Below are 72089 nucleotides of genomic sequence, written 5' to 3' on the forward strand. Positions count from 1 at the left end.
ACAGGTGGACTCCAATCAAGTCTTAGAAATATCTCAATGATGATCAATGGAAACAGGATTCACCTGAGCTCAACTTTGAGTCTCATAGCAAAGAGTCTGAATGTTTACGTAAGTTATTTATGGGTATTGTGTGTAGATTGCTGAATATTTCAATTTATCTAATACATGTTAGAATAAGGCTGTAATGTAACAAAATGTGTGAAAAAAGTAAAGTAGTCAGAATACTTTCCGAAGGCACAGTATATAAGTACTGTACATACAATGTATACATACCTTTGGTATATGTAAATAAGTCATTCCAGTTGTGACAGTGATTAATTGTGGAGTCATGGCACCATATTTTGGCCAAGGAAGATGAATGGCTGTGACCTATAGCTTGTCATAATGTTGCATAATTTCAGTAATTGTGGTATGTTACCCCATGTATTGTTACAGAAACTAGTGGTAAGGCTAGTCAATATTTTGTATCACAATTTAGCATAAGTTGTCCACCGTTATTTTAGGGGCATTTAGTATATTGACCAGTTCACCTCTGATTTTTTTAAACAAAGGACGGCAGGTAGCCTAGTGGTTAGAGCCGTTGGACTAGTAACCGAAAGGTTGCATGATCGAATCCCTGAGCTGACAAGGTGAAAATCTGTCCTTCGCCCTCTGAACAAGGTAGTTAACTCACTGTTCCTAGCCTCTTGGAACTACACATACTGGATCTGGGAGAATTCTCATCAACTACACTAATTAGCAGAGTGCAACAGTCAAAAAATATTCATGAAATCACAAGTGAAATATAGTGAAACACAGCTTAGCCTTTTGTTAATCACCCTGTCATCTCAGATTTTGAAATTATGCTTTACAGCCAAAGCAAAACAAGCGTATGTAAGTTTATCGATAGCCTAGCATAGCATTATGTCCAGCTAGCAGCAGGAGCTTGGTCACGAAAATCAGAAAAGCAATCAAATTAACCGTTTACCTTTGATGATCTTCGGATGTTTTCACTGACGAGACTCCCAGTTAGACAGCAAATGTTCCTTTTGTTCCATAAAGACTATTTTTATACCCAAAATACCTCCGTTTGTTGGTCACGTTATGTTGAGAAATCCACCGGAAATAGCGGTCACGACAACGACGAAACAAATTCCAAATTATATCCATAATATCGACAGAAACATGGCAAACGTTTTTTATAATCACTCCTCAAGGCGTTTTTCAAATATCTATTCGATAATATATCAACCGGGACAATTGGCTTTTCAGTAGGAGCGAGAGGAAAAATGACTACCTCTGTCTTTTACGCAAGAATCACTCTGAGAGCCCTCAGCTGGCAACTTACGCAATGTAATCGTTTACGCTCATTCTTCAACATAAAGGTGTGAAACTACGTCAAAATGCTGTAGACGCCCTAGGGAATAAGTAGAAAAAGGAATCTGGTTGATATCCCTTTCAATGGCCAATGGGGTGCATAGGAACACAACGGTTTCAAAATAAGAGGCACTTCCCGATTGGATTTTCCTCAGGGTTTCGCCTGCAAGGTCAGTTCTGTTATACTCACAGACAATATTTTGACAGTTTTGGAAACTTTAGAGTGTTTTCTATCCTAAGCTGTCAATTATATGCATATTCTAGCATCTGGTCCTGAGAAATAGGCGGTTTACTTTGGAACGTTATTGTTCCAAAAATAAAAATAGTGCCCCCTAGTTTCAAGAGACTAGGCTGTCATTGAAAATAAGATTTTTTTCTTAACTGACTTGCCTAGTTAAATAAAAAGGAGCTAAACTTTCTCATTGAGTATTTTATGGATAAATCATATATTTTTTGAGTGGAACAGAGGAGAATTACGTCTGCTCTTCGGCTTCCATTTTATGTACAGCATATCCCAAGAGGTTGGTTTTTGTACAGCTCTTGTGCTGGTTTGTAATCACTGTGAGGGTAGGCACAATAATACACAGCTGAATCTTCAGACTCATGTTTACATCCGTTAGTTCCTCAAGAAAAAAACCCCACTTGCCCCTGTTAGGGATGTCTACGTATCAGGGGAAAAGCTCGAATAACCAAATTCAACCTAGCTAATTTCCCGAAACATATGCCGTTATGTTTTTCTATGGAGGTTGCTTTTCAACTTTAAATACCCTAACATGGTTCCACACAACGGAAACAGTGCTCAAATTCACTGGTGTTACATAAACAATCAAACCAGGAATCAATAACCATGGATTCCATTACCACAATGTTTTACGATTCATACATCCAGTCTCTCTCTCTCCCATAGCCTGGTTCAATTCAAACAAATGCCACAAATCTTATGATGCCCACCTAATGTATCAGCTGATTAGTTTTTAGCATCTGTCCTGACTATCCTGGTGACTCTCAAATTACTGTTAAAAATGTATTTTGTAATTCATATCAACTTCTGAAAAGTTACTAGAAACATCGATACACACACTAACCAGACATACGATTTGCTCCGTCATCCCCAGTCCCTGGCGACAAAAGTGCCTCGCTAGTGACGTCATCATCAAGCGCTCAACCTGCCAATTCGTAGCGACTTCAAATGAATTGTAAATAATTATTGTTCGATTAACCAAACCTAATTTATCACATCTGTTCAAATCCTGAATTATAATTTACCACCCCAACCAACATCTCTAAATTCGCTAATTTTATAAAAACCTTTCGATGGGCATAAATCGTAATTGTCTCTTTGTTATCATTTAGAATCCATTTTGCTCTAAGTAACTGTCTCGTCTTTGACTTAGTATTTTAATTACTCTATTCCCAATAGTTATTCACTTGTCAAATTAAAACTATACATTTATTTAAATACGACTCCCATCTCAATACATTATTCCCCCAGATCATTATGGGCAAAATAGCGTATTACCTCAATTGTCTCGCCATTATTTTTAATGCCTTCTTTTTTAACAAAACGTATTCAATCTAAAACACATAATAAACGTTCAGTTATATTTAGACAACCACTGGCGACCGTATTTTTCCGGCAAAACATGCAAATAAGTGAATTTCACTCCAATATCAGTTTTAGTTAACCGCCTCAGCTGGGAACCGAACCGTGGATTGCCGTTGGTAAAACTGCTTCGCTGACCACTATACCACCAGTGCTATGAAATTGACTGAGACTCTCCGCAAATATACCCATTTTTACAGTTATCTTTATTTGTTACTCCGACATCTAGACAACAGAAAATAGCCCAAATTTAAACGCCCAAAGTTTTCCCTCAGTTAGAATTCTCGTTAATCTCGCTCCCTTTGTATCTGAACCTTCTCTTTCTTTACTCGATTGTCACCTCTGACTTCCCCACAGTTAAATTACAACCTGTTGACGATTTTTTCGGGGAGTGTTACACTCCCGGGCGAAATGTCCAATTTTGTTACAATTAAAACATCTTGTATTTTTCTTTTGACTCACCTCATCCATTTTTCTCGACTTTATTTCCTTCTCTAACTCCATTATACCTCTCTCGGCTTCAGCGGGATCCACATACTTGGGTGGTAATTTCACAGGTTGCTCCAGCAGCCGTATTCGGATAATCACTATTTCGTCGACTGGATTATCTCTGCATTGTTGGTATAATCGAGGAAGATATAGTTTGTTACCCTCACGCCCACCCAATTGGTTAACTTCTCCATCTGCGGGAGCGGTGGGTAGTGCCTCTCGAACCTTGTTAGATTTAACCTCTTTTTCGGTGCGTCCCATTCTCTTTTTTGCTTCTGAAAGCCAAACTCCGGCTGTGTATAACCCCTGTTTGTTCTGCTTTTTCACATTATTACCACATTCCTTATGTATCTGTTTTATAAGGGATTCCAGCTTTTCTACATTTAGACGGCCATCAAAATCGTATTTCTTTCTCCATCTTAGACCGAAATCGATGTTTCTCTTGTCTTTCTGTCCCATATAACCCTCGTCTCCCGTTAGTTCCGGGGCTTTCTTTGAAGCATTCCCACCCATTCTAAATCCTTGCCGTTACTAGTAGCTACGGTATCTAATCGCTTATCTATGCATTTCTATATAATTTTAAATTCTATGTGCGTGTAGTTCCATTAATTTGTAATTTACCGCTACTTAGTTACTTAGTACTTTTCTGTCTGCCTATGTGTGTGTTCCTTTAAAAATAATCAGTATGTATTTTCCATCCTGTGAACCGCGTCCATAGAAGACTTTTGATCGGACATCACATTTCACCCATAGGATATTCCTTTTGGGACTTTCAACGTTAATGTCTCAAATCTCACTACTCTAGACTAAGTTGACCTCTCCTGTGAACCACGTCTATAGAAGACTTCATCTTCCATGTTAGCATTTAGCGTAGCGCATTTGCATTTCCAGATGTCTAGATGGGACGCCTGCGTGTCAGGTAGGAGCAAGAGGTTAACAGGACAGTCTGCAGACTGAAGACACAGCTGTGTGTTATTGTGCTCGCTACCCACAGTGATACAAACAGACACAGAACCAGTTGAAAAACTCCATGACATTCAAATGAGTATAAACACTACAGTACAAAGTTGTATATCCTCTTTGGGCAAGACCCACTTCCGGTGAAATTGCATAGCGCGAAATTCAAAATACAACAATCGTAATATTAAACATTCATGAAAATACAAGTGTCTTACAATGTTTAAAAGCTTACCTTCTTGTTAATCCAGCCGCTTTGTCAGATTTCAAAAAGGCAAAAGCGTACCATGTGATTATCTGAGGACAGCGCCCAACATACACTTGTTCCATGTTGGGCGCTGTCCTCAGATAATCACATGGTACACTTTTGCCTTTTTGAAATCTGACAAAGCGGCATTAACTCTTGCGTCGAGCAATCCCGTATCCGGGAGAGTAATCATAGCCTCAAGCTCATTACCATAACGCAATGTTAACTATTCATGAAAATCGCAAATGAAATGAAAGAAATATATTCACTCACAAGCTTAGCCTTTTGTTAACAACACTGTCATCTCAGATTTTCAAAATATGCTTTTCAACCATAGCTACACAAGCATTTGTGTAAGAGTATTGATAGCTAGCATAGCATTAAGCCTAGCATTCAGCAGGCAACATTTTCACAAAAAGAAGAAAATCATTAAATTAAAATCATTTACCTTTGAAGAACTTCGGATGTTTTCAATGAGGAGACTCTCAGTTAGATAGCAAATGTTCAGTTTTTCCAAAAAGATTATTTGTGTAGGAGAAATCGCTCCGTTTTGTTGAAGAAGTTTGGCTAAGAAAAAAAAAACGAAAATTCAGTCATTACAACGCCAAACTTTTTTCCAAATTAACTCCATAATATCGACAGAAACATGGCAAACGTTGTTTAGAATCAATCCTCAAGGTGTTTTTCACATATCTATTCGATGATAAATAATTTGCGGCAGTTGGGTTTCTCCTCGGAAGCAAATGGAAAAATACACGCAGCTGGAGATTACGCAATAATTGCGACGGAGGACACCAAGCGAGCACCTGGTAGATGTAGTGTAAAATGGTCAATCTTCCAATGATATGCCTACAAATACGTCACAATGCTTCAGACACCTTGGGGAAACGACAGAAAGTGTAAGCTCATTCCTGGCGCATTCACAGCCATATAAGGAGACATTGGAACACAGCGCCTTCAAAATCTGGGGCATTTCCTGTTTGAAATATCATCTTGGTTTCACATGTAGCATCAGTTCTGTGGCACTCACAGATAATATCTTTGCAGTTTTGGAAACGTCAGAGTGTTTTCTTTCCAAAGCTGTATTTTATATGCATAGTCGAGCATCTTGTCGTGACAAAATATCTTGTTTAAAACAGGAACGTTTTTTTATCCAAAAATTAAAAGAGCGCCCCCTATATCGAAGAAGTTAAAAACATAATCCAAACCAGCAGAGGCGTCACAAAAGTCAGAAATAGCGATAAAATAAATCACTTACCTTTGAAGATCTTCCTCTGTTTGCAATCCCAAGGGTCCCAGCTACATAACAAATGGTTGTTTTGTTCGATAAAGACCTTCTTTATATCCCCAAAAAGTCTGTTTAGTTTTTCTAATCAATCCTCAGGTACCCTAATACGTAAATAAACGCTAACATTTTAGATGGAGAATAGTATGCTCATTACCGGAGATAAATATCGAAGTGCGCATCCTCATCCGCGCAGGCCACAAGACAATTGAGAGTCTCCAAGAAAAACTTCAAATTCTAACTCATTTAAAACAAAACAAGCCTGAAACTCTTTCTAAAGACTATTGTCATCTAGTGGAAGCAATAGGAACTGCAATTTGGGAGGATGTCCTTTGATTTTTCCCATACACAGGAATTTCAATGGGTGCTGACCTCAAAACAAAAGAAAGTCCGAATGGATTCTCCTCGGGTTTTCACCTGCCATATCAGTTCTGTTATACTCACAGACATTATTTTAACAGTTTTAGAAACCTCAGAGTGTTTTCTAAATACATATCCTAGCTTCTGGGCCTGAGTAACAGGCAGTTTACTTTGGGCACGTCAGTCATCCAAACTTCAGAATACTGCCCCCTATCCCCAAGAAGATATAAATTAAAACACATACACTTTCATCACAATTACTGTATTACTACAGTTCCTTAGCAGTGACATTCCATCCATCAAATCTGCTCAAAGTATTATTATCACGCTCCCCTCTTCGTTTTTATGTATCCGAGCTAGGTTAGGTGAACTAAATGTTTTTTATAGTAAGGTATCATTATACTGTAATCCATTCCCCTTTATTAAAATGTAAATTAACTCACTGTCTCTATAAGTTAAGTTTTCAGGTCAAATGTACCTGTTCCCCATCTCTGAATCTCCATATGATCTCTGTGTGATCTTCCCACCCTGGGAGGAGGTCATTGCAAAATTCTGACCTCATCCATTACTACTTATCTCACTGCAGAGCGGAGGAGAGGAACTGAAACGGACTAGTCTGAAGAACAGGGACACACCATAACTTCTGACAATTCATTATGAAATATTATATTGATTTACTACTGATGATTGTAGGGTTGACAGGTGAACACTTTAAGACTAGTTTTATGTAAACATATTGTTATGTGAGGTTTTTAGTCCAGGTATTATCTCTATGTTGCTTTATCTCTACAGGTGTTCATGGTCAGACACTGAATCTGTTGTTATAAAACCTGGAGAATCACACAAACTGACCTGCACGTATACTGAATTATGTGGCCACATTTGGAATTCTTGGATCAGAAAGGCTCCTGTGAAAGAACTAGAATGAGTTGCAGCTATTACCAGCAGTGATGGTGGCAGTCAGTTCAGAGTCGGTTCACCATCTCCAGAGACAACAGCAAGCAGCAGGTGTATCTCCAGATGAACCGTCTGAAGACTGAAGACTCTGCTGTTTATTATTGTTGCAGAGACACAGTGACACAGGAGGCTGCAGCGTTGTACATAAACTGATCAAGCACTTCTCTTACTGTGCGAGTCTGTGAAATAATTCTGAGCTCCAGTCTCTGTCAACATTAATCCCACGGCCCCACCAACACTAGGAGAAAGTAGACACATACTACTCTAAATTTTGACCATTATTATTTGAAAAGCATTAAAACATTTATTTTTTTAAAACATAAAACATATCTGTCATCAAGATAAAAACATAAATATCTTTACAGCCATTTGATTATAATCTCTAGCAGCTAAAACCATTTACTTCATAATGTCTATTTGAATGCAACCAAATGTCAAATTTCAGCAAACAGAATTAGTACAATATGTAATATAGAACCATTAAGGTCAATAACGTTAAAGTATAGATGAAACAAGTATAGATGAAACAAGTTTAGATGGAACAAGTTTATATGGAACAAGTATAGATGAAACAAGTTTATATGGAACAAGTTTAGATGAAGCAAGTTTAGATGAAACAAGTTTAGATGGAACATTTTTAGATGGAACAAGTATAGATGAAACAAGTATAGATGAAACAAGTTAAGATGAAACAAGTTTAGATGGAACAAGTATAGATGGAACAAGTTTAGATGAAGCAAGTTTAGATGAAGTTTAGATGGAACAAGTTTAGATGGAACAAGTTTAGATGGAACAAGTATAGATGGAACAAGTTATAGATGAACAAGTATAGATGGAACAAGTTTAGATGATGAAACAAGTTTAGATGGAACAAGTATAGATGGAACAAGTTTAGATGGAACAAGTATAGATGAACACAAGTATGAAACAAGTAGATGGAACACAAGTTAGATGGAAAAGATGGAACAAGTTAGATGGAACAAGATTTAGATGGAACAAGTAGATGGAGTTTATGGACACAAGTTTAGATGGAACAAGTATAGATGACACAAGTTTAGATGGAAGTTTGGAGAGATGGAACAAGTATAGATGGAGATGGAACAAGTTTAGATGGAACAAGTATAGATGACACAAGTTTAGATGGAACAAGTTTAGATGGAACAAGTTTAGATGGAACAAGTATAGATGGACAAGTTTAGATGGAACAAGTATAGATGACACAAGTTTAGATGGAACAAGTATAGATGACACAAGTTTAGATGGAACAAGTATAGATGACACAAGTTTAGATGGAAGTTTAGATGGAACAAGTTTAGATGGAAGTTTAGATGGAACAAGTTTAGATGAACAAGTTTAGATGGAACAAGTTTAGATGGAACAAGTTTAGATGGAACAAGTATAGATGACACAAGTTTAGATGGAAGTTTAGATGGAACAAGTATAGATGACACAAGTTTAGATGGAAGTTTAGATGGAACAAGTTTAGATGGAACAAGTTTAGATGGAACAAGTTTAGATGGAACAAGTATAGATGAACAAGTTTAGATGGAACAAGTTTGAGATGGAACAAGATAACAAGTATAGATGACACAAGATGGAAGTTTAGATGGAAGTTTAGATGGAACAAGTTTAGATGACACAAGTTTAGATGGAAGTTTAGATGGAACAAGTTTAGATGGATGTTTAGATGGAACAAGTATAGATGACACAAGTTTAGATGGAAGTTTAGATGGAACAAGTTTAGATGGAACAAGTGATGAACAAGTATAGATGGAACAAGTTTAGATGAACAAGTTTAGATGAAACAAGTTTAGATGGAACAAGTTTAGATGGAACAAGTATAGATGACACAAGTTTAGATGGAACAAGTATAGATGACACAAGTTTAGATGAAACAAGTTTAGATGGAACAAGTATAGATGGAACAAATATAGATGGATGAAGTATAGATGAAACAAGTATAGATGGAACAAGTATAGATGGAAGTTTAGCTGGAACAAGTTTAGATGGAACAAGTTAAGATGGAACAAATATAGATGGATGAAGTATAGATGAAACAAGTATAGATGGAACAAGTATAGATGGAAGTTTAGCTGGAACAAGTTTAGATGGAACAAGTTTAGTTGGAACAAGTGTAGATGGAACTGATGACTGTCTGGAGTTTAGTTGTCATGGTGATGTCCATACACAGTAAGTAAAGCATTACATGGTGACTGAAGGAGGTATCATGGTTAAACTTGAAATCAATGTAAATATCACATCTTCAACTGAATGTTGAAACGTTTTTGTTTCACGGGTGTTTGTTGTAATATCAGGCAGGATCAGTCTCCTCCTCAAGTTAAATGACCTGGAGACACTGTTAAATTGTCCTGTAAAATCTCTGCTTTCTCAATGAGCGGCGACTGAATACACTGGATGAGGCAGAAGTGAGGCAAAGCCCTGGAGTGGATCGGGAGAATAAATAGCAATTCTACAATCTACACAAACTCCCTGAAGGGACAGTTTGTCCTGACTGAGGACGTCTCCACAAGCACACAGTTTTGAGAGGCCAAGAGTCTGAGAGCAGACACTGCTGTTTATTATTGTGCTCGAGAGACACACTGATTGGAGCTGGTGAAGCAGCTGCATAAAACTCCCCTAACAACATGGCTAGGTGGTGTACCACTTCCTCTCTTTATGTCACAGTAGAATAATACTGAGTATCAATGCTGTAAAGAATACAACAATAAAACAAAGCACTACACTATAAAAGAGTCCAAACTACACAATCAAATGATCTCTTGCCCTGTCTGATCAAGCTTTCTTGTTGTCACATGAACAAGTTTTTAAATGACCAGTGCAGTCAAAAAACATGTTTTTCCTATTTTTATATATATTTCCAAACTATGAGGTTGGAATAATACTGTGAAATATTGAAAATGATGAGAATGCTCATTCAGGGTAAGAGCTTTTTGAAAAGACTGTATGAAATGTCAGCCTTTTTTGGTGGGAGGTAGTTTTGGCCTTCCATTGTGACATCACCATAATAGACCAATAAGAAGGAGAGTTCCAAACCTCCCTGCCAATATCAGCACATGATCTGTTTTCCACTCCCCACTCAAACCACTCCCAGATAGTTGAAGCAAAATATTTGCTTGATAAATTCTATTTTTGCTAATTTTTGACCATTTTAATTAAGTGATAATGCCCTAGAAGGCTGTGTTTAGATAATATATTGGCATGAGTGTTGTTAGGCCCGAGACAAAGTCTATATGTCCTCCAAATGCCGGCTTCGAGGGCATTATCACTGGTCGATGGCTATTATTTTAACCTTTTTTTTTATCTAGAGAGGCTAAATGCTCGCTGGCTTCCCTTGCATTCAATGCTACAGGCGGCAACAATGTCATTCTCTTTTGGACCAGACAGCATCATATAGATGGCCTACACATACAGAGACACATATCGCTCGGATGCTTTCTCCGGTGAGATACATTTAGCCTCTTGCAAATTGAAGGACAATGATGAAACACAGAGAGACGAAAGATAAAGATAATATATTTTTATTGGTCCATTTTTTGGGGAAGCCTGGCTTCCCTTGGGATCCTTGAATTCCTGCCACTGCATATGAAGCTGTTCCCCATCTCTGAGTTCTCTATATTATATTATTGTATATTATGTGTTCCTGTACCCAACTGCCCTGTAAGGAGGAGTCAATGCATAACTCTGAGCTATTCCATCACTACTTATCTCACTGCAGAGTGGAGGAGAAGCACTGACTAGATTGAGGAACAGAGACACATCATAACTACTAATAATTAATCATGACATTTCCTATTGTGGCTCTACTGATGACAATGGGCTTGACAGGTGAACACTATTAGACTGTTTTTATTTGATACAGAATGATCACAGAGGTTTTGAGTCCAGGGATTTTCAACAGGTGTTCAGAGTCAGACATTGACTGAGTCTGGACCAGTGGTTAAAAAGCCTGGAGAATCACACAAATGCATTAAGGAATGCTGTGCCATTAGCAAAAACATTGAAAACAATAATTATCGTGTTATAATAACATGCTGTAAACAAAGAGAGAATCAACATTTCACTCAACTTTGTATTTAATTTAACAGTTCATAATGCAGGTTGGTTCAGCTTATAACAGTCAATCAATTTATTCATTTTTATACTAGTTATTTACAGCGGTGGAACAAATACCCAATTGTCATACTTGAGTAAAAGTAAAGATACATTCATAGAAAATGAGTCAAGTAAAAGTGAAAGTCACCCAATAAAAGCATTTGGTAGGGATGACCAGGGATGTTCTCTTGATAAGTACATGACTCGGTCCACTTTCCTGTCATGCTAGGCATTCAAAATGTAACGTGTACTTTTGGGTGTCAGGGAAAATGTATGGAATAAAAAGTACAGACATTTATTTAGGAATGTAAAGTGATAAGTTGTAAAAAGTATAAATAGTAAAGTACAAATACCCCAAGAGACTAGTTAAGTCTTTTTACTTAAGTCTTTTATACCACTGGTTATTTATTTTGACTCTACTTATACTAATAAGTGCCATACTGTTTGTGCTTGTACTTGATTCATCACATACATATAGGGTTTTTGTACTGGTCTGTTGGTGGTTTGTATCACTGTGGCCACCGAGCACAATAATACACAGCTGTGTCTTCAGTCTGCAGATTATGTCCTTTTAAAAACACTGTGTTGCTGGAAGTGTCTCTTGTGACACTGAACCTGTCTTTTAGGGAACTTTGAGAGTCTGAGCTTCCATCATAATAGATGGTCCAAATCGATTCAAGTGCTTTTCCTACAGGCTGACGGATCCAGCCTATTCCATAGACGTTGCTGCTATCAGTCAGAGAATAACCAGAGACCTTACAGGTGATGCTCAAAGACTCTCCAGGCTTTACATCCAATGAGCTTGGTTGGGTGAGCTCAAGACCACAGTGCACACCTGTCAATGGAAGAATTAGAATGAAAACAATCTATGGATTTACAGAGTAGTCAGAAAAGTAATTTAACAGTTGAATATATTGGATATAGAACTGCAAATAAAATGTTCAGTTTCAAAAACAAATCTAGGGAGACTCACATGATGCAGCTACAAGCAGCAGCAGCAGAGATGCAGGGAACATGGTTTGTGTTCAAGCTGGGTTGGTTCGATGCTGGATTCTTAACTCTTAGAGAGACAGACACTCCACTTTATATAGACAAAAGGAATGTAACCCCGCATAGACCTGAGAGAGTTAACCCCATGGAGATGCAAATATATTCTGTGTACCAAGAGCCAATGTCTCCTCCCATTACAATAGTCTGCTATAATAACTGAACCCCAGAAACTATCTCCCTAATTCACAACTGTCATTTTCAGTCTACACCTTTGTTTCAAAAATCTTAGAACATCCCCTGTGTAACGGCTGTTGGTGGAAGAAGGTGAGGACCAAAGCGCAGCGTGATACGTGTTTATGTTATTTATTAAACTGATCACTAAATCCAACAAGTAACAAAAGAACAACCGAAACAGCTCCGTCAGGTACAAAACAGAAATTAACTACCCACAAAACCCCTGTGGGGAAAAGCTACCTAAGTATGGTTCTCAATCAGAGACAACGACAGACAGCTGTCCCTGATTGAGAACCATACCGGACCAAACAAAGAAATACAACACTAGAGAATGAACATAGAATGCCCACCCTAGTCACACCCTGGCCTAACCAAACTAGAGAATAAAAACCTCACTATGGCCAGGGCGTGACACCCTGTCACGAGATTTTCTATCTCAATGTTCTAACTGAACTATTTTATAACTCCATCTGTATCCTAGAGGTTGTAAGACTCTAAGTTGTAATAAACAGACAGAGTCCCAGCATACAAATGATCAGTTCTTTATTCAGAGAGATCTGCCCTTCTAGTGCAGAGCTAGTCTTTTTACACACACACACACACACACACACACACACACACACACACACACACACACACACACACACACACACACACACACACACACACACACACACACACACACACACACACACACACACACACACCCACCCACCCACCCACAAGTTTATTTATCAAGTTTACTTATCATGGGCTACTCCATAGTCGGACAGGCTGAACTTTTCCACTATCCAGGGTGAGGACAGAATCTTCTGTTATTGGTTTCACAGTTGCACAAGTTGTCTGTCGATAGCTCATCTTATCCTTTGTTGTCACAACTACACCCTGCTTATATAGCTAAAAATAAACACAATGTCCTAATTCTATCCTGCCTAAGCTGCACACATTATCAACTTATAGTCTTATGTGTCTAATGGATTTCACACAAAGTGATACAGTTTCAGGGTGAAATATCTTAGTCATTACTTTAAACACAAATTCTTCTATCAATCCACCCATTGACTAAATATTACACACACAAGATAAATGTTTTTACACCACTAATTCCTCAACTTAAGGGGTTAGTTCTATCCCTACTTCCAGTTATAGCTTTTCACTTTTTAGGATTTTCACTACAACCTTCACACTTCAGAACTAAGAAAATTGTAGGTCATCAGGATCGAATGAATCAGCATCGTCCACAAGGCCCGGAGGCATGTAGCGTTCACCCCATTGGTCGGAATCTGGAATTGGTCCAAACCTCACCGTCTGCTGAGTTACCGCATTCTCCAGCGCCTTATTCACCAACTCTCGGACAAAAAAAAAAAAAATCTCAATTTTTAATGTCATTTGGTCTAACAACATGAAATTAGGTTTCTATTGTTGGTTGCATAATCTTAATTTACCACTTCATGTCTAAAATGGGAAAGTGTTTGTGTTGTTTCCAGGTGAACCATCCTTGGAGCTCCTTCTAGTCCCCAGTGAGGAGATGTCTGGCTCAGGGACCCAGAAACTCATGTGTTCTGGGTGGAGCTTCAACCCTCAGATCAAGTGGCTCTCTGGGTCTGAACAGAGGTCTGCAGCAGCCTATGAGAGAAGGATGGGGGAAGACGGACATGTGGCACTAACCAGTTATATCACAGTAACACAGCAGGATTGGAACCAGGGTATGGTCTTCACCTGTGAGGTCATCGACACGGATCTTCAGAAAACTACAAGGAAGAGCACCAGTTTATGTACAGGTAGGTTGTGAACTGATAGACACCCACTACCTGTTTCAATTCAGCTTCAAAAAAAATTATGAATCAGAAACAAATGACCTGTGAGTATAAAACATATTGATAGATTTTATCTTCACCCGCATCTGTTTTGCTCTCAGCTTTTCCCTCGTCTACTCCATCCCTCCACCTGGAGACCCCCAGATTCAGGACAGTGATGACACAGACTGAGGTAACAGCTACATGTGTGGTCCACTCTGCGAATGACGCCAACGTGTCCTGGCTTCTAGATGGAAAAGACCCAACCAGTAGGACCCAGGTGAACCAGGCCAGCAGCACAACTCAGAGCATCAGCAGTAACCTGACTCTTCCCTCAAGCCAATGGAAAACCATGAACACAATAACATGCAGAGCTGAACATCGATGCTTCAACCCCACACAGAAGACCAGCAATGTTGAAGGTTAGAATGGAATATATACAGAGAGAAGTACAGAAAAACATTCAGTCTTCTTACATTCCTAGCACATTAAAATTAGACCTTATTGACATTGAAGCCAGATCAATGTTCCTTTCTCCTGATGATTCCTCTCCTCCTCCTCTCCAACTCTCTCTTTCATGCCCTACAGTAGGTATACGAATAGGCTATTCTATCCTCCAAACCCCTCATTGTGTAAAAAAAATGTAGGCTAGGTCAGCAGACCACTCTTGAGTTGAACTTAGAATTGACCTCAGACCATTTCCATTAGTACAATTTTTATAAACACCTCAGAATAACATTAACTCAATATATTGCTAAATTAGTCAAATGATCAGTTCTGTTGGATTTGCTAACTAAATTGGCTCGTTGGTTATGTTTATCTAGTTGGCTAACCCAGCTAGCAAAGCTATATTGTTATGCTAGCTTGTGCATTCATTTGCTCATTTTTCTAAGAAGCAAAACAATACAAGTAGATATTTCCACATTTAGCCAATTCATCATAACTCATAAGTGAAAACATGTAAAAATGAAGCTATTTGATTTGAGTAGTTAAAAGGACGTACTGATTATATCCTTTCTTCTTAGCAAGTTCTCAACTCCAAGGTTCTGAAGTTTTGGTGCCAAAGTCACTTGCGGTCAAGTGCCGCGTGAGTCTGAACGTACCGTCTAGAACCGTTGCAAATGCAAACCCTAGTGTCAATGATACAACAACACCACCACCAATAATAATCTGTGTTGCTAGCTGTCAAGGAGCGGATTCTGGATTTGCAGTCGAAAAGGGTTTTGAAAAAGTAGATATACTGTAGCTACAACATCCTAGTTTATGGCTGCAGACTGCAGCGAGACTCTATGAATGAAACAATTCAGTAAGATGCAAACAATGCCCCATTTTCCCTCCCAGACTCTGTCATGCAGCCCCCTCTCTGCCCAGTATCATCCACTCTAGTCTATCTTCCCTGACTCTCACTCTCACTCTCTCTCCAGGCTCAGTGACCCCCTCCGCACCAACAGCCACCCTGTTCCAGGGTCCCAGTGAGCTTGTCTGCCTGGTGCTTGGCTTCAGCCCTTCAGATATCAACATCACCTGGCTGCTGGACAACGTCACAGAGATGTGGAACAACAACACTAGCACCCCCTACAGGACACCAGGGGGAAAGTTTGGCACCAGGAGCTACCTGAGCTTGGCACCCCAGGACTGGGCACCGGGGCTGTTTACACCTGCAGGGTGACCCACACCACCCAGACTCTGGCCCTGAACATATCCAAACCAGGTGTCTGTCTGTTCACTCAATTCTGATACAAGAACATTTTCCTGGTGCTAGCCTGTTTCTAGCCTCATATGCTCTGTTTCACCATTGTAACAGAGCATTTCAGTATGGATTCCAGGCTAGCCTGTTTCTGCAACTCTTTCTCACTGAAAATCTCCTCTTTCATTTTGAGTAGAGCTGCTTGAGCTGGAGGGTGTATTCTTTGACGAGAACAGGTCTGATCCAATCCTGGCGGACACTGCAGAGGAGAACTGGAACATGGCCTGCATCTCATCTCCCTCCTCTACAGCTTCACAGTCACTCTGGTGAAGGTGAGAGGGAGGATATAACCACCTCACAGGTTTTCACTGCATGGCTTTGAAGTGCAAATATATATTTGTGCGGTTTGCCTTTTTTCTGAAGAAGAAGAATGCATTCTTTTATCCCAGTGTGTCTTTACTGCTTTAATTCCCTATTGAAGCACCTGTTGAGTTTCAGACATCAAATGTCATCCCACACAGAGGGTATTCAGATTATCTTCATGTTCAATATTATTCATATTGGTCTCCCCAAAGGCTACAGTGGGAAAAAAAAGTATTTAGTCAGCCACCAATTGTGCAAGTTCTCCCACTTAAAAAGATGAGAGAGGCCTGTAATTTTCATCATAGGTACACTTCAACTATGACAGACAAAATGAGAAAAAAAATCCAGAAAATCACATTGTAGGATTTTTAATAAATAGAAAATCTTTGGAGGGAGTTGAAAGTCTGTGTTGCCCAGCAACAGCCCCAAAACATCACTGCTCTAGAGGAGATCTGCATGGAGGAATCGGCCAAAATACCAGCAACAGTGTGTGAAAACCTTGTGAAGACTTACAGAAAATGTTTGACCTCTGTCATTGCCAACAAAGGGTATATAACAAAGTATTGAGAGAAACTTTTGTTATTGACCAAATCATTATTTTCCACCATAATTTGCAAATAAATTCATTAAAAATCCTACAATGATTTGATGACAGGGAAGTGTTCTTGTTTTTATTCCCCACAAAGACAGACAATGTGGAGGCGCGCTTACTTGCTCTCATTTCTTGATAAAGCGTTATAGAATTTTTAAGCAGAGATAAAAATAGATATTTAACCACTACTAAATAAAGCATACCATAGCAGTTATTGCTGAATTATCTTCTGATAATAAAACATGATTTCAAACTACTTACTTTGTCCTTCTCCCTCTTGTGTGTTATTTGTAGTTTATAATTTTTAGGTCATGTTAAAATATATACCTTTAGTAAGAATATAAATATGGTTGCATATGTGATTTGACATAAATACATATAGAGAACAACATTAAAGAGCATATAAGTAGGACCATGCGTTTTGGTTGTTGTTTTTCTGGCACTTTCTACTGATATGGGGCGGCAGGGTAGCCTAGTGGTTAGTACTAGTAACCACTAGGCTGGACTAGTAACCGAAAGGTTGCAAGTTCGAATCCTCAAGCTGACAAGGTACAAATCTGTCGTTCTGCCCCTGAACGGGCAGTTTACCCACAGATCCTAGGCCGTCATTGAAAATAAGAATTTGTTCTTAATTAACTGAGTTACCTAGTTAAATAAAGTTAAAATAAATAAAAAAATATTTCCAGCATGATAAGCTACGTTTGCTGCTGCTAGAAAATCCTAGGAATTGACACAAGTCTTGTTGTGTTTGTTTGATGGGGGGATTTGTCAAAGCCAGGAGGCGTAGCTATTTGAATCTTAATCACACAACGCCTATTATTTGAGAATACTATTTGTAGATCAGCCTCCACTGGCTTAGGCGATACTGCCACCAAATCACATGCACAACCAGACATTAATTTATTGATTGATTGGAGACAGCTTGTGTCAATTAAATACAATTTATTAGGATTTCCTACCCGCAGCAAACCCACCCCTTTGCTGTCATGCACCTCATTTCATCACTGTAACACCATTGTCGTCCACTAGAGGACGCCCCAAGACTGTGGTGCATCTGACTGTGGGCTGGTATGTTTCCCATGTGAAAGGCCAATCATGTGTGGCAGTGGTCACTGGTCTGTATGCAGATGCTCACAGTTCAGAAAACAACTGAAAATATTAGCTGGCTGCATTTAGGGAAGGTCCCCATGAATACAGAGGAAGATACAGTTGCATTATTCTCACAATCTGTGCATATGTCTGTAAGAAAAAATGAAAGCATGTGAGCGTGAATATCTGTGAGAGTGTATGTGTGTGTGCTGCTGTGACATCTGAGTGTCTGTGTATATGTATATCTGGAGGGTTCGAAGGAATTCACGTGAGAGGGAAGAGACTGAGTTCACCCAGCTTCCTAATTGGCTGGCTCTTGTGTAATCTGGCATCGTAAGTGCTCTGATTGGCTCAGACTGCCGTGGCTGAGGACCAACGCTGTGACACTGTTGCCGGGACGGAGTCATAGCGTTTTGCCAACTGACGTCCCAAAGGGCTGACGACAGGGGAGAGGAGGGCACAATGCCCAGCAGGCTGTCCATCTAGCAGCATCTCCCTGTCTGACCACCTCTTTCTCCATCTGACCCTCTCCCCAGTCTCCATCACCAACCATGGAGAAATAACCAGTGAACATCCTCACTTAGTAGGGCACAGACAAATGACAGCCATTTAGCCGGATAGTCACCCTCTAATCAGCATGTCATTGGTTACCACCGTGATCACCAACATAACTAAATCAACATCAACACTGTTGTCAGCTCCACCATCATCATCATAACTATCCTCTACCCAGATGCTGCACTGTTCTGCGTGTCTCCACAGTGTAATGTTTATTTCAGTGCGCTGGTTAGTGGTTTGTGTACTGGATCTTTATCTCTGTATGGATCAGTAGAGGGAGATGTAATCCCTGCCAGGATGTGTCCCAATAGACTGAAGTGGTTTCCGCTCCTTTTCTCCTTCCTTCCTCTCCACAGATGTGAAATGCACAGAGATGAACCTTGAGAAATAAGTTTCCACCATATTGTTTCCGCATATCCCGTGTGCTCGGATTTGTACAGGTTAAGGGAAGGAGACAAGGAGAGGAATCCAATCTAGGATATTGGGCTGCACCCCCGTCTCAACATGCCTTGTTGATGGGTGGGGATTCCCTGGATTAAAGGCTGGTAGCACTTCAGTTTACACTGCTGAAATAACAGGGTAACGTCAATAGGAAACTACAGGTAAATAAGACTGCAATGACCAGGTAAGAAAACTGTAAAAAACTGTTATTACTTTGTATGTTACTGCTAAATACAGATATCAAGTGATATGAATTCACCTGGTTGTTATTTAGAAGCAATTATTTGTTAATGAAGAACTGTCAATAATAGAGGCTAATAAGCATAAGTATTTAAAAAGTATTTAAAGGCCCAGTGCAGTCAAAATAATGATTTGTTCTGTGTTTTATATACACTGCTCAAAAAAATAAAGGGAACACTTAAACACACAATGTAACTCCAAGTCAATCACACTTCTGTGAAATCAAACTGTCCACTTAGGAAGCAACACTGGTTGACAATAAATGTCACATGCTGTTGTGAAAATGGAATAGACAACAGGTGGAAATTATAGGCAATTAGCAAGACACCCCAATAAAGGAGTGGTTCTGCAGGTGGTGACCACAGACCACTTCTCAGTTCCTATGCTTCCTGGCTGATGTTTTGGTCACTTTTGAATGCTGGCGGTGCTTTCACTCTAGTGGTAGCATGAGACGGAGTCTACAACCCACGCAAGTGGCTCAGGTAGTGCAGCTCATCCAGGATGGCACATCAATGCGAGCTGTGGCAAGAAGGTTTGCTGAGTCTGTCAGCATAGTGTCCTGAGCATGGAGGCGCTACCAGGAGACAGGCCAGTACATCAGGAGACGTGGAGGAGGCCGTAGGAGGGCAACAATCCAGCAGCAGGACCGCTACCTCCGCCTTTGTGCAAGGAGGAGCACTGCCAGAGCCCTGCAAAATGACCTCCAGCAGGCCAAAAATGTGCATGTGTCTGTTCAAACGGTCAGAAACAGACTCCATGAGGGTGGTATGAGGGCCCGACATCCACAGGTGGGGGTTGTGCTTACAGCCCAACACCGTGCAGGACGTTTGGCATTTGCCAGAGAACTCCAAGATTGGAAAATTTGCTACTGGTGCCCTGTGCTCTTCACAGATGAAAGCAGGTTCACACGGAGCACATGTGACAGACATGACAGAGTCTGGAGACGCCGTGGAGAACTTTCTGCTGCCCGCAACATCCTCCAGCATGACCGGTTTGGCGATGGGTCAGTCATGGTGTGTGGTGGGGGCCGCCCAGCCCTCCATGTGCTCGCCAGAGGTAGCCTGACAGCCATTAGGTACTGAGATGAGATCCTCAGATCCCTTGTGAGACCATATTCTGGTGCGGTTGGCCCTGGGTTCCTCCTAATGCAAGACAATGCTAGACCTCATGTGGCTGGAGTGTGTCAGCAGTTCCTGCAAGAGAAAGGCATTGATGCTATGGACTGGCCCGCCCGTTCCCCAGACCTGAATCCAATTGAGCACATCTGTGACATCATGTCTCGCTCCATCCACCAACGCCACGTTGCACCACAGACTGTTCAGGAGTTGGCGGATGCTTTAGTCCAGGTCTGGGAGGAGATCCCTCAGGAGACCATCCGCCACCTCATTAGGAGCATGCCCAGGCGTTGTAAGGAGGTCATACAGGCACGTGGAGGCCACACACACTACTGAGCCTCATTTTGACTTGTTTTAAGGACATTACATCAAAGTTGGATCAGCTTGTAGTGTGGTTTTCCACTTTAATTTTGAGTGTGACTCCAAATCCAGACCTCCATGGATTGATACATTTGATTCCCATTGATAATTTTTGTGTGATTTTGTTGTCATCACATTCAACTATGTAAAGAAAAAAGTATTTAATAAGAATATTTCATTCATTCAGATCTAGGATGTGTTATTTTAGTGTTCCCTTTATTTTTTTGATTAGTGTATATTTCCACACTATGAGGTTGGAGTAATACTGTGAGATTGTGAACATGATGATAATGCACTTTTAGTGTAAGAGCTGTTTGAAAAGGTTTCCTGAAATTTCAACCTGTTTTGGTGGGTTTTTTCTTGGCGATTGATAGTCTTTGCCCTCCTCCAGAGACTCTATGGTTAAGATGGGCAGGATGGGACCAAAAATCTCCTCCTGGATTAGAACATCAGACTCCTGCACGTCCACCAACACTGTGGGAGCTAGAAACACCATAGAAATATCAGACTCTTCTGCACGTCCACCACTCTCCTGCACGTACACCAACATTGGGAACTAGAAACACCATAGAAACATCAGACTACTGCACGTACACCAACATTGGGAACTAGAAACACATAGAAACATCAGACTCCTGCACGTCCACCAACATTGGGAACTAGAAACATCATAGAAACATCAGACTCCTGCACGTCCACCAACATTGGGAGCTAGAGACACCATTGAAACATCAGACTCCTGCACGTCCACCAACATTGGGAGCTAGAGACACCATTGAAACATCAGACTACTGCACGTCCACCAACATTGGGAGCTAGAAACACCATAGAAACATCAGACTACTGCACGTCCACCAACATTGGGAACTAGAAACACCATAGAAACATCAGATTCCTGCACGTCCTCCAACATTGGGAGCTACAAATGATTTTAAAAATTCTCAAACCAACACAGACTATGGAATGGATGTACTAATAGTTACTTTTCAAACAGTTGTTATGCTTTAAGACATGCAAATATACAGAATGGATGAAAATGTAGATGTTTTCAGCTACAGCTGTGGTCTGTAGCACCAGCAAGGACCATTATCTGATAATGTAGAGCCTCTGAGAAAACTGAACCAGGAGAACTTTACCTTGTAAAAATCTGACTTTCTGGGCCTGAGAAACTGTAATGTCATTTCTAAGAGGTAAAATGCATCAGTCACAGATTCTGACCAAATTCAATGAATTTATCAATATAAACTGACTATTTAATCGTACATACTTAGAGTATGGAATAAACATATTTGTAGTTACTTTTGTCATAATTGTATGCTTTAAGTCACACAGAAACAGCATATTTTCCATCATGTTCGTCAAACTGTATGAGAAGTAAGTATTAATGCATCCATTCCATAATCTAAGGGTTTATGTTTGATAATCCACTCTGTTCCACACAGGTCCTGCTCTCCTTTTCTCAGGTGTTTGTTTCTCTCTCACACCCCACCCCTCTCTCTTCCCCTCTGTGACCCTCACAGCTGTGTGGCACCACGCTTGGTGAACTCCAGTCTGTCACCTGGGTGTTTCAGGGTCCCAGTTTAGCATCTCTGATGATTCAGATAGACAGTTAAAGCAGTTAAGTTGCCCAGGGACTGCAGGGACTGTTCCTATACACTTTCATGATCTAATTCTCACTACCATGTTTCAACTGAGGAGAAACGGCCTTTTACATAAATCACCTGGTGGCTGGTAACCATACAATGTTTCAACTGAGGAGAAACGGCCTTTTACATAAATCACCTGGTGGCTGGTAACCATACAATGTTTCAACTGAGGAGAAACGGCCTTTTACATAAATCACCTGGTGGCTGGTAACCATACAATGTTTCAACTGAGGAGAAACGGCCTTTTGGCTGGTAACCACATAAATCACCTGGTGGCTGGTAACCAATGTTTCAACTACAATAAATCACCTTGTCTGGTAACTGATACAATGGAGAAAAACGGCCTTTTACATAAATCACCTGGTGTCTGGTAACCATACAATGTTTCAACTGAGGAGAAACGGCCTTTTACATAAATCACCTGGTGTCTGGTAACCATACAATGTTTCAACTGAGGAGAAACAGCCTTTTACATAAATCACCTGGTGGCTGGTAACCATACAATGTTTCAACTGAGGAGAAACAGCCTTTTACATAAATCACCTGGTGGCTGGTAACCATACAATGTTTCAACCATGTGAACACGATTTGCAGTTGGTTTGAATAAATGGGGAGATGGTTCAAATAATGAGACAATTGAATCACTATTTAATTTATATTATAAGCCGTTGTCAACAGTTGTATTTATTTTATTATTTAATATTTTCAGTCATTCACTGCTACTCATCACACACAATGTTATTGACAGACCATATTCATGGTTTGTGTTTGTAATACATATAACACACTTTTCAAGAATTGCATTGAACAATGAGTCCTTAACTAAAGTCACAAATGTCCATTTAGTTATTTTTATTTCACATTTATTTAACCAGGTAGGCGAGTTGAGATCAATTTCTCTTTTGCAACAGCGACCTGGCCAAGATAAAGCAAAGCAGTGCGACAAAACAACAACATGTGGTTTCTCATATCTGTCCTGGGCACCTCCACCTAAATACATTAATATGTCTTGATTGTAATTATTTATAGGGGAGAGAGTTAAAAATGTGTTTTTATCAGGTGTGTCTATCAAAATGAGTGTTGGGTGGAGTAATTCAAAGCTACCCAAGCTGTCATTTCCCTGATATAGCATCTTGATTAACCCTAAAAAGGGCCGATGTATCATTGTGAAAGTGCAGTAACACATTTAAAAACACACAACAGTGATGTATTGCAGATGTGGGAGAACATGTCAAATTATGATTTGAAAAGTAATTGAGTGTTGTTTAGCCATGTATTGGTTTTGTGACAGTTGCTGATCAATTAAAACTTATTGAGACTAGGGGGCAGTATTTTGATGTTTGGATGAAAAACGTGCCCAAACGAAACTGCCTATTTCTCAGGCCCAGAAGTTAGAATATGCATATAATTAGATTAGCAGATTAGGATAGAAAACACTCTAAAGTTTCCAAAACTGTCAAAATATTGTCTGTGAGTATAACAGAACTGATATTGCAGGCGAAAATCTGAGGAAAATCCAACCAGGAAGTGCTGTTATTTTGAAACCTCTCTGTTCCATTGCATGCATACCCTCCATTTAAAGGGATATCAACCAGATTCCCTATGGCTTCCACAAGGTGTGAACAGTCTTTAGACATAGTTTCAGGCTTTTATTCTGAAAAATGAGGGAGAAGGATCACGTCAGTGGATAGCTGGGTGTCCCCAGACGTGTGCATGCGCGAGCCACTGGAGCGAGATCTTTGCTCTCTCTCTCCTATTGAAAAGGCTACCGTCCGGTTGAAATATTATTGATTATTTATTGTAAAAACAACCTGAAGATTGATTTAAAAAATGTTTGACATGTTTATATGAACTTTACGGATACTATTTGAATTTTCGTCTGCCCGTCGTGACCTGCACGAATCTGTGGATTACTCAACAAAACGCGCCAACCAAATGGAGGTTTTTAGATATAAAAATAATCTTTATCGAACAAAACAAACATTTATTGTGTAACTGGGAGTCTCGTGAGTGCAAACATCCGAAGATCATCAAAGGTAAGCGATTAATTTGATTGCTTTTCTGACTTTCGTGACCAACCTACTTTGCTGCTAGCTGTTTGTAATGTTTTGTCGGCTGAGAGAGATGTCCTCACAGAAATGCTTGGTTTGCTTTCGCTGTAAAGCTTTTTTGAAATCTGACACGCCAGGTGGATTAACAACAAGCTAAACTGTGTTTTGGTATATTGCACTTGTGATTTCGTGAAAATTAAATATTTGTATTAATTTAATTTGAATTTGGCGCTCTGCAATTCAGCGGATGTTGACAAAAATGATCCCGCTAAAGGGATCGGTGCGCCAACCCTCTTAAGGATTGCACCTTTTTTTTCAATTGTCACCTAAAATGACATACCCAAATCGAACTGTCTGTAGCTCAGGCCCTGAAGCAAGGATATGCATATTCTTGGTAACCTTTGAAAGAAAACACTTTGAAGTTTATGGAAATGTGAAAGGAATGTAGTAGAATGTAACACAATAGCACTGGTAAAAGACAATACAAAGAAAAAACCAACCATTCCTTTGTATTTTTTTGTACCATCGTCTTTGAAATGCAAGAGAAAGGCCATAATGTATTATTCCAGTGTAGGTGCAATTTAGATTTTGGCCACTAGATGGTATCAGTGTATGTGCAAAGGTTTAGTCTGATCCAAAGAAACATTGAAATTCTGTCAAATATTTGTATCAAGACTGCCCAAATGTGCCTAATTTGTTTATTAATAACTTTTCATGTTCAAAATTGTGCACTCTCCTCAAACAATAGCATGGTATTCTTTCACTGTAATAGTTCACCTCGTGGGGCATCAATGATCATGAGGAAGGTGAGAGATCAGCCCAGAACAACACGGCAGGACCTGGTCAATGACCTGAAGAGAGCTGGGACCACAGTCTCAAAGAAAACCATTAGTAACACACAACGGCGTCATGGATTAAATACTACATCGCACGCAAGGTCCCCCTGCTCAAGCCAGCGCATGTCCAGGCCCGTCTGAAGTTTGCCAATGACCATCTGGATGATCCAGAGGAGGAATGGGAGAAGGTCATGTAGTCTGATGAGACAAAAATAGAGCTTTTTGGTCTATACTCCACTTGCCGTGTTTGGAGGAAGAAGAAGGATGAGTACAACCCCAAGAACACCATCACAACCGTGAAGCATGGAGGTGGAAACATTCTTTGGTGATGCTTTTCTGCAAACGGGACAGGACGACTGCACCGTATTGAGGGGAGGATGGATGGGGCCATGTATCGCGAGATCTTGGCCAACAACCTCCTTCCCTCAGTAAGAGCATTGAAGATGGGTTGTGGCTGGGTCTTCCAGCATGACAATGACCCGAAACACACACAGTCAACTAAGGAGTGGCTCCGTAAGAAGCATCTCAAGGTCCTGGAGTGGCCTAGCCAGTCTCCAGACCTGAACCCAATGGAACGTCTTTGGAGGGAGCTCAAAGTCCGTATTGCCCAGCGACAGCCCCGAAACCTGAAGGATCTGGAGAAGGTCTGTATGGAGGAGTGGGCCAAAATCCCTGCTGTAGTGTGTGCAAACCTGGTCAAAAACTACAGGAAACATATGATCTCTGTAATTGCAAACAAAGGTTTCTGTACCAAATATTAAGTTCTGCTTTTCTGATGTATCAAATACTTATGTCATGCAATAAAATGCTAATTCATTACTTAAAAATCATACAATGTGATGTTCTGGATTTTTGTTTTAGATTCCATCTCTCACAGTTGAAGTGTACCTATGATAAAAATGATAGACCTCTACATGCTTTGTATGTAGGAAAACCTGCAAAATCGGCAGTGTATCAAAATTCTCCTCACTGTATATATACTTGACATATGAAAAAATACACTCTCCATCTTCCATGGCTGTGCATGTTCCTGTATCATTGTCAACTTACTCTGCACTCTTCTGAATAGGAATTCCGGAAGTACTTCCATACTTGTTATTGGCACTGAAACTATTCTTACTGTGTACTTGATCACTAACAAACAGAGTTTCATGAAAAAAACTAAAACAATGCTTCAACAAAAAAGCAACTCCAAGTGTACTTGAATGAATATACTAAATTACAGTGAGTTTGTTTGAGTGTTGTGATAGTGAATGAAAAAACTATGAATTTAAAGTACACTTGTAATAAGTGTGTTAAAGTGTAATGATTGTATTTTTGTAGCACAATTAAGATATACAGTACAAGTCAAAAGTTTGGACACTCCTACTCATGAAGTTTTTCTTTATTTATACTATTTTCCACATTGTAGAATAATAGTGAAGACATCAAAACTATTAAATAATACATACAGAATCAAGTAGTAGCCAAAAAAGTGCTCAGCATACATGGGGACTCCTTCAAGACTGTTGGAAAAGCATTCCAGGTTAAGCTGGTTAAGAGAATTCAAAGAGTGTGCAAAGCTGTCATCAAGGCAAAGGGGGCTTTTTAGGTTACTACATGACTCCATATGTGTTATTTCATAGTTGTTGATGTCTTCACTATTATTGTACAACGTAGAAAAGGGTACAAATAAAGCAAAACCCTTGAATGAGTAGGTGTGTCCCAAACTTTTGACTGGTACTGTACAAGAAAAGTACGTCTCGTATTTGAAGTATATTATTATAATATATAGTATATTTAAGTATACTTTAGTATACTTGTAATATATTAAAATATTTTAAAAGTTCTCGCTTGGGTAGGTATAATGGAGTACCGTCACCACTAAAATGTATTAAAATGTTATTCACAAATATATATTGTGGGATTGATTAAGTGTTTTTTCAGAACTATACCACTGGGCACAGATGTCAGTTCAATGTCTAGTTTTGATTTCCATTTGGATGAGTTGTCAATTCTTCATGACATCAACAACTGTCACCATGTCTTTTGATGTAGGTTAAAAGTTGAGTGGAAAAAAATACAAAATGCCTTTACATTGATGACTTTTTGCAAATTCAAATCAGTTTCCCACATTCATTCAACATCATCACATAGATTGGATGTTTAAATGACGTGGAAAAAACATATATTCAACCTGTTTTTGCCCAGTGGGATGCCCATTATCATACTATAATAACATGATAACAGCTTGTAGCAATATTAATCTACTGTTGTGAGGAATAATTAGTAAAGTAATAGTCACACTGTCTTTACAACTTTTCCTCAAGGTTTGTGTTGTAAATGGAAAATGTATTATCCATCAATTTACCTGATAAAATAGATACAATAAATAGAACAGCAGGATTGTATCATAGCAGAACATCTCAATATGGCCTACCAGGTGATATATCCTCCCATTGAGGAGGAGCTCATGCAAAACTCTCCTGTCCTCCATCTTTATTTACGTCTCTGTTGAAGGAGAATTCTGCTGAGGACTGTCTCAACTATCTTTAGAGAACTAAACAGATCACCATGTTTCCTACCACAGGAGTATTCTTACTGACAGTCTATCTAACAGGTGAGGATACAGTATGTTTAATTATGCTGTTTATCAAATAAACAAGTTGACATCAGATTTTAGTTTCAACTTCAACAATATCTTTGCTTTCTATTTCCACAGGTGTTTATGGTCAGACACTGACTGAGTCTGGACCAGTGGTTAAAAAGCCTGGAGAATCACACAAACTGACCTGTACAGCCTCTGGGTTCACATTCAGTGACTATAGGATGGCTTGGATCAGACAGGCTCCTGGGAAAGGACTAGAGTGGATTGCTTATATCAGCACAGCTAGTACACCCATCTATTACTCTCAGACAGTCCAGGGTAGATTCACCATCTCTAGAGATGACGCCAGCAGTAAGATGTACCTACAGATGAACAGCCTGAAGAGTGAGGACACAGCAGTGTATTACTGTGCCCGGTACACACAGTGAGAGAGAGTGGTGGGAGAGCTGTACAAAAACCACTTCCCCATGGAACACAGACAATCTCATTTATTTCTGATGAATGGTTTAATAGCACCAGCTCAGCCATACAAAACACACATAGTGTATACAATTAATAATAATAATGATTAGGTGGGTGCTTATATTTGTCCTATTTCACACATGTTCAAGTGTGTATTATTGTAAAGCTCCGGGTGTCGTGGGTGTGGAGTCAAATGCAGGAGACGGAGTTCAATGCTGTGCGTCTTTTAATAGCACCAACGCACCACAGGGTGCTCACAAAAAGTTACGTTCCCAACCACAGGGAATCAAAAAGTACAATAGAACAAATCACGACTCGGCACTAACACGTACCTCTAATAACAGAGCCGAAGGTTACATATAAATAATCCCGCACAACAACCAGGCGGGCCGGCTGTCTAATAAAGACAAACTAATTAAACATGAACAGGTGCTACCACTAAACATACAAGGAGGGGAAGGAAAAACAATCAGTGGCAGCTAATAGGCCGGTGACGACGACCGCTGAGCGCCACCCGCCCGGGAAGGAGAAACACCCTCGGTCGGACTCGTGACAATTATACACATGTGTGAATTGTAAATGTATTGTCTTGCATATCCCACTCTCCCGAGACACCCTCAGAGAGTGGAGTCATAGTCAGGATTACAAATAATAAGCAGGCACCCATGTCATGTGTGTCCCGTAGAGAATGTTTAACCATTCTAAGGAGTTGCTACATACGTATCTACCATTTCTCCTATAAGTGTAGTATCAAAATGGATAAATGAAATGATCGTTTTGAACAGATGACTTTAATGTCATTTTTAAGGGGTAAAATGTACAAGCAGCCAAGTAGGATAGTCAAATTGACTGAATATATCAATATAAACGGACTATTTAATAACTTCGAATAAACATATTTACAGCTACTTTTGTCATAATTATGCTTTAAGTCACACAGAATCAATCTATTTTCCATAATGTTGGTCAAACTGTATGAGAAGTAACTATTAAAGCATCCATTCCATAATCTAAGGATTTATGTTTGATAATCCATTCCGTTCCACACCGGCCCTGCTCTCCTTTTCTCAGTGGTGTCTGTTTCTCTCACACCCCACCCCTCTTTCTTCCCCTCTGTGACCCTCACAGCTGTGTGGCACCACGCTTGGTGAACTCCAGTCTGTCACCTGGGTGTTTCAGGGTCCCAGTTTAGCATCTCTGATGATTCAGATAGACAGTTAAAGCAGTTAAGTAGCCCAGGGACTGCAGGGACTGTTCCTATACACTTTCATGATCTAATTCTCACTACCTTGTTTCAGCTGAGAAACTGTCTTTTGCATAAGCCAACTGCTGGCTGGTAACCATACAATGTTTCAACCACATGGTTTGGTTTGAATAAATGGTGGGATGGATCAAAGAATCAGACATTTGAATCAATGTTTATTTTATGTTAGACTGTTATATTAATTGTATTATTCAATATTTTCAGTCATTCACTGCTACTCATCACCACAATGTTATTGACAGACCATATTCATGGTTTGAGTTTGTAATACATATAACACACTTTCCAAGAATTGCTCTGAACAATGAGTCCTTAACTAAAATAACATGTGGGCACCTCCACCGAAATACTTTACTATGTCTTCATTATAATTGTTTACAGGGAAGAGAGTTTAAGAATGTGTTTTATAAGGCAAGTCTATCAAAATGAGTGTTGGAATCAATAGTTCAAAGCTACCAAAGCATGAATTCTACCCAGGATGCACCTGCACTCTGATAAAGACATTTCCCAGATATAGTATCTTGATTAACCTTAAAAAGGACCTATGTACAGTATCATTGTACAAGTGCAGTAACATATAAAAAACAACAACAGTGATGTACTGCAGATGCGAGAGAATGCGAGAGAAATGACAAATGATCATTGGAAAAGTAATTGAGTGAAGTTTAGCCATTTAATCGTTTGTTGATGGTTGCATTTTAGGGTACAGGACTTCAGGATGTGAAAAGTTAATTTTCATTTTTATTTTGTTATTTAGTTTTGTGTGTTGTTTAAAGAAAACATTTAAGGTATTTTCTGAATTTATTGAACAGACAGAGAAAGAAGATAACAGTGATGAAAGGTTGTGTCAAAGGGCAATAGGTCGGATTCAAAACTTTTCAGATAAAACTACACCTGCTCCTCGTCTTGCTCTGTAGTATGTACTACAATAATCTAGCAAGATATTGGAACAAAGTATTTTACGTAAAGAGATAATTATAACATCCATTGAGTTAACATATTAGTGATCTATTGTCTTCCTTCTCTTTTCTCTATTAGAGGTGTATGGTCAGAGTCTGGAGGACATTCCCTCCAGTCGTCCTGAAAAATCCTGGAGAAACTCTCAGCCTCTCCTGTAAGGGATCTGGCTTTACATTTAGTAGCTACAACATTGGCCTGGATACGTCAACCTGTAGGAAGAGCACTTGAATGTATAGGCATTACATGGAGTGATGCTAGTGGAACTGTATATGCAAAAATAGTTGAAGGATGGATAGAAGTCACCAGAGACAATTCTAACAGCATGGTGTATCTGAAGCTGTCTAGTCTGAGAACAGAGGACTCTGCTGTGTATTACTGTGCAAGAGAGACACAGTGGTGTGAGTGAGTGGAGGATCTGTGCAAAAACCCCTCAGAGAATCTAACTGGCAACAGAGTCAACAGAGGGCAGTAGAGCATCAGTACAACAGAGTAACAGAGTATTTACTGAAGTACTTTATAACATTCTCTTAAGAGTCAAAACTACAGAACTACTTGTACGTCAACACAAGGCACACATTTCCCTTAGGAGATAGATAGAAAGTAAATACGAATCAGATACAGGCCTTCATAGCTGTGTTCATTCCTGTAAAACAAGGTGACTGTCCTTGATAAACTGATCCCCAATCTGACATTTACAGTAAATGAACCCCAAAGGTGAAGGATTTCTATAAATATTTAGAAAATCATTCTTCAGGATTCCCTACCGTTTTACCAACCTCCGTGACATGAGCAGGAAAAACTCTAGGCCCTGGTTATGAATGTCACTTGACATTTCATTTTATCAACGAAAACTCCTGGCCCTACCAACGAGTCACAGTTTGACCCCTGAACGCAGAGTTTTTAGTCCCTCCCCCATGACATCATAATGTAAATTCAGATCCCTCAGTGTTCATATATACTTATGTTCTGCTGCTGACTTGTTGTCTTGTTGTCTTGTGTGGTGCAGCTGAGTTCATATCTCCACCCTCAGTATGACTGACAAACTCTCCCTTCTACTGCTCTCTTTTTGTCTGCCCTGTGAGTTCTGCTTGGTTTTAGTCGTTATCAATGGTGGTTACGCTTACTGTTGGGCCATGCCTTGAAATGTATTGGTCTATTCTTTCATTTCATCATCATCATCATCCCCCCTCTCTCTTTCTCTCCATCAGGTCTACATGGTCAGAGTATGGAGTCCATTCCCTCTAGTCCAGTCATGAAAAAGCCTGGAGAAACTCTCAATCTCTCCTGTAAAGGATCTGGGTATACTTTTGGAAACCATGCCGTGCACTGGGTACGACAACCAAAAGGAAAAGGACTGGAGTAGATAGGACGTGTGAGAACAGATACTGGTGAAGCAACGTATGCCAACAGCGTTAGTGGACGCCTTGAAATAACTAAGGACAATGCCCAAAGCATGTCATTCCTGAAGCTGTCTGGTGTGAGAGCAGAGGACTCTGCTGTGTATTACTGTGCACGTCAGACACAGTGGTGTGAGTGAGTGGAGGATCGGTACAAAAACCCCTCAGAGAATCTAACTGGCAGCAGAGTCAACAAAGGGCAGTAAAGCATAATATTCCCCTGAGAGACAAAACAACATAACTACTTATACATCAACACAAGGCACATACACTACATGACCAAATGTATGTGGACAGCTGCTCATCGAACATCTCATTCCGAAATCATGGGCATTAATGTGGAGTCAGTCCCTCCTTTGCTGCTATAACTGCCTCCACTCTTCAGGGAATGCTTTCCACTAGATGTTGAAACGTTGCCGGGACATGCTTCCATTCAGCTACAAGAGCATTAGTGTTGTTGGGCCCTGATTAGTGTTGTTGGGCGAGTAGGCCTGGCTCGCAGTCCGGGTTGCAATTCATCCCAAAGGTAGGGCTGAGGTCAGGGCTCTGTGTAGGCCAGTCAATTTCTTCCACACTGATCTCGACAAACATTTCTGTATGGACCTCACTTTGTGCATGGGGGCATTGTCATGCTGAAACAGGAAAGGGCCTTCCCCAAACTGTTGCCACAAAGTTGGAAGCACAGAATCATCTAGAATGTCATTGTGTGCTGTAGAGTTATGATTTCCCTTCACTGGAACTAAGGGGCTTAGCCCAAACTATAAAAAACAGCCCCAGACCATTATTCCTCTTCTACCCAACTTTACAGTTGGCACGATGCAGTCGGGCAGGTAGTGTTCTCCTGGCCTCCACCAAGACCAGATTTGTCCGTCGGACAGCCAGATGGTGAAGCGTGATTCATCAATCCAGAGAACAAGTTTCAATGGAGGCGAGCTTTTAACCACTCCAGCTGGCGCTTGGCATTGCACATGGTGATCTTAAGCTCCAGACGAGCAGTTCTTGCACTGATATTGCTTCCAGAAGGAGGTTTGTAACTAGATAGTGAATGTTGTAACCGAGGAAAGACGTTTTTTAAGCGCTAAGCGTTTCTGCAATCGGTGGTCCCATTCTCTGAGCTTGTGTGGCCTATCACTTTACGGCTGAGCCGTTGTTGCTCCTAGATGTTTCCACTTAACAGTACAATAACAGCACTTACAGTTGACCGTGGGCAGCTCTAGCAGGGCAGAAATTTGAGGAACTGACTTGTTGGAAAGAAGGCATCCTATGACAGTGCCACGTTGAAAGTCACTGAGCTCTTCATTAAGGCCATTCTACTGCCATTGTTTGTCTATGGAGATTGCATGTTTGTGAGCCCAATTTTATACACCTGTGTCACGCCTGCTCCCGCTCACCCTCCCTGGCGCTCAAGGGCGTCAGGCTACCCGTCATCATACGCACATTGGACTCACCTGGACTCCCTCACTTTGTTGATTTCCCCTGCAAATATGTCTGCTCCTCTGTGTTGTTCCCTGTAGTAGCATTGCTTGTCTATGGAGTCTGCTCCTCTATGTTGTTCCCTGTAGTAGCATTGCTTGTCTATGGAGTCTGCTCCTCTGTGTTGTTCCCTGTAGTAGCATTGCTTGTCTATGGAGTCTGCTCCTCTGTGTTGTTCCCTGTAGTAGCATTGCTTGTCTATGGAGTCTGCTCCTCTGTGTTGTTCCCTGTAGTAGCATTGCTTGTCTTGTCGTGTTTATGTCAGACTCTGTTCTTGTTCCATTGCATGTCCGTCTATATTAAATGGTTCACTCCCTGTACCTGCTTCTCATCTCCTGCCTTGGGCCTTAACTGTCAGCAACGGGTGGTGCTGAAATATCTGGTGTGGTGTATTTCCCTGAGGAGAGGGATATAAAGTAGATTAATCACATACAGGCCTAAATAGCTGTGTTCATTCCTGTTAAACAAGGTGACTATACTTGATAGATTGATCCCTAATCTGACATTTACAGTAAATTAACCCCAATATCTATAAATATTTCAAAAATCATCCTCCAAGATTCCTTACAGTTTAAAACGTATGTGATCTGAGCAGGAACAACTTCAGGCTCTGGTTATGGCATGGGGACATAATTTGTCCTGGTCAGGTGACATATCATGTGATCAAGAAAAACTCCCAGCCCTACCAATGAGTCATAGCTTGATCCCTAACCTCATTCATCAGCCCCTCCCCCATGACATCATGATGTAAATCCAGGTCACTCAGAGTTCATACTTCTGTTCTGCTGATGACTTGTTGCCTTGTGTGGAGCAGCTGAGTTAATATCTCCACCCTCAGTATGATGGGAAAACTCTACATTCTGCTGCTCTCTCTCTGTCTGCCTTGTGAGTGTAGCTTGGTTTTACTCCTCATCAACCGGAATGACTGAACATTGACTTTGTTTATTGTAAACACTCCCCTCTTGCTTTCCCTTCTAATTTCTGCTTGCCCATCTCTTCTCTTCCCCTCTCCATGTCCCTCTTTTCTTTCTCTCTCCATCAGGTTTAAATGATCAGTTATTTATTATTAAATTATTCCCTCCAGTCCTGTCCAGAAACAGCATCTCTCCTGTAAGGGATCTGGATTTACATTTAGTAACTATTATGGATAAGAGAACCATCAGGAAAATCACTGGAATGGATGGGGTATGCAGGGGCAAGTGCATTTGCAAAATGTGTTGAAGGACGTGTAGAAATGAGGAAAATTCCAACATTTTCATGACTCTGAAACTCTCTGGTCTGAAAGCAGAGGACTCTGTTGTGTATTACTGTGCAAGAGAGACAGTGGTGTGAGTGAGTGGAGGATCTGTACAAAAACCCCTCAAAGAATCTAACTGGCAGCAGAGTCAACAGAGGGAGGTATAACATCCGTACAGCAGAAAAACATCTACTGAAGCATAATATTATCCTGAGAGCCAAAACTACATAACTGTTGAACATCAACAAAAGGTACACATTTTCCTTAGGAGAGAGATAGAAAGTAAATAGGAATCGGATACAGGCCTTCATAGTGGTCTTCATTCATGATGAACACTTGAACTGTACATCGATAGATTGATCCCTAATCTGACATTTACAGTTAATTAACCCCAATCATGAAGGATATCTACAAATATATAGAGAATCATCCTCCAAGAGTCCCTACAGTTTTACCAAACATCTGGGCCAGATCAGGAAAAACTCTAGGCCCTGGTTATGGCATGGGGACAGACTTTGTCTGTGTCACCAGGTATGTCACGTTATCAACAAAAACTCCTGGCCCTACCAATAACTAACCCTGATTCATATGACCATCCTATCCATGCTAGATCACGGAGACGTAATTTATAGATCGGCAGGTAAGGGTGCTCTTGAGCGGCTAGATGTGCTTTGCCATTCGTCCATCAGATTTGCCACCAATGCTCCTTATATAGGACACATCACTGCACTCTCTACTCCTCTGTAAACTGGTCATCTCTGTATACCTGTCGCAAGACCCACTGGTTGATGCTTATTTATAAAAGCCTCTTAGGCCTCACTCCCCCCTATCAGAGATACCTACTGTACTGCAGCCCTCATCCTCCACATACAACACCCGTTCTATCAGTCACATTCTGTTAAATGTCCCAAAAGCACACACATCTCTGGGTCCAGTGCTTAATTTTATATGGATCCTGCTGTAACAGAATCCGGCACCTCTCAGATCAAGTTGCCTCCTGGTTATTTCTCCCGCCTCCCAGAAAAACCATAATGTAAAGTGCTGCGATTCTTCTGTGCAATCATCCTTCCACACTGATTTCAGACCTGCTCTCTTATTTATAGATACAGGTTATGGGGCGGGCCGGCAAGGTAAGTAACTGATCTTGAAACAGGACTTGGTAGTGATGGTCAGCTAGTGAAGAGGTCCCTACTTAATCACGTAGCCTAGGCTAGCCATCTCCCTACTGAAGCCAATTCAGAAATGAATAAGAAAAGGCAATCAACTTTGATGAAGTTTTTCAAGTCCCAAAATCATGAAAAATATGGTAAATCGAACCCGAAACGAGACAGAGAACTGTCAGTGTCGGATGAGAGGAATGAGAAGCAAACTGCTGCTGATGGCGATGCCTTAGCTAGCAGCGATTCTTATCCCGCTAGTTCAGCATCACCACTGGCACCTCAACTAGCAAGTAAGCAGGTGCAATTTGGACAGAGGCTCAGTTCAAGACCAAGCAAACTTATAACCCCTGGATTGTCATGAAAAATTCAAAGCTGGGCTGTACAACATGCAAAAAGGTAGGGAGTTTGGGCCCTGAAAAGACCGGAGAGATGAAACTAGCAAAAGAGTGGGTGGAATGTACAGTAACATCCTTCGCCTCCAACGTAAAAAAGCAACAAAGAGGCCTTAGAAAAAAGGTTTTTGAACATGCTCAAACCTAGGCCCATTTAGAGTGAAGGTTATTTAGACAAGGCTAAAGAGGACACCTTAACACAGGTTGCAGTTAACACTCAAAATAAAAACATAGACACTGCAGCCAGTCTTCTGAACAGCTTACAAGGAGGCTAAACATCATAGATCCGCTCACAGTTTTGAAAGAAAATGACTGTCAGGAGTTAAATGATTAAATGAGCCTTACATGGGGTGAATTCTCCATTCCAATGTTGCTTGCTCCAACATACAGCAATACATTTCATCCGAAATTAAACTAAATCTATTTGAAAGAATTGTACAGTGCTCTCCCAAAATCAGCCTATTGCTCGATGAGGCTACTGGTTTGAATAAAAATAGTGCCTTGATTGTGTACATCAGACAATCAGCTAGCAGATATGGACGTACCAGCAAACATTTTTGTTGATGTTGTTCAACTGGAGGATTTATCTGCTGTGGGAATTGTCTGTTATCTTCATTAGAGGGTGTCAATTTTACTGAGGACTTTCTCTCAAAAACCCTCATTGGAATTATTAAGGTGCGTCTGTCATGCTGGAACACAAGAGCTGAGTAGCAACAAGGCTCCAGGCTCTCTTCCCAAATATAACTGTTTGGCACTGAATGGAGCTGAGGGAGTGCACAGAGAGATGCTGTGCAAAATTGGCAGGATCTTGGAATCTAGATGGGTGGCATCCAGTTTTAGAACTGTAGAGTCTGTGGAAAAATGACCAAGCATTTCACCACAGCAGCTGAGGATGCCTCCCACTACGGCGTGACCCGTCTTGCCTTGCCATGCCCATATCCTCACATGCGTTTGTCACGTTCTGACCTTAGTTCTTTTGTTATGTCTTTGTTTTAGTATGGTCAGGGCGTGAGTTGGGTGGGGTGTCTATGTTAGTATTTCTATGTTGTGTTTTGCGTTTGGCCTGGTATGGTTCTCAATCAGAGGCAGGTGTCATTAGTTGTCTCGGATTGAGAATCATACTTAGGTAGCCTTTTCCCACCAGTGTTTCGTGGGTGATTATTTTCTGTGTCTGTGTTCCACACGGAACTGTTTCGATTTTTGTTATTTCACGTTGTTATTTTTGTATTTTTCTGTGTTCTATTAAAAGTATAATGAACACCTACCATTCTGCGCATTGGTCCTCCGATCCTTCCTACTACTCCTCGTCAGCGTTTGTTAACAATCTAAGCCATATGTGTGATGCACAAGAACTATCTGAATTGTCACCCAAACTCCAAAAGAGAGACTGCACAATTATTACTGCACACAGGGCAGTCACCAGGGTGAGCGAGAGAGTTCAGTGCAATGGCAGAGGTGACACACACAACTCAGCCAGAGAGGGATTCAGGAGAACTCTTTTCAAGGCATCAAACTGAATGGTGGAAGACCCAGCAACAGAGTCATTGATCAGAGGGAGTTTTTCGAGAGCTTGGTGAGGAACATGGAGGCTAGAATGTTCTCTCAAGGAGGACAGGTCATGTACAATACAGGATAAAGCCAGTTTATTGAGGAGCTGAAGGTGCTTGACACGCAATACTATCCGGAGGACTCAGGAGCACAGTATGAAGAAACAGAGATAGAATCTCTCTGCCAGCGGTGTGGCATTGACAGTCCACCTATGGGCCTATAGGCAGTATAGGGACACTAATGATAATGATAAAGGAGACATTCCACATGGATTCCAGCTGGTGATGGCGGTCAGCACCATCGTTATCTACAGTGCAGAATGTGAGGGAGGATTTTCTCAAAGGAATCTGATTTGTACCTCAACCCGTGTTTCTCTGCATACCTCCACCATATCAGGACTACTCTTTCTGGACCTCGTTAGCCCACCCCTGACCAAATTCAACCCAGTCCCCTATGTGAGGTCATGGATTGCTAAAGGACACAGATGTGTCACAGACATCAGGAGCAAAACAAGAAATGATGAGAAGACACACAAGGAAATGGCTGTGTTGTGGAAGGTTTTGGAAAACGAAGGTAGGAACATCTTTTTCCTTTTCAAACTTGTTCTGTACTGTAAAGTTCATCTGAATATGTGCTTCATATATTATCACATAGGTAGGAGGCCTATATACTATAAAATGTGTCCCGCTGTGGTCTACATTGGATTATTTTATTTGAAGTACATTATGATATCAAACTTCGAGTCTTGTAAGCCCCACAGCTGAGTATGTGTTCCTATGCATATGGAGGTGTCCTGCAGTGACTCTTATTAAAAATGTTGCTGTACATTGATGTCTTGAAAATTAGGCTATAAGAAATTCAGACTTGTAAGTCCCACAGCTATACTAGAGTATGTGGGCATAGTATATGTTGGAGACCAACGCGTGGCCAACCCGTGACGTTGGCTGTGTGAGAAGCGCGCCAGTGTCTCTCACATAACTGGAATGAGATTCCCGTTCTATGATCTCTCTCCCTCTCTGCTCCGATAGACATGAACCTGAACTCTCATCTCTCAAGCGTTGCACTTAATCATTTATTTAGACTCTATGCTGAAGGCTACCAAAATATTTGATCAACTTCCAAATATTGTTTTACAGAAGAGAGAGAGATAGACTTTTGGCTCGAGTGCGTCGGCCATCACCAATGAGTGATCTGTGCATCATTTGCTGAGTCAGTGAAACTGGAATGCATTTTTACAACTATAATTCTCCCCTCATATTGTAGCCTACAATATGTGTCTCCACACACCTAGGCTTAGGCTATTGATGGATTCAAGACAAGGTTGTTTTTATTGATCTCTGATAATAAGTTTGTCAGTATCAAAGTAGCCAGCTATTTTGATCATTTGTGTGGTATTAACAAAGATTCTGCCGAAGTCTCCAGTCATGTAAAAGGATGCAGAATTGCATGCAATGCGTTTATATAAGGCCAACATTTTCCCTGACATTATGCTACTAAAAATGTACCCCATGTGTGCAACTTCTGTAGGTGCCCCTATTCTACTGCTCTATGCCCCTACACACATGTGATGATATGAGTGGAATGCTTTGTTATGAAGGAGATGTATATTTTCATGCATTCCAGAACTCCCCAGGTAACCCCCCTCTCTGCTCACTATTTGTTCTGCCACCTCTCAATATACAAATTAAACACTTCCCTGGGTCGCTCCTCTTTTCAGTTCGCTGCAGCTAGCGACAGGAACAAGCTCCAAAAAACACTCAAACTGGACAGTTTTATCTCCATCTCTACATTCAAAACTCAATTATCTCTTACCGACACTTGTGCTGTTTCACGTGATGTATTGTTGTCTCTACCTTCTTGCCCTTTGTGCTGTTACCTGTTACCATGCTGCTACCATGTTGTGCCGTTGCCATGTTGTGTTGCTACCGTGTTGTCATCTGTTGCTGCCATGCTGTATTGTCATATCAAATCAAATCAAATCAAATTTATTTATATAGCCCTTCGTACATCAGCTGATATCTCAAAGTGCTGTACAGAAACCCAGCCTAAAACCCCAAACAGCAAGCAATGCAGGTGTAGAAGCACGGTGGCTAGGTAAAACTCCCTAGAAAGGCCAAAACCTAGGAAGAAACCTAGAGAGGAACCAGGCTATGTGGGGTGGCCAGTCCTCTTCTGGCTGTGCCGGGTGGAGATTATAACAGAACATGGCCAAGATGTTCAAATGTTCATAAATGACCAGCATGGTCGAATAATAATAAGGCAGAACAGTTGAAACTGGAGCAGCAGCATGGCCAGGTGGACTGGGGACAGCAAGGAGTCATCATGTCAGGTAGTCCTGGGGCACGGTCCTAGGGCTCAGGTCCTCCGAGAGAGAGAAAGAAAGAGAGAATTAGAGAGAGCATATGTGGGGTGGCCAGTCCTCTTCTGGCTGTGCCTGGTGGAGATTATAACAGAACATGTCCAAGATGTTCAAATGTTCATAAATTACCAGCATGGTCGAATAATAATAAGGCAGAACAGTTGAAACTGGAGCAGCAGCATGGCCAGGTGGAATGGGGACAGCAAGGAGTCATCATGTCAGGTAGTCCTGGGGCATGGTCCTAGGGCTCAGGTCAGTTGAAACTGGAGCAGCAGCATGGCCAGGTGGACTGGGGACAGCAAGGAGTCATCATGTCAGGTAGTCCTGGGGCATGGTCCTAGGGCTCAGGTCCTCCGAGAGAGAGAAAGAAAGAGAGAAGGAGAGAATTAGAGAACGCACACTTAGATTCACACAGGACACCGAATAGGACAGGAGAAGTACTCCAGATATAACAAACTGACCCTAGCCCCCCGACACATAAACTACTGCAGCATAAATACTGGAGGCTGAGACAGGGGGGGGTCAGGAGACACTGTGGCCCCATCCGAGGACACCCCCGGACAGGGCCAAACAGGAAGGATATATGTTGCTGCGTTGTTGTCTTAGGTCTTTCTTTATGTAGAGTTGTGGTGTCTCTCTTGTGTGTTTTGTCCTACACACACACACATATATATATATTATATATATTGTTTACCCCAGCCCCCATCCCGCTGGAGGCCTTTGCCTTTTGGTAGGCTGTCATTGTAAATAAGAATTTGTTCTTAAGGAATTGCCTAGTTAAATAAAGGTAAAATAAATATACATTTAAAACAAAAATGAGATTCTGCTGTTCTCTCTCTGTCTGGTTTAACTTTTAATCAACTGTTCTGATGCTGAGCAAATACTGAAGACAATGTTCCATTGCAACCTCTATCTTCATTGCTCCTTCATGCTTTTCCTCAATATTCCTCTCTATCAGGTTTAAATGGTCAGAGTATGGAGTCCATTCCCTCCAGTCCACTCCAGAATAAGCCTGGAGAAACTCTCCCTCGAATGTGAAAATACTGCCTCCTATCCCAAACAGGTTATTAACAGATTTACAACATCGTTAAAGGAATATATTATATAATTAATGCTTACATAGCTTTACAATAGCTGTACTTTTGAGATTGTTCGATATGATGATGTTTCTTAACAGGTGTGCACTGTGGTCTTCAGCTCAGCCAGCCAAGTTCAATGGTTATAAATTCTGGAGAGTCTTTGGTAATCACGTGTAAGTTCTCTGGTTATTCTCTGACATATAGCAGCAACCTCTATGGAGTATCATGGGTCCAACCTGAAGGCATTATACCAGAGTGCGTTGGGAACATCTATCACGATGCAGGTACAGCTTACAAAGATTCACTTAAACACAAGTTCAGCTTGACCAGAGACACTTTGAGAGGCACAGTGGCTTTAATAGGACAGAGTCTGCAGACTGATGACACAGCTGTCTATTACTGTTCGCGTTACCACTGTGATACAAACAAGCCCAAAACTAGTACAAAAATCCCAACAGCCATGAGTAGAAAACAAACTTAATCATATTGTATTTCCCCGACCAGAAATACTCTTGATTCATAGACGTCTACATAGTAAATGAAGTGTGAAAATAGACTAAAGTCATTCTCAAATCATTCCACTGTACATTTCCCTCTACATGACGTGCTGTATCTAATTTGCTCTAAAAGAGGTGTCAATTCTCAAGGAAATTCAGAGTTCATACTAGCTAGCTATAGTTAACCATCGTTATTTCACTGAAAATATCAGCAGCAAGTCATTACATTCTGATACTGATTCTATGTACAACATGTCAAAACGATACAAGTTGTTTATTTCCTCCTTTTATAACTCTTTCACTCTATGCAAAGCAACTCTCCTCTCTTTGTATAAAGAGGAATATCTCACTCTCTTTCACTGAGTTCAGAAGTGCAGTTACCATCAGTTCAGCTTCAACACAAACCATGGTCCCTGCATCTCTGCTGTTGGTGCTGGCAGCTGTATCCTGTGAGTTTTGGGGGACTGATACATCAACATTGGTGTATTAGAGAGAGTAATATAGTTTTGGAAATGTAATTAACATAATATTTCGTTTGTTTTGTTTTGTTTTACAGGTGTGTTCTGTCAGACTAAACTCATACAGCCAGGCTCTTTGACTCTGCAGCCTGGACAGCCTCTGACCATCTCCTGTAAGGTATCTGGGTATTCTTTAACCAGTAGCAGCTACTGTACAGGTGTGAATCGTCAACCTACAGGAAAAGCACTGGAGTGGATTGGATACATTTGTTACGATGGTAGCACATATTACAGTGATAAACTGAAAAACAAGTTCAGTATCTCCAGAGACACTTCCAGCAGCACAGTATCTTTAACAGGACAGAGTCTGCAGACTGAAGACACAGCTGTGTATTATTGTGCTCGCTACCCACACTGATACAAACCAACGCAGAACCTGTACAAAAACTCCATGACATTCATATGAATATAAAGGTATCCAAACACTAAACATGACACCACAATACAAACTTTTATAACAATTCAAACACATGTACTTCATACACAATCACTGTATTACTACAGTTCCTTAGCACTGACACTCCATCCATCAAATCTACTCAAGGTATTAGTATCACTCTTCCCTCTTCGTCTGTTTGGTGTATTCTGTCTTTATGTACAGAGAGTTCAGATTATATAATCATCCCTTCTTTAAGGATTTTTGCCCTGTATTGAAAAGCTTTCCACAATTTTATTCATTAAAGATATCAGGTCACACAGAAACAGCATATTTCCCATAATGTTCGTCAAACTGTATGAGAAGTAACTATTAAAGCATCCATTCCATAGTCTAGGGGTTTATGTTTGATAATCCACTCTGTTCCACACAGGTCCTGCTCTCCTTTTCTCAGTGGTGTCTGTTTCTCTCACACCCCACCCCTCTCTCTTCCCCTCTGTGACCCTCACAGCTGTGTGGCACCACGCTTGGTGAACTCCAGTCTGTCACCTGGGTGTTTCAGGGTCCCAGTTTAGCATCTCTGATGATTCAGATAGACAGTTAAAGTAGTTAAGTAGTCCAGGGACTGCAGTGTCCCTATACACTTTCATGATCTAATTCTCACTACCTTGTTTCATTTGAAGATAAACTGCCTTTCTTATAAGCCAGCTGGTGGCTGGTAACCATACAATGTTTCAACCACATGAACTCGACTGGCATTTGGTTTGAATAAATGGTGAGAATGATCAAATAATCTGACAATCTGACAATTTATTCACGGTTTAATTCATATGATAGACCTTGTTAACAGTTGTATTAATTATATGATTTACTATTTTCAGTCATTCACTGCTACTCATCACACACAATTGTATTGACACGCCATATTCATGGTTTGTAATAAATATAACACACTTATCAAGAATTGCATTGAAAAATGAGTCCTTAAACTCTATCCCATATAAATAATTATAATCAATACATAATGTACTCAGGGGGAGGTGCCCATGAGAAACCACAGAGCAATTTTTTATTTTAGATCATTAACACAGTGTTACTTGCCCCGAAGCGAGCATAGAAGTAATTTAGCTCACCTGGTAGGCTTGTGTCACTGGGCAGCTCGCGGCTGTGCTTCCCTTTGTAATCTGTAATAGTTTGCCAGCCCTGCCACATCCAACGAGTGTCAGAGCCGGTGTAGTACGATTCAATCTTAGTCCTGTATTGATGCTTTGCCTGTTTGATGGTAGATCAGAGGCAATAGCGGGTTTTCTTATAAGCTTACGGGTTAGAGTCCCGCTCCTTGAAAGTGGCAGCTCTACGCTTTAGCTCAGTGCAGATGTTTCCTTTAATTCATGGCTTCTGGTTGGGGTATGTATGCATGGTCACTGTGGGGATGACATCAACAATGCACTTATTGATGCAGCCAGTGGCTGATGTGGTGGACTCCTCAATGCCATCGGAAGAATCCCAGAACATATTCCAGTCTGTGCTAGCAAAACAGTCATGTAGCTTAGCATCTGCTTCATCTGACTGCTTCTTATTGACCGAGTCACTGGTGCTTCCTGCTTTAGTTTTTGCTTGTAAGTAGGAATCAGGAGGATAGAATTATGGTCTGATTTGCCAAATGGAGGGCAAGGGAGAGCTTTGTATGCGTCTCTGTGTGTGTGGAGTAAAGTTGGTTTAGGATTTTTTCCCCCCTGGTTGCACATGTGACATACTGGTAAGAATGTGGTAAAACTGATTTAAGTTTGCCTGCATTAAAGTCCCCGGCCACTAGGAGCGCTGCTTCTGGGTGAGCATTTTCTTCTTTGCTTATGGCCTTAGAGAGTTGGTTGATAGTGGTCTTCATGCCAGCTTCGCTTTGTGGTGGTAGATAGACGGCTAAGAATAATACAGATCAGAACAGTGTCGAAGTAACAAAAGTTTATTACTAGTACAGAGCCAAGCAAAATGACAGGTCAAGGCAGGCAAATGTCCATAATCCAGATAGGGTTCAAAAGGTCCAGAACAGCAGGCAGAACTCAGGGTCTGAACAGGCAGGGGTCAATAATTCAGACTAGTGGGGCAAGGTACATGACGGCAGGCAGGCTCAGGGTCAGGTCAGGCAGAATGGTCAAAACCCGGGAAAACTAGAAAACACAGGAGCAATGGGAAAACCGCTGGTAGGCTTGATGAACAAAACAAACTGGCAACAGACAAACAGAGAACACAGGTATAAATACACTGGGGATAATGGGGAAGAGTGGCGACACCTGGAGAAGGGTGGAGACAATAACAAAGACAGGTGCATAGATCAGGGTGTGACACTAACAAAATGGTGTATCGAAGCTGTATGTTCTGAGAACAGAGGACTCTGCTGTATAAATGTAAAACAGACTTTTTTTTCACATTGAAAACATTTCCTGTGAATACTAATGTACTGTTTTTGTCACCAATGGCCTTTTTGTATATACTATTCAATACATGTTAATTATTTCCTTGATAAATGGATGTATGTTCCATTTCAATGAACCCACAATAAAATGAATTAATGAAGATTATCAATATTTTGAAAATCATCATGTTCCCCAAAGTTCCTTCAATCCGTGAGTCAGGTATGTGTGTGGAGAGTAGAACCTGTCGTCTTTTTTGACTAAGTGACCTGATCAGGAAAAACTCTGTTCCTGGTCAGGTCATGTGATAAAGTACAACTCCTGGCCCTACTTATGAGTCATAAATTGACCCCTGACCTCATTTATCAGCCCCTCCCCCATGACATCATGATGTAAATCCAGATCCCTCAGAGTTCATATATACTTATGTTCTGCTGATGTCTTGTTGTCTTGTGTGGAGCAGCTGAGTTCATATCTCCACCCTCAGTAAGATGGGAAAACTCTACCTTCTGCTGCTCTCTCTCTGTCTGACCTGTGAGTTCTCCAGTACTTCATCAACTGTTCTTTGTTGAATGGCTGAACATGGACAATGTTTTTTGTAAACTCTCTTCTCTTGCTTTCCTTAATTTCTCTGCTGCTTTTCCTCCAACACATTATTCATATTTCTTTCTCTCTCTCCATTAGGTTTAAATGGTCAGAGTCTGGAGTCCAGTCCCTCCAGTCCAGTCCTGAAAAAGCCTGGAGAAACTCTCAGTCTCTCCTGTAAGATATCTGGATACACTATTAACAGCCACTACACACACTGGATACGACAGCCAGTAGGAAAATCCCTGGAGTGGATGGGTTATTCTGGATTAGGCCTAGGTTACCATGCTAAAACTTTTGAAGGACGCATGGAAACGACTAAAGATAATTCCAACAGCATGTTGACTTTGAAGCTGTCTGGTCTGAGAGCAGAGGACTCTGCTGTGTATTACTGTGCAAGAGAGACACAGTGGTGTGAGTGAGTGGAGGATCTGTACAAAAACCCCTCAAAGAATCTAACTGGCAGCAGAGTCAACAGAGGGCAGTAGAGCGTCAGTACAACAGAGTAACATCTACTGAAGTATTATATTCCCTTAAGAGTCAAAACTACAGAACTACTTGTACGTCAACACAAGGTACATAACCAAAAGTATGTGGACACCTGCTCGTCAAATATCTCATTCCAAAATCATGGGCATTAATGTGGAGTTGGTCCCCCCTTTCATGCTATAACAGCATGGTCAGAGTATTAACCCCAATGGAGAAGGATTACTATAAATATTTTGAAAATCATCCTCCAAGATTCCCTAAAAAACTCTTTGCCCTGGTTATGGCATGGGGACATGCCATAGTGTCCGTGTCACTTCACATGTCATGTTTTTAACAAAAACTCCTGGCCCTACCAATGAGTCGTAGCTTGACCGCTGACCTCAGTGTCATCAGCCCCTCCCCCATGACATCATGATTTAAATCCAGATCCCTCAGAGTTCATTTACACTTATGTTCTGCTGATGACTTGTCTTGTTTTCTTGTGTGAAGTAGCTGAGTTCATAGCTGAGTTCATATCTCCACCCTCAGTATGACAAGAAAACTCTCCCTTCTGCTGCTCTCTCTCTGTCTGCTCTGTGAGTTCTGCTTGGTTTTACTCCTAATCAACTGTTCATATGCTGAGCAAAGAATGAAGCCAATTTTCTCCATTGCTCCTTCATGCTTTCCCTCAATATTCCACCCTCTCTCCTTTCCCTTTGTGTATTCGCTCTCTCTTTCTCTCCATCAGGTTTAAATAGTCCGAGTATGGAGTCCATTCCCTCCAGTTAATTAAACATTAAAAACTTTTATTTAACTATGCAAGTCAGTTAAGAAAAATATATTATTTACAAAGATGGCCTAGCCCAGCCAAACCTGGGCCAATTGTGTGCCACCTGATGGGAATCCCAATCACAGTCAGATGTGATAGATCCTGGATTTGAACGAGGGACTGTAGTAACACTTGTTTCACGGAGACACAGTGCCTTAGACCACTGCGCCACACGGGAGCCCTGGAGAAACCAGGATAAACTCTCAACCTGTCTTGCAGAGGAACTGGGTATACTTTTACAAGCTCTGGTATGAACTGGATTCACCAACCTACAGGGAAACCACTGGAATGGATGGGCTGGATCAACACCAATACTGGAGCAGCAGGCTATGCCAAAACCCTGGAGGGACGGATTGAACTGACCAAAGACAGCTCAGTGAGCATGACACATCTGAACTGTCTGGTCTGAAGTCAGAGGACTCTGCTGTGTATTACTGGGCACAGTGATGTGAATGTGTGATGGAGATGTACAAAAACCCCTCTGACAGGATGTGAACATGTACACACTGTTGTACTCCCCTGACACACTTCTCTAACCCTCCTCTGCAAACAGCTGGGGTAAACAACCATATGCTTTAATATGAGATGTCCTTATATCAGAGACACTGTTTATGCTTCATGAATAGGGCCTTGAGTTTTTCTTGCAATTATTTTGACCCCAAAAGGCTAGAGGTGACACTGCTTAACTCTTATTACTTATTTATATAATAAGAAAGACTCCGAATATAAGGAAATGAACTGGAGCTTCACATTTACTAAAACGAGTTAGTACCAGAACAACATAGAACAACACTATGCATGACCAAGGGTGCTCCATCCTTAAAGGGGACATCAGTAATTAACAGAACATAACATTCCTTCTCTTATACAATCAGAGTTACTTTTACCAAACCACAACTGAAACATTTCCCAGAACGTGTTGTAGTTATTTTGCATCTTTTGATTTGAACAGTTTTGTTTTTTTGTCTTTGTCCAGTCTGTCTGTTGGATGGTGCCTTTGTTCTGGGTAACGCCATGGATTGTGTGTAGGCTCCTGAACATCCTCAGTGTGTGCTTGCTCCATTATAGCAGCACCTTCATCAACACGTTCCCTTCTTTCAGCCTGGGGTCTCTTTACTGCCCCACCGTCCTCTACAGTTCCCTGTGTGTCACTCTCAGGATCTCTCTGTGCCTGTTCTCTCTCGATGTTATCTATGTTGTGCTGTTTTCCGTGGAATGCATTTGGTTAATGTGACGCGGCCATATTATGTCTGGGCTCATTTGAACCTGGTAAGTTCTGGGTCCCGTTTGTCCATTTCCCTCCCCTTCTGTAGTCTCACACCATCACTTCCTGTCCTGTTTGGAGATGGCGCTCCCGGCTACCGGAAGGCATCTTGGCTTGTTTGTTCAGCACTTCATTACCCCTGTTTGGCTTCATGATGTCCAATTGTGTGCGGAGAGGCTGCCTGAACATCAGTGCGGCTGGGCTTTCATTTGTTGTGGCATGTGGGGTGTTTCGGTAGGAGGCCAGGAACTTGGCCTGTATTGTTTGCAAAGTCCCTTAGTCTCGTTTTTCTGCACGGAGTCCTTGCTTTAGGGTTTGCAAAAAGTGTTCTGCCAGCCCATTGGTGGCAGGGTTGTACGGAGCTGAGGTTGAGTGTTTAATTCCATTTACTGGCATGAATCTTGTAAACTCGTCACTTACAAAATCTTTGGCATTGTCACTTACCAGCTGCAGCGGCAATCAGAAGCTTGTAAACATTGTTCTGAGACACTCTATCGTCTGAGCTGAGGTGGAGTCAGTGCAAAACACCTCTGGCAATTTGGAATGGGCATCAACTATAACCAGAAACATGCTTTTCAAAGGGACCAGCGTAGTCCACATGAATTCTCTGCCATTGCTCTGTGGGCCATTCCCATGGGTGGACTGGGACAGGAGCAGGCATGTGGAGGGTTTCCAACATCCGCTACAGTTCTTCGCTATGATTTCTATCTGTTGATCCAGACCCGGCCACCAGAAGTGGCTCTTTGCGAGCAGCTTAATTTTGACAATTCCTACATTACCTTCATGTAGTTGCTGCAAAACTGATGTTGGCATTTCTGGGGTATCATGACTCTCATTCCCCACCGAAACATCCTTGGTACGTTGTAATTTCGTTTCTCCGCTGGAAATACGGAGTCAGCTCCTTCCTGCCTGTAGCTGGCCATCCTGACATGGTGTAGGTGTACACTTTTGACAAGGTCACATCTTTCCTTGTCTCCTGTTTGATAACTGTGCTTGTGACTGGTAGGGCCTCGAGCTGAGCGGTATGGAACATGTCCACTGCATCCACCCTCCTTTGTCGTTCTCTTGTACACCGCAGTCTGGATAATCCATCTGCATTTGTGTGGAGGGATGACGGCTTAAACTCAATGTCATACATTTGACTGGCAAGGAACAAGGCGTATCGCTGTAACCTGGCTGCTGTCATTGCCGTAATGCCTTTCTTTGGACTGAAAATAGAAAGCAACGGCTGGTGATCTGTAACCAGTGTGAAACGCTTGCCATATAGGTATGTGATAATTTTCTTGACGCCCCACACTAGTGCCAGTGCTTCTTTGTCGATTTGTGAGTAGTTCTTCTCTGCATCATTCAATGTTCGTGACGCAAATGCAACTGGTCTCTCTGACCCGTCTTTCTGTGTGTGTGAAAGGACTGCCCCTAATCCATAAGGGGACGCATCACAAGCCAACTTCACTGGCATTTCAGGGTCGTAATGCATCAGGACCTGTTCAGATGTGATGAGCCGTTTTTCCTCAAGAAAAGCATTTTCACAATGTTCACACTGCCATGTCCTATTCTTTTCCAGGAGCTGATTGAGAGGCTGGATTACTGCTGAAAGGTTTGGGAGGAATCTTCTGTTGTAATTGATAAGAGAGAGAATAAAGTAGACGGCACGGGTCAACATTTTGATTGATGACCTGTGTCCATGATGACGTGTACATGTCCAAATATGGGCCTCCAGCCAGGCCATCCTGTTCCTGTGATCACGTGTTAGAGGGTGTGTTATTTTATATCTATATTGCATCCTTTGAAGTAGTCATGCTGATTGATGTCTAGGGACCTGGTTGAACTGGGGGGGTTCAGTGTTTGAACTTTTGAAAGTGTATGGCCCCCCACCCCCAGTTTTATTGTCCTTATGGTTGCTATCTATGAAGCAGGAATGTGTGTGTGTGTGTGTGTGTGTGTGTGTTAGAAACAAGGAATGTGTGTGTGTGTATGGGGATGTGTGTGTGTGTGTGTGTGTGTGCGTGTGTGTTAGAAACAAGGTCCCTTGGCATTGTGTCCATTTCAAGCTTTCAACAACAATTAAACAGCCATCTAAATAATGTTTCTCAGCCTCAGTCTTTCTTTTCAATAGGAACTATGGGTGTGGCCCATTTGCTTCTGTCCGCTTTCGTCAGGATCCCTGTATCCTGCAAGCGATCGATTTCCGCTTCCACCTTTAGTCTCAGGGAGTATGGAACAGATCTGGCTTTGCAGAATTTTGGGGTTGCGTCATCTCTCAGTACAAGTCTAGCTGTGAAGCCTTTTACTGTACCCATATGATCACTGAAAACTGTGTTGTATTTCTTCCGCAAGTGTTCCAGTGTTTGGTCTGTGCCTTTCTCTTTGGACTGGAACGTGTGGAGCATTTTCAAGTCACACCAGTTCAGCTTTATTTTTGAAAGCCATTCCCTGCCAAATAATGGGGGTCCAGTTCCAGGCACCACATACAGCTGTAACAGTTGTGTTTGCTCCCCATAACTCACTCTGACCTGCAACGCCCCCATTGGGCTCAATCTCTCTGCTGAGTATGTCTTCAGCAATACATTTGTCTTCTTCAGCTTGATAGCATTTAAGTGCTCATTGTAAACAGTCATGGAAATTATAGACATTGCAGATCCTGTGTCCAGCTACATTTTGAGGGGTTTGCCTTCGATATCTGGTGTCACCCATATTATGCTACTGCTGGGAGAAGTCACTGTGTTTAACTCCATTGTACCAATTAATCGTTCATCTGAATCACTGCCACTGTTCTCTGCTAGTGCATTCACAGACCCTTTCATTTTCTCAGGTTTCCTGTTGTGACTGAATTTTGCTCTGCATACTCTTTGAATGTGCTCCCTTCTATTGCATTTGTGACAAATTTCGTCTTTGAAACGGTAGTCCTCTGCTCTGTGACCATCTCTGTCACACATGTTGCATTTTCGGCCACATGGGGGCACTGTCGGATGCGTGAACTTGTGCAGGGAAGTGATAGGTCAGTATTTATTTTACTTTGCAACTCAATTGCATCTTTAGTCACGATTTCCATAGCCACAGCAATTTCAACAGCCTTTGCAAAAGTGAGATCTGATTCTGAAAGCAAACGTTTTTGAATGTGTTCATGTTTCAGTCCACAAACAAATCTATCCCCTAATGTGTCATTTAGGTTCTCTCCAAATTGACAGTTTCTTCAATTCTGCTACATATGTATTAACATCCTCCCCCTCATTCTGATCTCTCTTGTGGAAATGAAAACGTTCCACGATGAGGAGTGGTTTAGGTGATAGGTGATTTTGCAGTATCTCCACAATCTCTGTGAATGTTTTATTGGATAGGTTCAGAGTGGCAGTCAGATCTCTTAGCAAACTGTACGTTTCTGGGCCAGTTAAACTCAACAACGCTGCTACTCTCTTGTTACCCGCAATGTTATTTGCATTGAAGTACTGTTCCAGTCATTCAATGTAATTTGCCCAGTTTTCTTGCGTGTCATCAAACATCTATTTTCCCGATGCTAGCCATTCTCTTTACGTCCGGCTCCACGGGTCTTTGATCTGCCGCCTCGTTCTCGTCAGCTCTCCCCTCGTCGTCACTGCTTGCTATCTGTTGTGCTACAGGGTCAAAATCTTCCTCTCTTCCTACGAGCTGCATCTACATTCGTGATGTACACTGCAGGCAATCCTCTTTGCTATTGTAGTGTCTTAGCTCTTATTACCTATTTATATAATAAGAAAGACTCCGAATATAAGGAAATGAACTGGAGCTTCACATTTACTAAAACGAGTTAGTACCAGAACAACATAGAACAACACTACGCATGACTAAGGGTACGCCATTCTTAAAGGGGACATCAGTAATTAACAGAACTCCAATGACAAATGAAACCAGAAATAAGATCAGACTCGATCGAGTTCCACGTTAATGAAAGGAATTTCCATGCAACCCATCTCCACACCTTGTACTAACACCCTCCAAAAGGAAGGATTGGGAAGTGTCTCCACCGGCTGCTTAAGGAATTAACTCTGGGTCATCCATTCCTGTGGCGGTCCTCATGAGATCCAGTTTCATCATAGCACTTGATGGTTTTTGCGACTGCACTTGAAGTAACTTTCAAAGTTCTTTAAATTTTCCATATTGACTGACCTTCATGTCTTAAAGTAATGATGGACCGTCATTTGTCTTCTCGCTTCTTTGTTCTCGCCATAATATGGACTTGGTCTTTTACCAAATAGGGCTGTCTTCTGTATACCCCCCTACCTTGTCACAACACAACTGGTGGCACCTTAATTGGAGAGGACAGGCTCATGGTAATGGCTGGAGAAGAATTAGTGGAATGGTATCAAATACACCAAACACATGGTTTGCATGTGTTTGATGCCATTCCATTCGCTCCATTACAGACAATTATTATGAGCTGTCCTCCAATCAGCAGCCTCCACTGATATGTTGTAATCATTATATCATAGGATGTTTGATATTGAGATTCAGAGTCAGATCGCCCCCTCCTGGAAGATACTTCTAACTTCAACTGTACAAGGAAGGAGTGAGTTTTACTACAGGTCTGCTGCTGGTTTGTATCACTGTGGAGGCGAGCATAATAATACACAGCTGTGTCTTCAGTCTGCAGACTCTGTCCTTCTAAAAACAATGTGTTGCTGGAAGTACCTCCAGGCTCTGATCAGGCCCTACACCCAAACAAGGGCACTGCGTTCATCCACCTCTGGCCTGCTCGCCTCCCTACCACTGAGGAAGTACAGTTCCCGCTCAGCCCAGTCAAAACTGTTCGCTGCTCTGGCCCCCCAATGGTGGAACAAACTCCCTCACGACGCCAGGACAGCGGAGTCAATCACCACCTTCCGGAGACACCTGAAACCCCACCTCTTTAAGGAATACCTAGGATAGGATAAAGTAATCCCTCTCACCCCCCTTAAAAGATTTAGATGCACTACTGTTCCACTGGATGTCATAAGGTGAATGCACCAATTTGTAAGTCGCTCTGGATAAGAGCGTCTGCTAAATGACTTAAATGTAAATGTAAATGTAAGTGTCTCTGGTGATGTGGAACTTGTTTTTCAGTGAATCTTTATAAGCTGTGCTTCCACCACTATTAATAAATCCAATCCACTCCAGTGTTTTCCCTGCAGGCTGTCGAATCCAAGCCGTGTAATAGCTACTAACTGAATATGAGACCTTACAGGAGATGGTCAGTGGTTGACCTGGCTGGACAGTCATAGAGGCTGGCTGAGTGAGTTCCTAGCTCTTTACACCTGTTGAAAGATTTAAACTCCAGATAACATGATCTTTCAATCACATTTAAGTCTGATGCAGTTTTCATTATTGTGTTTGTCCCCCCATAGACACTCACAGGAGGCAGCTGCCAGCAGCAGCAGAGATACAGGGAACTGATGGGAGCTGATCTTCTCCACTCTCCAGGACTCAGAGGGACTGTTTATATAAACCCTAACAATAAGGGGGAGGTAGATGGAGGGAGGAAGAAAGAGGCATGGTTCTATTTGCAGGAGAGAAATCTGAAAGATCTTAGAATATCAGTGAAAATTGTGAAAACTTCTATCAGCTTTAATACTCCAATGTATTGTCGTTGTAAAATACACTTCAGTATATTGGCAGATAATGTTATTTGTTAAAATGAGCAAAAACATTTTTCCAATGTCTTCCCAATACAACAGTGTTATTGGAATATGAAAATTAAAACAAATTAACAGGAAATGATTGCAAGATTATTTCTATGCAAATGAGAGGAATTTATTTACATACTTCTCTGTGATACAAAACATATCATCAAGCACAACAGGTGGAGATTTAATTAACCACCCTGAAGAAGGCCCCGAATTGCTGAAACGTTGGTAATTATGGTTGCCCATCAAATTGTTGGGTATGCGTGTGACTTTCTTTATTTTCATGGAGATTTAAGCAATAACATATATACTATATACCTAAAAAAAATATATATATATATATATAGCTAGTAACAGAATATGAGACCTTACAGGAGATGGTCAGTGGTTGACCTGGCTGGACAGTCAATGAGGCTGGCTGAGTGAGTTCTTCACAGTGAACACCTGTGGACAAAGCATTTAAAATGTTGCTCATTATAAATAGATTAATTTTATACATAACAAAACTGTAGTCATCATCTTTAATTGTTTTGTCTTTCCTGTCAAATCTAGAGAGACTCACAGGATACAGCTGCCAACAGCAGCAGAGATGCAGGTAACATGGTTTGTGTTGAAGCTGAACTGGTGGGAGCTGATCTTCTTTACTCTCCAGGATTCAGAGGGCCTCTAAGGACAGACAGACACTGTTTTAGTAGGGAAAGAACCAGAGGGAGGGCTTGCATTGAAATAGAGAGATGGGGGTCCTACTCTAGAGGAGGGGATAGTTACGATCTTATCATACTGTCTTAATGAGAGGGTCCACAGTTTGAAACTTGTGAGGTTGAAACTTGTGGTTATTATATGGAGAAGGTTGGAGATATATATTGAGCATAGTTTACATGTAATCAGTTACTCCCCAACCAAGCAAAGATACAGTATCTATTATGTCTAAGCCCATTCTTTGATATCCTGTCAAAGACACCCATCTAGTATAAACTAAATTCATCATTCCATGGGTGTGGGGTTTACGTTTTCATGAATGTGTAATTTCCCCCAGATCCAAAGAGACTCACAGGAGGCAGCTGCCAGCAGCAGCAGAGATGCAGGGAATGTGGTTTGTGTTGAAGCTGAACTGGTGTGAGCTGCTCTTCTCTACTCTCCAGGACTCCGAAGGATGTACTAGGACTCTCATATACAGAGAGGTTTTATATAAGGAGGAGGGAGTGAAAGGAAGAGGAGCTAGGTGAAATTTGCATCAGGAGAGTACATACAGATGAAGTCGGAAGTTTACATAGACTGGAACCATTAAAACTCATTTTTAAATCAAACCACAATTTTCTTGTTAAACAAACTATAGTTTTGTCAGGTTAGTTAGGACATCTGCTTTGTGCATGACACAATTTTTCCAACAACTGTTTACAGACAGATTATTTCACTAATAATTCACTGTATCACAATTCCAGTGGGTGAGAAGTTGACATACACTAAGTTGAATGTGCCTTTAAACAGCTTGGAAAATTCCATAAAATTATGTCATGGCTTTTGATAGGCTAATTTACATAATTTGAGTCAATTGGAGGTGTACCTGTGTGTGTATTTCAAGGCCTACCTTCAAACTCAGTGTATCTTTGCTTGACATCATGGGGAAATCAAAAGAAATCACCCAAGATCAATTGGAGAATTGGAGTCTGGTTCATCATACCGCTCAGGAAGGAGACGTTTTCTGTTTCCTAGAGATGAACGTACTTTGGTGCGAAAAGTGCATATCAATCCCAGAACAACAGCAAAGGACCTTGTGAAGATGCTGGAGGAAACAGGTACAAAAGTATCTATATCCAGTGTCATGACGCTGGCCTGGAGGTAGGTTATTGACAGTCATAAATACACCCCCCCTTTTTCCTCTCTCTACCCTACTGATGTGACTATTGAAAATCCCTTGGTTGACATAGAGATTCTGGGAACATCAGAAGGTGGGGGGAAATTAACCATATTTTGGTATGCCGACCAGTTGAACATATGCGTTGGTACTTAATGAATATGATGTCAGTTCGGTTGTCATCTGAGACATTCTCATCAATGATAGGATGACATAAACTGTACAGTGGGAAGTCTACACATTATAGTTATCATATTTAAATTGAATTGTTGTGCAATTCAAATGTTTCAATATACAATTATTGGTGAAGAGATGAAATGTAATTTTAGCTTCCAAATGAGAGATTTGAGTTTTCATAAGGTTAGGGCTCTGCTCAATCAGTGACCCGCCCCTGTGAAGAGACATCGGCTGTAGACTGTGAAACACACCCTCCACTATATAAGCCCTTGACAAAAATGTAACCTCCTGTTCCGAGGACGTGAGGATGACGGTCCATATGTTAAAAAAGCACTAACATGTCAACTACAGAACTAATCCAACCTCAGCGTGAGCTTTGGTTGTAAATCGTATGAACTTTGAAGTCTTATTCACTAAAGAAGTGAGACATCCTAGCCGTTGAGTTAGCAACAGCAGCTAAAAATGTGGGATAGGAAAGGACAGACAGAGTATCCCGTCTAACACCTAACGACGACACTACAACGTTTGCCATTCACCACCAGAGACACTCTTCAAAGGACTCTGTTGGGCAACACGGCCATCCACCAACCTATTGAAGTGCAGCTCGGAGTAAATATTTATTGCATTTTCCTTTTCCAAATGGGCAGTAATTTAGAATGCATAGGATATTGTATTGACGATAGCACAGCTTCTCCCTTTGTTCTTCAATCTTCCCACTCTTTCACTCAAACCCAACCCCCGTTCTTTGGGTAACCAGCTTTCATATCTGCTCTGTCCGCCAAGGACTTTTTCCTTTATGACATAATTTGTAATTAAGGTATGATTCATTCGGTGTATATTTAATTATATGTGATTAGTTAGGTATTTAGTAAATAAATAATTAAACCCAATTTTGTCTTGCTGATTCAACTTGTTAGCCAGGGTTTGTGAAGATAACCAAGAATTTACAACTTTCAGATGAGACTGAAATAAGGTGACGATTAATATTGACTGCTATTGATGTAAAATATTACTAGGTCTTAAGGCTATGGTTTCCCCTACAGGAACTCCACCCCCCACCCCCCCTGAGCTGTAATGTGGCGCAGGGAACGCAAGAAATAATCCTAAAAATATTTAACCTCCACAGAATCGCTTGAAAAATGGCTCAAATGAAAGATAAAGAAGTTATTTATCTACCCAGCAAGTCAGATTTCTAAAATGTTTTACGGCGAAAACATAGCACATATTTATGTCCAACCACCACTGCATACATACCTCATTAGCTTAGCCAAGTAGGAAAAAATATGCAATCAACAAACGCAGGATTAAAAGAAAAATCATTTCACTAACCTTTTGAAATCTTCATCAGATGACAGTAATATAACATGTTACACAGTACATTCATTTTTTTTTCAATAATATGCCATATATATCCATAAATCTCTGTTTACAATTATGCATCGTTCAAAAAATGCTACTGCAATGTCAGGAGAAATAAAATAGCTCCGGTAGATAACGTCAGCTAACAAGGAATACACATCATAAACTTTGACTAAATATGCATGTTTTACATATGTATGGCAAGATAAACTTCTTCTAAATGCAATTGCTATGTCACAATTATTTTTAACGTTACATTTGGCGTTCACTAGGCTATAATAGAGAGTCGGCGCTCTCATTTAGCATACTGACTCCTCTATCTTGGAGTCGACAGAAACCCAAAATGAAGACATAAATATTCCCTTACCATGGCTGTTCTTGCTTCAGAAGACCTGGAAGGGTTAATACTCACCAAGTTAGCGTTCAGTTTTCAAGTCTGTGTCTTTCCGTTCTCAAACTAGACACTTTTCGGTCGAAATGTATGCAAATTTCAAGTGGATGCGCACCAAAAACGCCGAAAGTATACATTATATTTCGAGTAAACTTGTCAAACTATGTTTATAATTAAGCCTTAGCATGTTATAAAGGTCTACAGCAATCGTGAGGGCGAACAGAGAAGCACACGTTGTTCAGTTCATCCTGAGGGAAAGAGAGAGAAATTTCCCAGCTCCCATTGGTGAAACTTTTTTTTTGCGTCACCGGGACGTTTGGGCACGCTGAACGTCTCGTGAGCGCGCGATTCTCACAGTTACACGCCTCATCGAAAGCAGGCTTCACGCTGAAGACGTAGAAACTGTTTCCATGGTTATAACTGTTTGGGAAGTGTGTATACGATGACGTCAAAGTGGTGGCAACTTTTCCCATTACAAGAGAGACTTTGGGAGAATGCATGCCCTGAGACTTCTGCTTTACATAGAGACAAAATTTAAACGGTTTTATAAGCTTTAGAGTGTTTCCTATTCGATAATAATTTTTATATGCATATATTAGCAACTTTTGACAAAAATGTATCATGGTTTATATGGGTGCCGAATTCCTCCAGAAGGGGCAGTATTCAGGGCTAGCCCCAACAAGTTTTAACCTCCACACATTAAAAAGTCCAATACCTCAAATGAAAGATAAACACCTTGTTCATCTACCCAGTGTGTCAGATTTTTTAAATGTTTTACGGCGAAAACACAGCATATATTTATGTTAGACCACCACCAAAACAAAGAAAAAAAACATAGCCATTTTGTCCAACAAAAGATAAAATGACAAAAGCAGGATAAAAAAAAAAATCATTCACTAACCTCTTAAATCTTCATCAGATGACAGTCATATGACATGTTACACAGTACATTTATGTTTTGTTAGATAATATGCATTTTATATCCATAAATCTCGGTTTACATTGACGCCATGTTCAGAAAATTCTCCAAAATATCCGGAGGAATTATAGAAAGCTACGCCAGATAACAGAAATACTCATCATAAACTTTGACTAAAAATACATGTTCTACATATAATTAAAGATACACTGGTTCTTAATGAAACCGCAAAAGCCTAACATTGCAATAATCTGAGACGGCGCTCAGACGTAACAATATTTCTCCGCTATGTTGGAGTCAACAGAAATACAAAATTACAACATAAATATTCCCTTACCTTTGATGATCTTCCATCAGAATGTAGTGCAAGGAGTCCTAGTTCAACAATAAATCGTTTTGTTTCATAATGTTCAATTCTAGTGTCCAAGTAGTAGCATTTGCTGCCACTTTCAGCTCAAATGCCCCAAAAAATTACTTTTGGTCCAGGATAACTTTGCATCAAAACTTCCAAATTACATATTACAGGTCGACGAAGCTGGTCAAACTAAGTGCAGAATCAATCTTCAGGATGTTATAATCATACAGATCGAATAGCATTCCAACTGGGCCATTCATTTTCATCTGGGGCTGATTGGAACAGCCGAAGCACTCAAACGCACCCCAAGCACATGGAAATCTTTTGCGACACTTACTACTTTCCTTCCCATTAGGTCAAAGTTCACAGCAAATGCTCCATTACACTTTCTACTGAATGAGGACATATAGTGGAAGACATAGGAAGTGTTTCCAGATCCATAACTTTTGGGAAGGGAGGGGGCGATGACGTCAAAGTTGCCCCAACTTTCAGGATTTCAAAACTAGTTTGGAAGATTGCCTGCCCTGTGAGTTCTGTTATACTCACAGTGTCACGTTGTGACCATCGTTCGTGTGTGTTTTCCTTGTTTTAGTGTTGGTCAGGACGTGAGCTGGGTGGGCATTCTATGTTGTGTGTCTGGTTTGTCTATTTCTATGTTTGGCCTGATATGGGTCTCAATCAGAGGCAGGTGTCAGTCATGGTCTCTGATTGGGAACCATATTTAGGTAGCCCGTTTTGTGTTGGGTTTTGTGGGTGATTGTTCCTGTCTTTGTGTTTGTGGCACCAGATAGGACTGTTTTGGTTTTTTCACGGTTCTTGTTTTGTAGATTGTTGTACTTTCATCTTTATTATAGATGCACAAAACTAACCACGCTGCATTTTGGTTCACCTCTCTTTCCCCAGAAGAAAACAATTACACACAGACATAATTCAAACGGTTTTAGAAACTTCAGAGTGTTTTCTATCCAATATTAATAATAATATGCATTTATTAGCAATTTAGGACAGATTTTGATGCAGTTCACTATGGGCACGCAATTCATCCAAAGGGGAAATACTGCCCCCTATCTCTATTAAGAGTTTATTCAGAAGATAACAGCTCTATAATTATTCTTTTGTGGTGCTCCGACTTTCTAGTTAATTACATTTTCATGATTAGCTCAATCAGGTTATATTAATTACAGAGAAAGGAGTTTATAGAATAGCATGTCATATCACTTAAAAAAATAACCAGACATCCTCTACTGACTGGATGAGATCAATATCCTTCCAAGATACCTCGGCCAGGTTGATTAGAAAGGTCTGCTCGCTGAAGTGTTTCAGGGTGCGTTTGACAGTGATGAGTGGAGGTCGTTTTACCGCTGACCCATTACGGATGCAGGCAATGAGGCAGTGCTCGCTGTTGAAAACAGCAGAGGTGTATTTAGAGGGCAAGTTGGTTAGCATGATATCTATGAGTGTGCCCGTGTTTACTGCTTTGGGGTGGTACCTGTTAGGATCATTGATAATTTGCGTGAGATTGAGGGCATCAAGCTTAGATTGTAGTGGTAACAATGGTGGTAACCCTAATGAAACCTCACCATAAACAGGATTTTGGCCATAGCCATGTTGGTGGATTTTATACAGCAACACTTAAATCCATACATTTGCAAACAACTGTTACAAACTGACAATGGCACAAACATGGAAGAGCAATCCAACAACTCATAGATTAATATTATAATGTAAGAATCTGGAGTACTGCTATACTATAGTGTTTACCATGGTTTATGTTTCCTACACCTCACTGAGAACAGACAGAGTGATACGGAATACCTACGGGATGTGAAGGAGGTGTTTTTGTACTGGGGTACAGCTAACATTTTTACATTTGTGTTTTTTTCATCAGAAATGATTACTTATGGGTTACCTTCATGTCTGCGCAAAATATTACTGTTCTCAAATTTTTTATTAATGGATTTTAGATGTGTATTGAAACATTTTTTTGGGATGGGCAAAAAGCTACATATCCCTTCTTTAGCTGAAATGTCATTTTCAAATACTATATATTTGACTGTGATATGTGGTTGTCTCACCTAGCTATCTTAAGATGAGTTGCTCGAGATGAGAGCATCTGCTAAACGAGTAATATATCAAATGTAAATGTTTTACATACAGATCTCATATTACGGTATTGAGTCATAAAAAAATATGTACATTTAAATATAAGAGGGACTGGTGCACATCACAAAATGTATGGCATCATGAGGATGGAAAATGACGTGGATATATTGAAGCAGCATCTCAAGACATCAGTCAGGAAGGTAAAGCTTGGAGGCAAATGGGTCTCCAAATGGACAATGACCCCAAGCATACTTCCACAGTTGTGGCAAAATTACTTAAGGACAACAAAGTTAAGGTATTGGAGTGGCCATCACTAAGCTCTGACCTCAATCCTATAGAACATTTGTGGGCAGAATTGAAAAAGCGTGTGCAAGCAAGGAGGCCTACAAACCTGACTCAGTTAAACCAGCTCTGTCAGGAGGAATGGGCCAAAATTCACCAAACTTATTGTGGGAAGCTTGTGGAAGGCTACCCAAAACATTTGACCCAAGTTAAACAATTTAAAGGCAATGCTACCAAATACTAATTGAGTATATGTAAACTTTTGACCCACTGGGAATGTGATGAAAGGAATAAAAGCTGAAATAAATTATTCTCTCTACTATTATTCTGACATTTCACATTCTTAAAATTAAGTGGTGATCGATCTTAACTGGAATTTTTACTAGGATTAAATGCCAGGAATTGTGAAGAACTGAGTTTAAATGTAGTTGGCTAAGGTGTATGTAAACTTCCGACTTCAACTGTACATCCTTGAGAAACCCCCAAAATGTAATTATTATGTTCTGATTTAGAGCTGTTCAGTGATTACTATAACAACGGAAGTGATAATAGTAATAATATATTGTACATAATATTATGTACTGTAAATAAATTGCAGTTAATAAATAAATAAATCAATCCAAAGTTGACTACCTTTGGTATTTATTTTTGACCGTTCATAATGCAGGTCAACCCAGTTAATAACAGTCGTATACTTTTATACCAACTCTACATGCAAAGGAGCCTAACACACCACTCCTCTCTGTATAAAACGTGGACTGTTTGTCAGTTGGAGTAGAGAAGAGCAGCTCCCACCAGTTCAGCTTCAGCACAAACCATGTTCTCTGCATCTCTGCTGCTGCTCCTGCTGGCAGCTGTATCCTGTGAGTCTCTCTAGATTTTGGGGAAGGAATGGGTTGAGGCTCAATAAAATATATTGAGAAAATATTAATTTAACAATATCCTTAACAGTCATACTGAGCTATACTATGTAGAATAATGACTAATTGCGTTTTTTCCCTTAATAGGGAAGTTGCGAATTTTCGCAGCTTTTTGTTAAAAATCGCGCAACATTTCAGCGCCCTGCTATTCATGCCAGGAATATAGTATATGCATATGATTAGTATGTGTGGATAGAAAACACTCAGACGTTTCTAAAACTGGTTAAATCACGGCTGTGACTATAACAGAACGTGCGTTTCATCGAAAAGTGCAGGAAAATCTGATCACTGAAAATGGAAATAAATATCCATGCGCTACTTCCAGGAATTGTTCAAAGTGAACCGGATTAAATGAGGCCGAGGTTGCAGTACCTACAGCTTCCACACGATGTCTAGAGTCTTGTCATTTGCTTCGGCTTTGATTCTTGGTCAAACCGAAACAAGGGAACCGATTCCCTCCGGTCTCTGACCGGATGTTTTGGTTGAGATTTCTCCGGACATTTTTTCGAGACGGACACCTATAGATATACATCGCCTCCTGATGAATTTTATCGCTTATTAACGTGTACTAATACCTAAAGTTGCATTACAAAAGTATTTCGAAGTGTTTTGTGAAAGTTTATCGTCGACTTTTTTAATTAAAAAAAACGACGTTACGTTCTAAAACGCTATTTTTTTCCGTTGTTCACACAGTATTCATAGATCGATATCTAGGCTATATATGGACCGATTTAATCGAAAAAAGACCCAAAATGATGTTTATGGGACATCTAGGAGTGCCAAGAAAGAAGCTTGTCAAAGGTAATGAATGTTTTATATTTTATTGTGCGGTTTGTGTAGCGCCGACTATCGCAAAATCTGTCGTTTGGTGACGTTGCTGTATTCTGGGGGATACATGCTATCAGATAATAGCTTCTCATGCTTTTGCCGAAAAGCATTTTACAAATCTGACTTGGTGGATAGATTCACAACGAGTGTAGCTTTAATTCAGTACATTGTATGTCCATTTTAATGAAAGTTTGAGTTTTATCAACCACTATAGGTGGCGCTCTTGAACATTTCCGCTGATTGATGTTCCTACCACGGGACCACGGCCCTAACAAGTTAAAAGGCAGAGCCTGCAACAAGACACAGCTGTGTATTACTGTGTTCGCTACCCCCCACAGTGATACAAACCAATACCAGACCTGAACAATTACCCAGAGACCCATTTGAGAACGGTGCAAGCACATCATAATATAAATGTATCTCCACAACAAGATATCAACATATTTAAGACAGTTAAATTATAATTTGAGAAATTAACATTACAAAAATCGTTAAAACCATACATCATTAAAAGCTTTAAATACATGTTAACCCAAATAAAACGTAACTTTTGTTCCCGATCATCAACACATCATACTAAAGCCATTATATGCTCAACACGCCTCATAAGTAAAATCTGAACTACAGAGAGAAGAACAAAGGACAGAGAGGACAGAGAATCAAGGAATAGAGCAGAAGATTTCTCACACTCAGTCTGTATTTAAACCTCTAGAGGGCGGTCTATGCAAAGTCTCCCTCCCCTTCATCCCTTTATAATCACACACTCATCTCCGGCCTTCTCATTATAGGCAGCTTGGACTGACATTACAAGTCCTGTACTAACTAATACTGAACAATGGAGCTTCTGACTGTCTGGAGTTTAGTTGTCATGGTGATGTCCATACACAGTAAGTAAAGCATTACATGGTGACTGAAGAATGTCTGAGTATCATGGTTAAACTCAACATGTATGTAAATATCAGATCTTCAACTGAGTGTCAACATTTTTGTTTTGCAGGTGTTTGCTGTGATGAGATGGATCAGTCACCTTCTCAGGTGAAAAGACCTGGAGACAAGTTTAAATTGTCATGTACAATCTCTGGGTTTGATATGACAGACTATTACATGCACTGGATGAGACAGAAACCAGGCAAAGCTCTGGAGTGGATTGGGGCAATTAACTCTGGTTCAACATATGCTCCAGACTACTCAGACTCCCTGAAAGGCCATTTCATTCTGACTGAGGACGTCTCTACAAGCACACAGTTCTTAGAGGCCAAGAGTCTGAGTTCAGAGGACTCTGCTGTTTATTATTGTGCTCGACAGGCACACTGACTGAAGCTGGTGAAGCAGCTGTACAAAAACCACCCTAGCAAAAAGGTTAGCTGGTGTACCGCTTCCTCTCTTTGTGTCACACTATAATAATACAGAGTATCATTACTGTAAATAATACATCAACAATATCACAAAGCACTACACAATAAAAGACTCCAACCTCTAACATTCAAACTTCATAAAAATCCGATTGCCCAGTCTTTCTTCAAGTTTGAAATGCTCTCTTTTTATCAACAGGTGTTCAGGGTCAGACACTGACTGAGTCTGGACCACACATACTGACCTGTACAGCCTCTGATTTAGCCATGAATAGCTACTGGATGGCTTGGATCAGACAGGCTCCTGGGAAAGGACTGGAGTGGGTTGCAACTATTACCCTTGACAGCAGAAGCACTTTTTACTCCTAGTCATTACAGAGTCGGTTCACCATCTCCAGAGACAACAGCAAGCAACAGGTGTATCTCCAGATGAACAGCCTGAAGACTGAAGACTCTGCTGTTTATTATTGTGCCAGAGACACAGTGACACAGGAGGCTGCAGGGCTTTACAGCAACTGATCAAGCACTAAACATGTTTGTAACAATTATAAAGCACTGTACCTGCAAGATTTAGGTAACATTTTGTAATTCTAAAGAATAATTTAATAATGTTATAATATACACTCCTTTACAAAACAGTTAACTGATGGTTAAAATATATTTTAATATTCTAAGAAATAATAGATATTTGTATGATCACCTATCCACATACCATCTGAATGTGTTGCTGTCCTCATAGAGCAGGTGTGTGGTGCTGGTGGGAGGTTTTTGTTATGGTGTGTATCACTGTGACTATACGGGGACCACAGTGATATTACACCATACAAACACTGAACAGGTCAAATGAACACACTCCACAACAATGTGGTAACCCTAATGAAACCTCACCATAAACAGGATTTTGGCCATAGCCATGTTGGTGGATTTTATACTGCAACACTTAAATCCATACATTTGCAAACAACTGTTACAAACTGACAATGGCACAAACATGGAAGATGAAATCAACAACTGATAGGTGAATATTATAATGTAAGAATCTGTAGTAATGCTATACTATAGTGTCTACCATGGTTTATGCTTCTTACACCGGTGTTTTTGTACTGGGGTACATCTAACATTTTTACATTTGTTTTGTTTATTCAGAAATGATTACTTGTGGGTTACCTTCATGTGTGTGCAAAATATTACTGTTCTCAGATTTTTTTATTTAATTGTAATTTTAGATGTGTATGAAAAAAATGTAGGCGGGGGCAAAACGAAATATATTCCTTGAATTACATTTTCATATACAGTCATATATATTTGACTGTGATATGTGGTTGTCTCACCTAGCTATCTTAAGATGAATGCACTTACTGTAAGTCGCTCAAGATAAGAGCATCTGCAAAACAAGTAAGATATCAAATGTTTTACATACAGATCTAATATTACTGTATGGAATCATAAAAAAATATATACATTTAAAAATATTAATGTCAGAAATGTATCATTTGTACAGTTCTTTTTATGTAGTTATGAACTACTTATTTCTCTGGGAGTGAAGCGGACAGGGGTGGCAGCGTAGCCTAGTGGTTCGAGCATTGGACTAGTGAAAAGAAAGGTTCCAAGTTCAAATTCCCGACAAGGTACAAATCTGTTGTTCTTCCCCCTGAACAAGGCAGTTAACCCACTGTTCCTAGGCTGTCATTGAAAATAAGAATTTGTTCTTAACTGACTTGCCTGTTAGAAAAGCCAAGGCTAGCTTTTTCAAGCAGAAATTTGCTTCCTGCAACACTAACTCAAAAAAGTTCTGGGACACTGTAAAGTCCATGGAGAATAAGAACACCTCCTCCCAGCTGCCCACTGCACTGAAGATAGGAAACACTGTCACCACTGATAAATCCACCATAATTGAGAATTTCAAGAAGCATTTTTCTACGGCTGGCCATGCTTTCCACCTGGCTACTCCTACCCCGGTCAACAGCACTGCACCCCTCACAGCAACTCGCCCAAGCCTTCCCCATTTCTCCTTCTCCCAAATCCGTTCAGCTGATGTTCTGAAAGAGCTGCAAAATCTGGACCCCTACAAATCAGCCGGGCTAGACAATCTGGACCCTTTCTTTCTAAAATTATCTGCCGAAATTGTTGTCACCCCTATTACTAGCCTGTTCAACCTCTCTTTCGTGTCGTCTGAGATTCCCAAAGATTGGAAAGCAGCTGCGGTCTCTCTCGGATCTCCCTCTTCAAAGGGGGGGACACTCTTGACCCAAACTGCTACAGACCTATATCTATCCTACCATGCCTTTCTAAGGTCTTCGAAAGCCAAGTCAACAAACAGATTACCGACCATTTCGAATCTCACCATACCTTCTCTGCTATGCAATCTGGTTTCAGAGCTGGTCATGGGTGCACCTCAGCCACGCTCAAGGTCCTAAACAATATCTTAACCGCCATCGATAAGAAACATTACTGTGCAGCCGTATTCATTGATCTGGCCAAGGCTTTCGACTCTGTCAATCACCACATCCTCATTGGCAGACTCGACAGCCTTGGTTTCTCAAATGATTGCCTCGCCTGGTTCACCAACTACTTCTCTGATAGAGTTCAGTGTGTCAAATCGGAGGGTCTGCTGTCCGGACCTCTGGCAGTCTCTATGGGGGTGCCACAGGGTTCAATTCTTGGACCGACTCTCTTCTCTGTATACATCAATGAGGTCGCTCTTGCTGCTGGTGAGTCTCTGATCCACCTCTACGCAGACTACACCATTCTGTATACTTCTGGCCCTTCTTTGGACACTGTGTTAACAACCCTCCAGGCAAGCTTCAATGCCATACAACTCTCCTTTCGTGGCCTCCAATTGCTCTTAAATACAAGTAAAACTAAATGCATGCTCTTCAACCGATCGCTACCTGCACCTACCCGCCTGTCCAACATCACTACTCTGGACGGCTCTGACTTAGAATACGTGGACAACTACAAATACTTAGGTGTCTGGTTAGACTGTGGAATTGGCTTCCTATTTCGCAACAAAGCATCCTTCACTCATGCTGCCAAACATACCCTTGTAAAACTGACCATCCTACCAATCCTCAACTTTGGCGATGTCATTTACAAAATAGCCTCCAATACCCTACTCAACAAATTGGATGCAGTCTATCACAGTGCAATCTGTTTTGTCACCAAAGCCCCATATACTACCCACCATTGCGACCTGTACGCTCTCGTTGGCTGGCCCTCGCTTCATACTCGTCGCCAAACCCACTGGCTCCATGTCATCTACAAGACCCTGCTGGGTAAAGTCCCCCCTTATCTCAGCTCGCTGGTCACCATAGCATCTCCCACCTGTAGCACACGCTCCAGCAGGTATATCTCTCTGGTCACCCCCAAAACAAATGATTTCTTTGGCCGCCTCTCCTTCCAGTTCTCTGCTGCCAATGACTGGAACGAACTACAAAAATCTCTGAAACTGGAAACACTTATCTCCCTCACTAGCTTTAAGCACCAACTGTCAGAGCAGCTCACAGATTACTGCACATGTACATAGCCCACCTATAATTTAGCCCAAACAACTACCTCTTTCCCTACTGTATTTAATTAATTTATTTATTTTGCTCCTTCGCACCCCATTATTTTTATTTCTACTTTGCACATTCTTCCATTGCAAATCTACCATTCCAGTGTTTTACTTGCTATATTGTATTTACTTTGCCACCATGGCCTTTTTTTTGCCTTTACCTCCCTTATCTCACCTCATTTGCTCACATCGTATATAGACTTGTTTATACTGCATTATTGACTGTATGTTTGTTTTACTCCATGTGTAACTCTGTGTCGTTGTATGTGTCGAACTGCTTTGCTTTATCTTGGCCAGGTCGCAATTGTAAATGAGAACTTGTTCTCAACTTGCCTACCTGGTTAAATAAAGGTGAAATAAATAAATAAATAAAGATTCAAAACTATGCTGAGAAGATACCTCCAAGTTTCTACAACTTGATTGGAGTCCACCTGTGGTAAATTCAATTGATTGGACATGAATTGGAATGGCACACTCCTGTCTATATAAGATCCCACAGTTGACAGTACATGTCAGAGCAAAATCAACCCATGAGCTTGAAGGAAATGTCTGTGGAGCTCTGAGACCTATCCAGGCGTTGTAAGATTTGGCAAGCATTATTTACAGACATAGAGAGCCTTAGGTAACAAGCAATACGTGTTAAATATGTGTCACAGTCAATCATGGCAGCCTCTTTATGAAAGGCCTTTACTTGTGGCTAAACAGTTTCTACACATCTTATTAATTAATGCTGTGGGCATACCCAGGATTTACATGCAGGACGGTTGATCTACACAGGGAGGGAAAACTTACGGAGGTTTGATGGAGCGGGCATGCGTCTTTGCGATGGTGAATTGGAAACGGATAATGGCCAGGGCTAACCGGACCCTTTATCTGTAAGAAATAGTAAAAACAATAAAATAAAATAAAAAATAAATAAATGTTGAATTATAACGGGTGTTAAAATGTATGTACTAAATATTTTGAATTAAATCAATGGTTTTAAAAATGTATCTCACCCTAAAGCCTCTTAAAGATTTTTTCCAACATTTTGTTAAAAATCGCGCAAAGTTTCAACGTCCTGCTACTCATGCCAGGAATATAGTATATGCATATGATTAGTATGTGTGGATAGAAAACACATACATACACAAGTTTCTGAAACTGGTTAAACCACGTCTGTGACTATAACAGGACCTGTTTAACAGGCAAAACCCCAAGGAAAACTGTTCACCAAAAAAATAATAATATCAATCCGCCAGTTGGCTGTATTGTCTATGGCAAGGGAAAATTGATAGCTCCCAGTTTACAAGTCCTACAGCTTCCACACGATGTCGCCAGTCTTGGCAATTGGCTTGAAGTTGATCCTTGGTCAAATGAAGAAGAGGCACTTCATGTCATCCGGTACACGACAGGATGTTTTGGAAGAGAGAATATCGACCATCATTTCAAGACGTGGAGCTATTGAATACACATCGCCCCGTGATCAATTTGATCGATTATTAACGTTTACTAATACCTAAAGTTGGATTACAAAAGTAGTTTGAAGTGTTTTGTCAAAGTTTATAGGCAACTTTGTTAATTTAAAAAAATGACGTTGCGTTTTGTAAAGCAGTTTTTTCCTGGATCAGACGGGCTTCATAAATGGACATTTTGGGTATACATGGACGGATTTATTCGGAAAAAAGACCCAATTGTGATGTTTATGGGATATATAGGAGTGCCAACAAAGAAGCTCGTCAAAGGTAATGAATGTTTTATATTTTATTTCTGCGTTTTGTGTAGCGCCGGCTATGCTAATTCTTTTGTTTACGCCCCCTTCAGGTATTTCGGGGTGTTGCATGCTATCAGATAATAGCTTCTCATGCTTTCGCCGAAAAGCATTTTAAAAATCTGACTTTTTGGCTAGATTCACAACAAGTGTAGCTTTAAATCAGTACCCTGCATGTGTGTTTTAATGAAAGTTTGAGTTTTAGCGAGTACTATTAGCATTTGGCGTTGTGCATTTGCATTTCCTGTTGGCTAAGTGAGACGCAGACGTCTAGATAGGGGAAGCTGTCTTTTCTCTCACGCCCTGGTCTGTCGCAGAGAAATGCAATGTCTTAAAAAAACATGTATTATTTTATAGGCTTTCCTACAATGGTATGTTATAAACATTATGGGTTATTAAAGTTTGTAATGATGTACAACTGTAGGCCTCCAATGTTTTTACATAAAACACTAATGATTCATGTTTAAATAGTAGTACAATTTGGTAATTAATTCTAACATGTCTTTAAAAAGTTTGTATTAAATATTTTGGAATTAAATCAATGGTTTTAAAACAGTATCTCACCCTTTAACGATAGGAAAATGTCCTTTCCAGCCATCACCCCGGTCTGTCGCGAAGAAAAAAGACACGGAAAATCAGGGTGCGTGCGTGAGTGTGCGTGTGACGGGGACAGCAGGAGTGTGTGTGTGTGTGCGTTTCAAAAACAAAAGGGGCGGGTGTGTGTGTTCAACAGTGCCCAAGCATGTAGCCCCATTCTATCTGTAGGGGGATCGTTTGAAACCAATGTTTGCACTATCATGCATACGGCATGTCCAGATATCTGCAGACCGCCCGGGGTTAAACATTGATATCTCTAATCAGCGCCTGATGCCCCCCACCCCGGGGTTAAACATTGATATCTCTAATCAGCGCCTGATGCCCCCCACCCCGGGGTTAAACATTGATATCTCTAATCAATGTCACTAAAATGTCAGCTTAACTGGTCACATTTTACTCACGCTAGACCAACAATAACTGCAGAAAGTGCATTGTATAATTGTATAACTCTAGAATTACACAATGGCGGTTGGGTGACCTAAAAAGTCTCATCCCTGATTGGACTAAAACTCTTCAACCTGTAACAAAGTGCCTAGGTAGATTGGAACCATCATTGTACCCACACAGCTCACCATGAAAACCATCTTATTTCTGAGTGCTTTGTTATGACATGATCCAATCGATGTCAGACATCTTACCTGATAAGAGCAGAGCAGGGCCAGGAGCCCTAGGAAGAGGCAGTTGCCGAACATGATGTTGAACACAGAGCAACAGAAGTAGTCTTTAACCTGGACTCCCATGTGTCTTAGAGCCCACTGCTGTTATGGCTATCGGGGTTGTCTGGGCTGGCCTGAGCGTCCACAATCTCCCTTCTCTTCCTCTTCTTCTTATTGTCCCTCCTCTTCAACATCACCACAGTGATCCATCTCTATGTCAGCTTCACAAAAATCGAACTGCACTTCAGGCATATCAAAATCAAATCCTTCCTCCATGATTGTGTCACACCCTGACCATAGTTTGCTTTGTATGTTTCTATGTTTTGTTTGGTCAGGGTGTGATCTGAGTGGGCATTCTATGTTGGGTGTCTAGTTTGTCTGTTTCTGTGTTTGGGCGTGATATGGTTCTCAATCAGAGGCAGGTGTTAGTCATTGTCTCTGATTGGGAACCATATTTAGGTAGCCTGTTTTGTGTTGGGTTTTGTGGGTGGTTGTCTCCTGTGTCAGTGTTTGTACCACACAGGACTGTTTTGGGTTTTCACGTTTCTTGTTTTGTAGTTTATTCATGTATAGTTTCATTATTAAAGAACCATGAATTATAACCACGCTGCATTTTGGTCCGCCTCTCCTTCCCAGGAGGAATCCCGTTACAGATTGTCAAACTGACATTAATGTTGAGTTGAACTAAAGGTTTCACCAGGTATCTCTCCAAGTTTAATGTTCCAAATCTCTGTGGTGAATGACACATCGTGCTAACTAATTATCTGACTATATCCTCAATGATCACTGTAGAACAGCATTGCTGAGTTTGTCATTTATGTATGCATGGAAATCTGAACAGCATATGCATATTTTCCAGATCCTAGGTTGATGTCTCAATATTGACTCCTGTTTACTCTGTCAATAAAAGACGGACAATATGCAAATAATCCCCTCTGCTATAAACAGCTCTGAGGGGCAGCCACACACAGACACACACAGACACAACCTTCATCACTGCATCCACCCTGTCTGTCATGCAACAGAGAAACACGTTTCTTATTTCTCTCCTCCTGTCCTTCCTGCCACGTAAGTGGGGTGATTTTCTCTCTTCAAATACAGGGTACAAAACAAGATTGGACA

This window comes from Oncorhynchus nerka, linkage group LG26 (assembly GCF_034236695.1).
Source record: "Oncorhynchus nerka isolate Pitt River linkage group LG26, Oner_Uvic_2.0, whole genome shotgun sequence".
NCBI lineage: Eukaryota > Metazoa > Chordata > Actinopteri > Salmoniformes > Salmonidae > Oncorhynchus > Oncorhynchus nerka.